Source organism: Lissotriton helveticus, chromosome 2_1 (assembly GCF_964261635.1).
Source record: "Lissotriton helveticus chromosome 2_1, aLisHel1.1, whole genome shotgun sequence".
In the NCBI taxonomy this organism is placed as follows: domain Eukaryota; kingdom Metazoa; phylum Chordata; class Amphibia; order Caudata; family Salamandridae; genus Lissotriton; species Lissotriton helveticus.
In genome coordinates, this window is record NC_136059.1 from 890,726,685 (window position 1) to 890,798,773 (window position 72,089).

Sequence of the window (72,089 nt, forward strand, 5' to 3'; positions counted from 1 at the left end):
TATCTGAGACTGGAGATGAAGGTAGTCCCTTCGACCAGGTGCAACCAGCTGTAGGTCCCAACAGTGGAATGGTGTCCTGATCCCACAATTGATGATGTTAGAAGTACATCTAAGACAGGAGATGAAGGTACTCCCTTCGACTAGTTGTAAGAAACTCTAGGTCCCAACAGTGGAACGGTGTGTTGAGCACACAATGGATGATGTCTGATATTACCTATTGCTGGTTTTTCACAGAACTCCCTCTGTTGAGGTGCACCAAACTCTGTGCTTCAGTAGTTAACTGCTGCACGTGGTTATTGGGCTTAGTTGACTGATATTGCTGGAATACACCACGGTACAGCAAGCCCAAACAATGAAACTGGGTCTTGATTCTATGATTGAGGAATTCGGAAGTTAAAGTTTGTGATGATTTCTGTGTACCCCCTCCTATGAGGTGCAAGCAATTCTAGGTCCCAACAGTGGAACGGTGTCCTTATCCCACAATGGACGATGTTAGAACTGTATCTGAGAGTGGAGATGGAGGTACTTCCTTTGACCAGCTGCAACCAACTCTAGGTCCGAACAGTGGATCGATGTCTTGATCCCACAATGGTCGAAGTTAGAACTGTATCTGAGAGTGGAAATGAAGGTACTCCCTTCAACCAGATGCAACCAACTGTAGGTCCCAACAGTGGAACGGTGTCTTGTTTCCATAATGGACGATGTTAGAACTGTATCTGAGAGTGGAGATGAAGGTACTCCCTTCAATCAGCTGCAACCAACTGTAGATCTCAACAGTGGAACGGTGTCTTGATCCCATAATGGACGATGTTAGAACTGTATCTGAGACTGGAGATGGAGATAGTCCCTTTAACCAGGTGCAACCAGCTGTAGGTCCCAACAGTGAAACGGTGCCTTAATCCTACAATGGATGATGTTAGAAGTGCATCTGAGACTGGAGATGAAGGTACTCCCTTCAACTAGGTGTAAGAAACTCTAGGTCCCAACAGTGGAACTGTGTGTTGAGCACACAATGAATGATGCCTGATATTACCTGTTGCTGGTTTTTCACAAAACTCCCTCTGTTGAGGTGCATTAAACTCTGTGCTTCAGTAGTTTACTGCTGCACATGGTTATTGGGCTAAGTTGACTGCTTTTGCTGGAATGCACTGCGGTACAGCAGGTCCAAAGAGTGAAACTGGGTCTTGATTCTATGATTGAGGAATTCAGAAGTTAAAGTTTGTGATGATTTCTGTGTACCCCCTCCGATGAGGTGCAAGCAACTCTAGGTCCCAACAGTGGAACGGTGTCCTGATCCCACAATGGATGATGTTAGAACTGTATCTGAGAGTGGAGATGAAGGTACTCCCTTCAACCAGCTGCAACCAACTCCAGGTCCCAACAGTGGAAAGGTGTCTTTATCCCATAATGAATGATGTGAGAACTGTATCTGAGACTGGAGATGGAGGTAGTCCCTTCGACCAGGTGCAACCATCTTCAGGTCCCAACAGTGGAACAGTGTCTTGATCCCACAATGGATGTTGTTAGAAGTGCATCTGAGACTGGAGATGAAGGTACTCCCTTCGACTAGGTGTAAGAGACTTTAGGTCCCAACAGTGAAAATGTGTGTTGAGCACACAATGGACGATGTCTGATATTACCTGTTGCTGGTTTTTCACAGAATTCCATCTGTTAAGGTGCATCAAACTCTGTGCTTCAGTAGTTAACTGCTGCACATGGGTATGGGGCTTAATTCACTGCTATTGCTGGAATACACCATGGTACAGCAGGTCCAAACAGTGAAACTGGGTCTTGATTCTATGAGTGAGGAATTCAGAAGTTACATTTGTGATGATTTCTGTGTACCCCCTCCGATGAGGTGCAAGCAACTCTGGGTCCCAACAGTGGAACTGTGTCTTGATCCCACAATGGATGATGTTAGAACTGTATCTGAGAGTGGAGATGGAGGTACTCCCTTTGACCAGCTGCAACCAACTCTAGATCCCAACAATGGAACGATGTCTTGATTCCACAATTTACGATGTTAGAATTGTATCTGAGAGTGGAGATGGAGTTACTCTCTTCGACCGGGTGCAATCAGCTGTAGGTCCAAACAGTGGAACGGTGTCTTGATCCCACAATGGATGATGTTAGAACTGCTTCTGAGAGTGGAGATGAAGGTAGTCCGTTTGACCAGCTGCAACCAACTCTAGGTCCCAACAGTGGAATGGTGTCTTGATCCCTCAATGGACGATGTCCGATATTACCTGCTGCTGGCTTTTCTCAGAAGTTCGTGTGTTGAGGTGCGAGCAACTCTAGGGCCCAACAGTGGAACGGTGTCTTGATCCCACAATGGACGATGTTAGAACTGTATCTGAGAGTGGAGATGGAGGTACTCCCTTTGACCAGATGCAACCAACTCTAGGTCCCAACAGTGGAACAGTGTCTTGTTCCCACAATGGACGATGCTAGAACTGTATCTGATAGTAGAGATGGAGGTACTCCCTTTGACCAGGTGCAATCATCTGGAGGTCCTAACAGTGGAACAGTGTCTTGATTCCAGATTGGAGATGTTAGAACTGCTTCTGAGAGTGAAGATGAAGGTAGTCCGTTCGACCAGCTGCAACCAACTCTAAGTCCCAACAGTGGAACGGTGTCTTGATCCACAATGGACAATGTCCGATATTACCTGTTGCTGGTTTTTCTCAGACGTTCTTGTGGAGAGGGCCTTTAATAGCTGGTATAGCCTGCTACGGCAGGCTATAGGAGTATAGTATACCTGGTTGAAGAAGTTTTTTTAGATGAGTTATAGGTTTAGTACAATGAACAAATTCATCTCGCAAGTAGCAAGGGACAGTGAATAGAGTAGACTGTGGACAGATGAAATCCCAATTCGATTTTTTTTATTTATTTATTGTAGAGTTTTTTGTAATTTATGTTGTATTTTGTAAAGAGGGAGTGAGAAAAAGTATTGATGGTTGTGTGTGTGAGTACTGCCTTCAATTAACAATGCAGACAGTAGTGTTCACAATTCAGATTGAGTCGCTATTGTAGATGATGCAGTCCTGAAAGAGAAGAGATTGCTGTAGTTTGCTCTGTCTGCACCACTTATACGCATCGTTGCAGGCTCCGCACATGTTTTGTTTGCTTCGTGTATTGCAAACTGTAGAGCTCAAGTCAGAGCCACCTGGCGGTGTGCCCTTGCTGAACGCTCTCTCTGGCCTGTACTGCAGAATTCAGTATTCATATTTGCAATTGAATCAGTATTGTAGATATCATTTCAGCGCCAGGACACCGCTCAGTAACAACGCGCTTTACAAATGGTATAAATAAATAAATAAATGGATGATGCAGTTATGTAGGAAAAACATTGCTCGAGTGTGCTCTGTGTGCACCACTCATACGCATCATTGCAGACTTTGCACACATTTATTTTGCTTTGCGTATTGCAAACTGTAGAGCTCAAGTCAATGCCATGTGGCTGTGAGCCCTTGCTGATTGTTCTCTGTGGCCTACTCTGCAGACAGCAGTATTCACAATTGAGATTGAGTCCCTATTGTAGATGAGGTAGTCCTGTAGGGAAAGACATTGCTCCTGTGCGTACTGTCTGCACCACTCATATGCATCATTGCAGGCTCTGCACACATTTTGTTTGCTCTGCGTATTGGAAACTGTAGAGTTCAAGTCAATCCCATGTGGCTGTGGGGCCTTGCTGAACTCTCTCTCTGGCCTTTACTGCAGACTTCAGTTTTCACATTTGACATTGAGTCGGTATTGTAGATGATGCAGTCCTGTAGGAAAAGACATTGCTCCAGTGTGCTGTGTCTGCACCACTGATATGCATCATTGCAGGCTCTGCATACAATTTTATTCCTTTGTGTACTACAAACTGTGGAGCCCAAGTCAGTGCCATGTGGCTGTGGGCTCTTGCTGACTGCTGTCTCAGGTCTACACTGCAGATAGCAGTCTTCACAATTGAGATTGAGTTGAAATTGTAGATGAGGTAATCTTGTAGGAAAAGACATTGCTCCAGTGCTTACTGTCTGCCCAATTATATGTATAAGTTCAGGCTCTGCACACATTTTTTTTTGCTTTCCGTATTGCAAACTGTGGAGCTCAAGTCAATGCCACGTCGCTGTGGTTCCTTGCTGGAAGCTTTTTCTGGCCTATACTGCAGACTTCAGTGTTCACTTTTGACATTGAGTCAGTATTGTAGATAATGCTGTTGCTCCAGTGCGCTCTGTGTGCACTACTCATACGCATCATTACAGGCTCTGCACACGTTTTTTTGCTTTGCGTATTGCAAACTGTAGAACTCAAGTCAATGCCACATGGCTGTGGGCCCTTGCTGATCGCTCACTCTGGCCTGCAATTCAGACAGCAGTGTTCAGAATTGAGATCGAGTCACTTTTGTAGTCCTGTAGGAAAATACATTGCTCTAGTGCGTACTGTCTGCACCATGCATATGTATCATTGCAGACTCGGCACACGCTTTTTTGTTGCTTCGCTTACGACACACTGGGCAGCTGAAGTCACCTTATGTAGGTGTGCGTCATTGCTCACTGCTCTCTGAGGCCAACACTGCAGACAGCAGTGTTCACAATACAGATTGCGTTGCTATTGCAGATGATGCAGTGTTGATGGCAACAGATATTGCTCCTAGTGCGGCCTGTCTACAGCACACATTATTGCTGGCTGTGCACATGCTGAATGCTTTTGATGTGGCTATGTGAGTGCACTAGAACTGATGGAGTGTTTATGATATAATCTTTTTGTGTATTATTGTAGATCTAGGAATTGTGTATCAGTATACCACAAGTTGTGGTTGTTTTTCGATAGAATTATTTCTATTTTATTTTACATGTACTGCCCCTACCTTACTGCAGCACAAATTATTGATTCTTTTATAATTTAATCTCTGTGTGTAGTGCAATGATTACTGTTGTAGTTGATGCTAGCAGCAACTATTCCCTGAGGGCAGGTTTACACTCACCCCACACGCATCCAGCACAGACATCACTGGATATGTGAACCTGGTTATAAAAAGGAGTCGAGCGCACGTGCCCGTACCCACTTGCACTATCTATCTGTGTATGTGTGTTCATTATCTATGCAAGTTACTGTCTCTGGGCCGTACTATATTACATTGTGCTGCGGACAGTCTATGCAACCATATTACCCCTGGTACTGGGGAAAATTTTGGTATTGTAACTTTTAGGTGTATGGCTATCACAGGTGGAAGACTACTTTGCAGAGCATAAATATTGATGAAAATGATGGTTTCATGTTGTGTGTAGTGTAAGATATGTGTATATTGCAAAAAGTTTAGAACAAAGCTCTCTAAGCAGAAGATGTGTGTTTCATGAAATGCAGTAGAGATATTGACTACAATTGGTGGCGTTTTTGAACTGTTACAATGGGAAATATTATGAACTAATGAAATGCATTTTTTTATGGTCACATGGCACTCGCACAGCTGGTGCGCAATGAGATCACACCCGATGTGATTATGAGAAAATATATTTATTATAATATAAGTTTATTACAGTTAGAAATATAAAACTGTTTAAAATATTTTTAATTATCGCTTGCTCTCATATACACTTTAAATTTATTTAGATATAGTTTTGAGACAAAAATAAAATGAGGTAATGGTGGATGCTGCATGATGTCGTAAGTCTATGATGTAACACAGGGCGTGGCAGTGTGCATTCGTCGCATTTGGAATGCGCAGCGGATGCCACCCCATACGTACATGACGTAATGCGCTGCTTGGTAGTGCATACCGGTCGCATCCCACAGTAGCAGCTGGAGCGACCTCATACGTACATGTTGTTAAGCAGGCCGCAGTGTCACAAACCCGTCGGATATGAAATGCACATCATTTAAATGGTACCGGTACTGGTTCTCAAAAAAAATAAAGAAGATATAAAACATTACATAATTTTGATAGTTAAAAAAAGGATAATAGAGTTGCAAAATATTAAAAAACAATTAGAAAAAATATAGGTTTTATAAATATTAAAATATGAAATTAACATTTAAAAAACCTTTGAAATCCGGTAGAGTTTAATTATTTTGCATATATATCTATACCAAGGTGTATTGAAGAATGAGTGGATTTACAAGTACCTCAAGGGATTATTTAGTAGGTGCATGACTGACTGTATAAGTGAGTGATTGAATGTATCGTATTGAATGCATGGGTTAGTGACTAAACTGTGTGAGAGTTTGTATTAGTCTCTCAGTTGGTGTGTAAGTGGCTGCAGGGGTTGTGAGTAGCTACATAGGTCTCTATATGGGTTATTTATTTCTTGTCTGAGTATCTGCATAAGTGCCTGAGTGTCTGTGTGGGTGGGTCCCGGGGTATGTCACTCTGTGCATAGATGTCTGAGTGGCTGATTCACTAATTGTATAGATTGAAAAGTGCATCTGTAAAGGGCTGTATGGATGGCTTAGTGTGTGTATGGGTGTGTTGGTGAGTGAAGGAATGTCTCAGTGGTATATGTGTAAGTAACTACATATGTTTTAAGGCAGTATATGCCAGTGTTGGAGTATATAAATGAGTATACATGAGAGTAAGCTATTTGAACAGTGGGTGTATAAATCGCTATCTGCTTGTATCAGTGATTGTATAAGACAATAAGTATGTCTTAGTATCTGTATAAATAAGTGATGTGGTGTGTGTATAAATAACTCAGTTGGTGTATATAACTGTATACATGAGTACATGAGTATGTAATTCATTCTTTGCATAACTGACTAGGTGTATGACGAACTCTATGGATGAGTGGTAGAGTGTGACTATGTATAGGTGTATCAGTACATAATATAGTACTGTTTTGATGAGTAACTGTATGTGTAAGACACTGGATGTGTGTATAGACCTAGGAAATAGTAGGTGCTATGTAGATTCTGGCATTCTTGTGTGTATGGTTTCAAAAATAGTAGTCTGTATTTTAGAGTGCATGTATCATAGTTTATATTAGGGCATCAGTATGTGCATCAGATTATCATGTGGATGATGTCATCAGTGTTGTCATCAGTGATGTCATTTGTGATGCCATGAGTGATGTCATCAGTGATGTCACTGACCATGTCATGAGTGAAGTAATATGTGACGTCGTCAGCAGTGCATTGCGGGCCCGCAAGTTATAGTTAGCTCAACTAACTATAACTGCCGAATTTCTCCGGTTTTATATGAGTCAAATGTCCAACTAACTATAACGTCCCTGAAACCTTTGGGTTTTTCAGTGAATTTCGAAGGTTTTTTAAATGCTAAATCCTTACTATAACATCTGTAAAACCTATGGTTTTTTCAGTGAATATATATATCCACATCATTGAGTGCATTTGTGGCCAAAAATACATCGCAGCACGATCTGCCCTTTGAAAAAACACATTCTGGAGCATATTCGGGCGGTTAAAAACAAAGACACCACATACGCAACAGCGAAACATATGATCTTATGCCAAAACGGGGATTGGCGGGCAATGTGCTACTATGGAATTGACACCATCGTGCCAGATGAACGTGTTGGAAACAGAACAAAAAAACTATGCCAACTGGAGTTGGGCTACATTATCAGACTTAAAACAAATACCCCTAGAGGGATGAACAATGATGAAGAACTGTCTGTACACCTAGAGTAAACACACATACACCTAATGACTGAACTTTGACGAACATTCTGAGACTTGAAATTCTCAGAAAATTAAAACTATGGTACTAACCCTGACCCTAAACTAAAGTTTTTCCGCTCTCCTATATCTCTCTTTTCTCTTCCTAATCCTTTTCCCTTCCCTTCCCTCTTTCCTTGTCCCCTTCTCTCCGTTCACCTCTGAATTTTATTGAGGCTAAATTGTAAAAGACAAGTACTGATTGTATATTTACAATATGTATTCAATAATTCACGATAACCTCTAACTTAAAGATACTGTAAACTTGGAATATATACTCAATAATTTGACAACAGTAACTTCACAACATGGCGAGGAACTGTTCCCTTCATGTAAAAAAATCTCAATAGTCTCCCAAAAACCCTTAAACCTTCTTTCCCTCATGTGCCCCCATTTTATCCACTTCCCTTGCCTTCCACTTCCCCTTTTTCTTTTTCCTTTTACTACTTTTTTCTTTTCACTTTTTTCTTTGCTTCTGTTCTCTTCTCCCTACTTATTTGCCATCAGTATTTAATGACTAATCATGTACTATACAAAGAAACTAAGTACCATATATAACTGAACATGGCTCTAAAAGAATGTTAATTACCTTGCCTGAAACTATATCATTACTTTTTCATATAGTAACCGTCATGTAAATATCAGTACAAATGATTCCTTTCGTGTAAATATTGTAATATATATTTTCATTTGCATGACAATACCCATAATGCCACATTATGACCACATGGGTGTATAAAGAGTGCAAAAAAGAAAGGACTCACTGACCGTGAGCAAGGCCGTGAGACGGCTGAAACGAGTTGGTTGAGTTGTGCAAAATAAACGCAATTGAAATATCCCTTCCAGAGTATAGTGATATATATATACATATATGTATTACCTACTGGCAGTCGCCAGTAGGTGGTTATAGTTAGGACCTTGTTTCTATTTAAAGAGCATTTTTTCTTTTGCCAATTACTTGGGCGCCGCTGGACGAATCTTCGCGGAATTTTCAAAACCAGTAGGGCGCTCCGGTCAGCTCTTATCTTGAAATTTTTGGGGTGATTCGGCAAGCGGGGGCTGAAAAAAAGGGGGGTCCCAAACGTGTTTTTTCAATGTTAATTCCCTTAGGAAACTTTAGACAAGGCCAAAGCCCGAACTGCTGAACGTAATTACACCAAATTTGGCACAAAGGTAGCCCTTGTTTCAGAAAGAACTCTTTTTCTTAAATGGTGTAAATCCATTCAGTAGTTGCTGAGAAAATCTAAAAATAAAAGTTTCGATATATAGAGGCGCGGTGGATCCGTGCACGCTCCCAATCACGAGCTGCCTTCTAACTGCCTGTCAACACTTCAAACCAGAAAGTGTTGGGAGCCATCTTGTGCCTCTGTTGAACCGAGGCACAAGAAAACAGAAAAACAAAGGCACAAAACAAGAAAAGGGGGCAGAGTAGAAACACCCTGACCCACTAGGCCTGCTCATGGGGTCCCACAAGGACCCCCAGGGCTAAAAAAAGCATTACAAAAAAAGAATTGGCCGAATTAGCGCTGGGTGCGTGAATCTGGCCGAGAAAATAAAACAAAACAAAGCACGGGCTCACATATCTATGCACAGAGTCACACACAGCCCACCCACATAAACACTCAGGCACCCATACAGATACTCCGACAACCAATCAATAACCCATATAGACACTCATGTAGCTATTCACAAACCCATGTAGCCGCTTACACATCAACAGACAGATGGATGCAGACATTCACACAGTTTAGTCACTAACCCATGCATTCAGTAAGATATGTTTAATCACTCAGTTATAGAGTCAGTCACACACCTACTAAAGTATCCATTCAGACACTTATATAGCCACTCATTCTTAAATACGCCTTTTGTTAGATAAATTAAACATATTTAAACTTTACAGAAACACACAGTCACTGGATGATGTCATCAGTGATGTTATCAGTGATGTCATTTGAGATGTCATCAGTGATGTCATCAGTCACTGACCATGTCATGAGTGATGTAATATGTGACGTTATCAGCAGTGCATTGCAGGGGTGCAAGTTATAGTTAGCTGAACTAACTATAACAGGGAATTTCACTGGTTTTGTACGAGTAAAATGTCCAACTAACTACAGCGCCCCTGAAACCTATGGTTTTTTCAGTGAATTTTGAAGATTTTCTAAAAGCTAATTTCTAACTATAACGTGCCTCAAACCAATGTATTTTTTCAGTGAATTTGAAAGGTTTTTTTCAATGCTAATTCCTAACAATAATGTGCCTGAAAACTATAGTTTTTTTAGTGAATATATATATATATTCACTGAAAAAACCATAGGTTATAGACCATATATAGTTAGGAATTAGCATTTACAAAACCTTGAAAATTCACTGAAAAAACCATAGGTTATAAACCATATATAGTTAGGAATTAGCATTTAAAAAACCTTATTTTACTCACACAAAACCATTGAAATTCCATATATAGTTAGTTGCACTAACTATATATCGCGCACCCGCAATCCACTGCTGATCATGTCACATATTACATCATTCATGACATGGTCAGTGACATCACTGATGACATCACTGATGACATCTCAAATGACATCACTGATGAGATCACTGATGACGTCATCCAGTGACTGTGTGTTTCTGTAAAGTTTAAATATGTTTTACATATTGACGAATGAGTAGATGTATAAGTGTCTGGACGAAGGATTTAGTAGGTGCATGACTGAATGTATGAGTGAGTGATTAAATGTGTCTCACTGAGTGCATGGGTTAGTGACTAAACTGTCTTAATTTGTGCATCATTATGTCTGTTGTTCTGTAAACTGCTGCATGTGTTGATCATTAGCTATACGAGAGGCTATATGTGTTATTAATTGGTTGCCCAAGTATTTCTATGGCAGATTGAGTTTGTGTGGGGGTGGCTGGAAGGTGTGTGACTCTATGCATAGATGTGTGAGCAGTTTATTCACTAGGTGTATGAGTTCAAGAGTGCATGTGGAAACAGCTACATGGGCAGTTGACTGTGTGCATGAGTGTATTGATGAGTGAATGGATATCTCAATGCTACATGTCATAGTAAGTACATATGTAAAACACAGTACATGTGAGAGTTGGCATATATAAATAACTGTGCATGAGAGCCACTGAATGAGTGAGTGGTTGTATCGATCATTGTGAACTTGTATCAGGGATTGTATAAGAGAGTAAATATGTGTTAGTATATGTTTCAATAAGTAAGGTGTGTTTAACTGTATAGTTGAAGAAATGGAGGTGAGATTGTTTCTTTGCATGACTGACTGGGTGTGTGAGTAACTCCATGGATGAGTGGCAGTGTGTGAGTGTCTGTATACACTGAGTGTATCTAAGGTTATATTAGAGTCTGAAGAGGTTTATCGTATTAGCACAAGAATGATGTCAAATGAGATGTCATCAGTGATGTCATCAGTGATGTCATTTGAGATGTCATCAGTGATGTCATCAGTGATGTCACTGACCATGTCATGAATGATGTAATATGTGACATGATCAGCAGTGGATTGCGGGTGCGCGATATATAGTTAGTGCAACTAACTATATATGGAATTTCAATGGTTTTGTGTGAGTAAAATAAGGTTTTTTAAATGCTAATTCCTAACTATATATGGTTTATAACCTATGGTTTTTTCAGTGAATTTTCAAGGTTTTGTAAATGCTAATTCCTAACTATATATGGTCTATAACCTATGGTTTTTTCAGTGAATTTCAATGGTTTTTTAATAGCAAATATCATAAGCTGTCGAATGTCAAGTACGTGGTAAGTGAAAACATTTTCGTGTTTATGCACACTGATCTGCTTTGAATGGTGCCCCCCCCCCCTCATTTCTATTAGGAGTACTCTCTCTTTGCAGATAGTGAAAGGTAGTTAACGCAGGCCTTTGCCCCCGTTGTAATCCGTCGTGCCTGCTTCTCTCTCCATTTGATTGATTGTTATCCAAGTATTTACTGTTTTAGAATTAGTTCTCTTTGGTTCATTCTCTATTTACAAACAAACACAGAGTCGCAATACTCTGTTTAGTCTTTGCAGATAACGAAAAATCGTGTAAAAAAAAAGAAAAGGAATCGAGCAAAATCAGTAGGCCACTAATGGGATCTCTTTTTGACCTCGCTAAAATAGAAACATTAGGAACAACCCCTCATGACAAATACAAAACTAGTGAGATGAACTGAACTCCACACAATGATGGCTGCAAAACAGCTCGGCTCCGCCACCCACCCCGCCCAAAATAACGATAAAGAGCGGCTGCCATGATTGGTTGCGGAATGGCCACAACGGAGCTACGAAATGGTGGTGCTCTCATGCTAACCCCAGCTTCAGTCTGAAACATCCAGAAACACTGTAGACTACCAATTCGATCAGTTCCGGTAGCGCCCCAATGTAACCCGGTAGAGAAGAACTAGCCCTCCCCTCTTTGACTGATGGTTCTTGTTGCCTGTCCCTTCTGTTGTCATTTAACAGAACTATTTAGCCTGCTGAAAGGGGTTGTGTTTCGACCGCTGGTTGGTGGAGACATTTTGACTATATTCTGGACCTGCGTTGTCGCGTAATGCGTCATATGACGCGCCGCGTTAGCGCATCCGGAAGTCATCCGGGGCGCGCAGCGCGTAACGTAAGCACAACAAGTCATGTGACTTGTTAATAAAACTTTTCATTGGTTCATTTTACTTTTCTTATTCTAATGATGAAAGCCTTGGTCATATCACCTAAAAATTACGCTTTTAATTACTTCCGAACATTATTTTTTCTTAAATATATGTTATAATGTTCCAGGCTAATGTACTTTCCCGGAAATTTTACAACTGTCCTGCAAGTAAAATATATTCTTTTTTCGAGAAAAAGAGCGTTTCTTCGTCCCATGACGGAGCCGTTGAGCAAAAGAGGGTCGACCTGCTGTCTTAGTCGCCGATACGCCTGAATATGAGATTCTTATCGATCACTTTATGTTGCAGGAATAGAAAACACAACAGCCCTTGACCATTTATCTTTACTGCGTTCCTTCGTATTATACCTTTTACCCTTCATGTAATTGGTCTGCTTTATTTCACTTGCCTTTTAATGATTCTAAAACAGTGACTATTATTAAAAACTTTACCAATGTATATACTACTACCATGTTTTCTTTTAAAAACCTTTATTGTGAAAATTTCATTATACAAATACGAGCCTATAACCACGTGGGCCTGCCACGGAGCAAACTGTAATCGTATATGATGAATAGACATTTACACTGTAGAGGAACGTAACGGGCCGGCCATTAGGTTGCAAGAACTAAGGTGTCTAACAGTTACGGAATCGGTGGACGTACATTTTATAATTAAAATACGACAGGGCCAGTTACAATAAAATTATCTAGATATACATTTGCGGGCAAGTACCATGGGTGACGTTAATTCGAACTTTCAACAGTACAGTAATCAATAACACATCAGAACTTAATATCAATAGGGATGTCGAAATATTCAATCAATTCTCGTCCCCGCCCGCCATGTGCTTCAAAACTGCATACGTATCTCGTGATTTCAAGGTTCTGCAACCAGTACACAACAAGGAGTTACGAGTCCCATTTATTCCGGCGCCATTTTGGGCGAGGACGGGCAGGTCCAGGATATAGTCAAAATGTCTCTACCAACCATCGACTATGATCATGTTCATATGCTGTATTTATTAGAGTAACACTCATCTGTCCACATGAAATTAATTTGCCACAATCTAAACATGTCATTTTAATCTTTCCAAAGTTCTTCTAAATATTTGGGACCGTTTCCCTTGCCTCTGAAGCTCTCAGTGCCACTTCTTTGATGAATGTACTAGCAGGTCAGGGGTTCTCCTCCAAATCTCTCTTTTATGCAGCACTATAATTAATTGGTGCCACCTCTCCATATGACGATGCATGGTATAGTTACCACAACTATATTTTTTTTTGGTTCCTCTGGAGAGTTTATCGTGGCAGATGAAGCGTGTAACGTACCGGGCATTTACCTTTTTTTGCATGTACAGGAAAGGAAAAAAAAATCGAGCGTCCAAGTTCTAAGGTGTCCCAGGGCCATTTTAGTGGACCAGGCCCAAATCCAAAGAACAGGCCGCCATTTTGAGAGTCCTCTTGCAGCCGCCTGTCGCTGTAGCATCAAGAGCAGCCGAAACTCAGCTGAATGGCAACTGAAACGGTAAATGGGCGCCCCACTACATTTCAGCATTGTAGGATGACCACACCAGTACAGCAACTTGCTAGACATCACCTCGGTGCCATCCGGATCTCGGCGCCCCACTGCAGATGAAGTGCCTCTCAACTATGAAACCACCACGGTGACATCCGGATCTTGGCGCGTTGTGCTGCCTTCGGCCTATTCGCACATCGGTCCGCTACTGACGCCATCTCACAGGCTAATGGGGTGACCCACGCCGAGTTTCAGCATTGTAGGATGACCACACCAACTTGCTAGACATCACCTCGGTGCCATCCGAATCTTGGCATCTCAACGCCTAGTGGTATCTTCCATACAGAAAATATTGTTACGCTGCCTTTGGCCCCATTCGCACATCAGTCCGCAACTTAGACATCACCTCGGTGCCATCCGGATCTTGGCATCTCAGCGCCTTGTGGTGTCAGTCAGAAAATATTGTTGCGCTGCCTTTGGCCCCATTCGCACATCAGTCCGCTACTGACACCATCTCACAGGCCAATAGGGCGCCCCACGCCGACTTTTACCATTGTACGATGGCCACACCAGTGGCACAACTTGCTAGACATCACCTCGGTGCCATCCGAATCTTGGCATCTCAACGCCTAGTGGTATCTTCCATACAGAAAATCTTGTTACGCTACCTTTGGCCCCATTCGCACATCGGTCCGCAACTTAGACATCACCTCGGTGCCATCCGGATCTTGGCATCTCAGCGCCTTGTGGTGTATTCTCTTCAGAAAATATTGTTGAGCTGCCTTTGGCCCCATTCGCACATCGGTCCGCAACTTAGACATCACCTCGGTGCCATCCGGATCTTGGCATCTCAGCGCCTTGTGGTGTCTTCTACTCCGAAAATATTGTAGAAAATATTGTTGCGCTGCCTTTGGCCCCATTCACACATCAGTCCGCTACTGACACCATCTCACAGGCCAACAGGGCGCCCCACGCCGACTTTTACCATTGTACGATGGCCAAACCAGTGCCACAACTTGCTAGACACCACCTCGGTGCCATCCGGATCTTGGCATCTCAGTGCCTTGTGGTGTCTTCAAATCAGAAAATATTGTTGCGCTGCCTGTGGCCCCATTCGCACATCGGTCCGCTACTGACGCCATCTCACAGGCCAACGGGGCGCCCCACGCCGACTTTCAACATTGTAGGATGGCCACAGAAGTGCGACAACTTACTAGACACCACCTCGGTGCCATCCGGATCTTGGCGCGTTGTGCTGCCTTCGGCCTATTCGCACATCGGTCCGCTACTGACGCAAACTCACAGGCCAACGGGGCGCCCCACGCCGACTTTCAGCATTGTAGGATGGCCACACCAGTGCGGCAACTTGCTACACACCACCTCGGTGCCATCCGGATCTTGGAATCTCAGCGCCTAGTGGTGTCTTCTATTCCGAAAATATTGTTGCGCTGCCTTCGGCCCCATTCACACATCGGTCCGCTACTGACGCCATCTCACAGTCCAACGGGGCGCCCCACGCCGACTTTCAGCATTGTAGGATGGCCACACCAGTGCGGCAACTTACTAGACACCACCTCGGTGCCATCCGGATCTTGGCGCGTTGTGCTGCCTTCGGCCTATTCGCACATCGGTCCGCTACTGACGCAAACTCACAGGCCAACGGGGCGCCCCACGCCGACTTTCAGCATTGTTGGATGGCCACACCAGTGCGGCAACTTACTAGACACCACCTCGGTGCCATCCGGATCTTGGCGCGTTGTGCTGCCTTCGGCCTATTCGCACATCGGTCTGCTACTGACGCAAACTCACAGGCCAACGGGGCGCCCCACGCCGACTTTCAGCATTGTAGGATGGCCACACCAGTGCTGCAACTTGCTGGACACCACCTCGGTGCCATCCGGATCTTGGCGCGTTGTGTTGCCTTCGGCCTATTCGCACATCGGTCCGCTACTGACGCCGCCTCACGTGCCAACGTATTTTCTCCGCATTTTACACCCTATGCCGCATAACAGGTCATGTGACTTGTTTATAAAACTTTTCATTGGTTCATTTTACTTTTGGTTTCCTAATGATGGAAGGCTTGATCATGTGACCTAAAAACAACACTTTTCATTGGATGAAAACTTTTTTTTTTCCCAAGCGATGAAAGCCCCACCTTGTTTCTGGATGTTTCAGACTGAAGCTGGCGTCAGCATGAGAGCACCACCATCTCGTAGCTCAGTCGTGGTCATTCCGCGAGCAATCATGGCAGCCGCTCCCCACCAGAAGCCTGCAGGAGTCGGAGCCCCCAAAACTTTTGATCAATTCTCAAGGCGGAGGGGACGCTTTCGAGAATGGGGTCCAAGACCTACCAGACAAGCGTCCGATTTCCAAGGTGTCCCAGGGCCATTTCAGTGGACCAGGCCCAAAAAGGAAACAGCCTGCCGCCATTTTGAGAGTCCTGTGACAGCCGCCTATCGCTGCACCGCAAGAGTGGGCGCAACTCAGCTGAATTGCGGCTTTTGACACAGTGGACCAAAAACGGACGGAATGGCAACTGAAACGGTAAAGGGGCGCCCCACTACAACAGATGACACTCCACCTGGAGAGGCCCGTTCACGCCGCCTCCCCCGGGGCGCCCCACGCCGTTATTCGGAGCAGCATTGTAGGATACCAAAACCAGTGCGGCAACTTACTGGACATCACCTAGGTGCCATCGTTCTGCTGCCTTGGAACTATTCGCGCAACAGTTAGCTACTGATGACCCACCCCCCGCGACACCCCATGCCGTTATTTGCTGGGTGGCAACTTACTAGACATCACTTTCGTGTCATCTAGATTTCAGCGCGTTCTGCTGCCTTGGAACTATTCGCACAACAGTTTGCTACTGATGACCCACCCCCCGCGACGCCCCACGCCGGAAATCTGGACGTTGTGCTGCGTTGGGACTATTCGCACAGCCGACCGCTACTTCGTTGTTTTTCCCTAAAAATGTTTATATGTTATTACTATTTTTGTTTTCTTGTATATATTTATAAATTATTAAAGTTTTATAATCTTACTACTTTGTCGGAGTGCTATATATTTTTAATGTGACACATAATTGTAAAAACTTTGATGTACAAAGAGTCATCCCTGGAATCTTCCGCTTCAGGCTCGGTCCCCTCCCAAATCACAATACAGGATGGTTTTCAGATAATAGCAACGCTTCTGCTGTGACGGATCTCATCGAGTGTGGGCCTTGATCTACTATAACTCCTTTGAAGAGGGGTGATTCTTTACAGCTGTGGCCATAAACTACATCTGCAGGGCTAGCTGATACCCTAGGACCAGCCTGGACAATCGGACACAGAGGAAAAGGAGTGTCAGAGGGTGCGGTAGTGAATAGGGCGAAAGGGAGGTGTCGGGCGGGCACAGGGTGTGATTCTCAGGGAAGAGCAGCGCAGATGGGGGGAGGTTTATTACCCATGCATAAGACAGAGAGCGGGGGTGACCACTGCCTGGGGGAGATGCTTGCGAGGGTGGGGAGCCATGCTAAGGATCGACAGCGTGCACAGAGTGGGTCTGGTCAAGGCATCTAAAATGGCTGCCGTGCACGACAAAAGTGTGGCATTTGAAAAAAGACAAGATGGCGCAGACAATGTTTTTCAACACTTCCTGATTTCCTTCGAATCGAACGTTAACAGACGTTGGGGCATATTACCAAACTTAAGCGATATTTATCCCTAACGATGCTTAGCAACGATTTTTTTACCGTCAGAAATTATCGCAGATAAACCTTGCTATTATCAAGGTTTATCGGAAATACGATAAAAAACGACCGCAATGCATTAATATCGCTGAAAACTCAGCGATATTCATGCATTACCGAGCTAATGCTCTTAGCCATGTTATCCACCTCCCATTGGATAACATGGCTAAGAACTGCTCAGGGCAGGTGGTAGCTTTTGGAGATATTCGCGCTTATCTCGAATATTTCCAAAAGTTGATAATAGGAGATAGCGATGTTAGCGACTGTTTCCAGTCGCTAACATCTTGGCATGCCCACTTTGCATGTCATTAGTGATAAATATCACTCACATGCAAAGTGGGGCCCAAGATGGTCGCTATATTCTACTAGCCGTCGCTAACTGGTGTTAGCAACAGCTAGGTAATACACATATAATTTTATCTCCGCGAAGCGGAGCGCTGTTACAGATATATATCTTGTTTCTGAACGTTAATTTCTCAAAATGCACTGAAGCACATATATTGAGACCTAGCAAAGGCACATCGGGCTACCAGTCCCTACAATTTTGCCAAGTTTCGTGCAAATCCATTCAGCTGTTCGATCCTACCGAGAGACAAGATGGCGGCCGCTACGGACTGTTTGGAATGTTTACAGACACCGGAGAGCCAATCAGCTTCGCTTCGCAAAGCTCCGTAACGCGAAAAGTACGCGAAGCGGTGCGCTGTTACAGATATATATCTTTTTTTGAACGTTAATTTCTCAAAATCCACTGGAGCACATATATTGAGATCTAGCAAAGGCACATCGGGCTACCAGTCCCTACAATTTTGCCAAGTTTCGTGCAAATCCATTCAGCTGTTCGATTATTATTATTTTTATTTTTTTTTGCCCCGCGGGGCCCTTTTAAAACCTCCACATCAAACCTAGGGGGTGAGCGACAATGTACTATGCCCCCTTATGGTCATTTGCCCCTTCGCTTTGGCCTCCTCTTGTCTCTCGATCCTACCGAGAGACAAGATGGCGGCCGCTATGGACTGTTTGGAATGTTGACAGACGCCGGAGAACCAATCAGCTTCGCTTCACAAAGCTCCGTTGCGCGTAAAGTACGCGTCCTGGGACGCTGCCAGGTCCGCTGTTACAGATATATATCTTTTTTTAAACGTTAATTTCTCAAAATCCACTGGAGCACATATATTGAGACCTACAAAAGGCACATCGGGCTACCAGTCCCTACAATTTTGCCAAGTTTCGTGCAAATCCATTCAGCCGTTCGGACTAAAAGTGAGGCCAACCGCCCTATGGAAAACTCAATGTTAAAAACACGTTTTGGGACCCCCCTTTTTTCTCGGCCCCCCCTTGACGAACCCCCCCCAAATTTTCAAGGGCTGCTCAGAAACAAAATGTGCCATTTTCCTGAAAATTTCAGCCAATTCCGTCCACAAACGCCAAAGTTATTAGACATAGAATTTTCAAAAATCCCATAGAGAAAAAATCCTAACTATATATACCTAGTAGGTATTAAATATATATATATATATATATATATATATATATATATATATATTTATATATATATATATATATATATATATATATATAAATATATATATATATATATATATATATATATATATATATATATATATATATATATATATATATATATATATATATATACATATATATATATTCACTGAAAAAACTACAGTATATATATATATATATATATATATATATATATATATATATATATATAATTCACCAAGAAAAGAATCACGGAACACTCCTCGAAAGTTTTCAGCTCTTTTATTAGGTCAAAGAGCTCTCCTCCTCCCTACGTGTTTCAATCTTCACGATACCGTGTAAAATATATATATACATATATATATATCACCAACAGACCACTCCAGTTGAAGAGATCAGAGGCCACAGCGGGGAACAAAATCAGGATACCACCAAGCCTCTCCTTTTGTACTTCTGTTGTCCTCACCTAATTGCCTGCAGCTGTAGTCCGATCGCTAAGGACTACAGCTCCCATCATGCAACACTCAGGAGCAGTCACGATCAGCTCCTGGCAGTGGCCACTTGCCCAGCCTGATGTCCGAGGCGGTCCTGCGGCATCCAATTCCAATATATATATGTATATGTTAGACCTGGCACCTTGGCGTGGGTTTCCCTTCCATTTTTGCTGTTGCCTCATGTGTTTTTGCTGGTGTTAGATGCTTTGGGCCCTGTGCCACTGCTATCCATTGCCACAGTGCAAGTGCTCCTTATTGTAAATTAATGTACGGATTAGTGATTCCATGTTTGGCTGGTTTGGTTTACCTATCAGACCCTAGTAGGTGCACCATGAGTGCCCAGGGCTTGCAGCCCTGGTTGTGCCACCCACAGAAGCAGCCTGTAAAAGTGTGTCTAAGGCCTGCCGTTGCAGAGCCTGTGTGCAGTCTGGTACTGCCATGCTGACTGCACAAGTGCACCCACTTGCCAGTCCCTAAACCTTCCCTTTTCTTCATATCAGACACACCTATGGTAGGCTCAAGGGCAGGGTGCATTGTAACTATAAGGTAGGACAGGCCATTGTGTGTGTGGCATGTCCTAATAATGATTACAGACATTTCCGTTTTTCACTTTTGCAAGGCTATCTTTTCTCCATAGGCCAGAATGGGCAGTTAGATTATTACATTTTATAATCCTAACTAACTCAGAGAACAGGGTAAAAATTCAAGTTTAGTACACCTGATCTCAGAATGATAAAATACACCTTTTAGTGAAGTTTATTTTAACATTCTCTGTTGAAAATACCACTTTTAGGACATAGGTATTTTCTTGTCTAACTATCCAAGCCTGCCTCTGCTAGGTTGTGTATTCCTTGTCTGGAGTTTGAGTGACAGGGCTGGGGGATTCCAAGACACAGGATGAGTCAGCCCAGGGGTGTATAGAGAGATCTGCATCTAGATGGGTGGGAGGAGTTAGACCTGGGACCTGAATAGGGCTGTGCCTGCCTTCCACAATGCCGGCTCCACCCCCTGTGGTGCGCCCAATGTCTCTGCCCTGCTCTGTGAAAGGAGAGAAGGAGTCATGTCAGCAATGTGCTCCAGGGCTGTGTCTTCCCTCCACAATGCTGTCTCCACCTCCTGTGGTGCCACTGATGTCTCTGCCCTGCACTGTGAAAGGAGAGGAGTCATGTCAACAGAGTGCTCCAGGGCTGTGCCTTTCCTCCACAATGCTGGTTCTGCCTCCTGTGGGGCGTCTGATGTTTCTGCCCTGCACTGTGAAAGGAAAGAAGGAGTCATGTAAACAGAGTGCTCCAGAACTGGTTTGGACTGGGCAAAGGCCCCTCTGTCCTCAAAGGACAAAGGATTTTGGGGTATAAGATTTGGGACCCTGATCCCAAGAATTTAGATCACTTTTGGACAACAAGAAGAAACCTTTGCTGAGGAGAGGAACCAGAAGAAACTGAGGAGAGACTATCCCTAAGCTGAAGTTCTGCTTGGGGGATTGGCCTGCAGTGGTTGCCTGAGTGCCAAAGGAAGGAGAAAGTACCTTTGTGTACTTTATTTCAACTTGTAAGGATCTCCAGGGGCTTGGAACAGAGCGTGCCTCCTGCTGAAGTCTCAGGGACTACAGACTTCACCTACCGGCTCCCCAAGAGTTCTCCTGAAGTGCCTGCAGTTGGACTGGACTTTTTGAGGGGATCACTGACTAAATATCGAAGGTCAAAAAATCGACCTACAAAAATATCGTAACCAAAATATCTATGTCAAAAATATCGATATCAAAAATATTGTTAGAAAAATACTGTTTCATATAAATATAATAAACATAGTAATAAATATAGTATAATGTTTAAAATTAATAACCAATATATATATATATATATAATTTAATAAAACATTAATTAAACATATACATATAATATATAATATATATACAATATTATAATCAGATGTAATCATTATTTTAATAACTTATACATTATTAAAAAATATTAAAAATGACCAATACATCAATACACACAAAACAATAACATACATATTAGTTAAATAAGTATGTAAAAAATTAACAAATATATTTTTTTAAATGAATCATATACTACATTAGCTGAATAATACAAAAAATATTAAATATCAGCGGGAATAAAACTACTATTCCAACTCCCAAAAAAACAACAGTAACGAGAATGTTGGACAGCGTAAGGCTTAAAATGACTATTCCAACTCCAGAGAGTGCAACAGTAGGGAAAGTGTTGGATAGCATAGGGGTAAAAATGACTATTCCAACTCCAAAGAGTTCAAAAGTAGGGAAAGTGTTGCATAGCGTAGGGGTAAAAATTACTATTCCAACTCCAGAGAGTGCCACAGTAGGGAAAGTGTTGGATAGCGTAAGGGGTAAAAATTACTATTCCAACTCCAGAGAGTTCAATAGTAGGGAAAGTGTTGGATAGCGTAAGGTTAAAAATTACTATTCAAACCCTAAAGAGTGCAGCAGTAGCAAAAGTGTTGGCTAGTGTAGAGGTAACAATTACTATTCCAACTCCAGAGAGCGCAACCGTAGGGAAAGTGTTAGATAGCATAGGGGTAAAAATTACTATTTCAACTCCAGTGAGTGCAACAGTAGGGAAAGTGTTGGATAGCGTAGAAGGTAAAAACAACATACTTAAAAATAATTAAAATATTTTAAAATTATTAATGAATTAAATAACTATAAACTATTTACAAATACCAAACAATAATTAAAAACATAATTACCGATGAATAATTAATTAACAATGAATTAATAATAAATACCAATAAATAATAATGAATTATTATTCATTAACAATTAAAAATATATTTTTTAAATGTAATAACAAGAATATATTAATTATTCAAAAGTAATTACCAATTAACAAACATTGAACAATTAAATAATGCTGTATTGTATACAAAAAAATATTAATCATTAAAATGAATTACCAATTAAAAATGGCTTATGAATATATTCATTAAAAATATCAATATATAATATTTCATAATATCTAATCACCCATTATTGATTAAACAACAAATTAATATTCATAAACAAAAATGTATAATTTTAAATAATTAGCAATTCATAATTAATGTGCAATAAATTAATTCTCAATACCCAACAATTCATGTAATAATTAGTTAATTACATTTCAATTACTTCCAACACTATTCCCCTATAAACACACAACACACTCCAAAAATGAAATAATCCACTTAACTTAATTATCAATTAATCAATTAATAAAAATTAATCACCAATTAATAAAAATGAATTACCAATAATAAAAATGAATTACCAATTAATAATTAATTGACAATAATATAATTATCAATACCAATTAATAAAAATAAATTATAACTTAATTACATTTAAATTACTTACCACCCTATTCCCCTATAAACCCACAACCCGCTACAGAACTATCAGGCACATGCATCAAAGGATTTTGCGATCGCAAACGGTGCGATTCGCAAAAATCGGCCGTTTGCGATCGCAAAATCCTCTTTTGGAATGCATGAAGGGTCAAGGGCCTCGCAATTTAAGAATTCGCAAATATTTGCGAATTCTCAAATTGCGATTGCATTTAAGGAATCGCATTTTGCGATACCTTAAATGCAATGCATGACACTTTAAAAAATTGCGAATTCGCAATTAGGGGGAGCAAATTACCATGAGGTTGAACCTCATGGTAATTTGCGAAAACTTTGAAAAATGCACTTTTGTGCATTTTTTAAAGTTTCATGTTGTGCACACACATGCCCTTAGGGCATGTGTGTGCACAACATATGTGCACAGATTGATTTCAGGGGTGAAACAGGGTGTCCTTTGGACACCCCTGCACCCATGAAATCGCATTCTCAATTTGCGATTCGCAATTTGCGAATCGCAAATTGAGAATGTCTTGCCATTCATTCCTATTGGCCTCCAGGCCCATAGGAATGAATGGGGAGGTATTCCTTAATTGCGACTCACAATTTGCGAGTCGCAATTAAGGAATATTAAGAAATCGCAATTTATTTTGCGATTTCTTGATGCATTGCATTTTGCAATTCCTTAATTGCGATTCCTTATTTTTCGCAATTAAGGAATCGCAAAATGCAATATTGATGCATGTGCCTGTAAAACACTAAAATGAATTAAAACGTATTTATAATTCATAAAAACGAATAATCATTTAGTATAAATAAATTACCTCCCACCCTATTCCCTTATAAACCCACAACTCGCTACGGTACTAAAACACAAAATTAACTCAAAGTAGTAGTACACTTAACATAAAACATATCACATATAAATATAAAATTATTAATAAAATACATGACAATAATACAAATATCGATATTAGTACCATCGATATATTTGATATCGATATTACTAACTTTGATATTACTTACATCGATATTAGTAACATCGATATATTTGATATCGACATTACTAACTTCGATATTAAAAACATCCATATTACTTACCTTAGGGTTGATATTCTGTCCATCGAAATTATTGACATCGATATTCTGTACCATCGAAATTAAAACATCGATATTTTTGTAGGTCGATATTTTATTTTCGATATTTTGGCTAGTCACCTTTTTGAGCACTCGTGTGTCGCAAGGAGCTGAAAGCGCCACTCAAGATCAAGAAGCATGTCGCCGAACTGCCGCGGCAGTGACACAACACGAAGCGCCTCACATCGCCGGAGAAAAGGATCGACTTCGCAGCTGATGCCGTCACATCACCGCTAAGCGTGTCACAGGAGAAAAGGATCGACATCGCATCAGATGCCGCCGCATCTTCGAGAAGCGTGTCGCAGGGCCTGTTGCGTTTCATCACCGGAGAAGAGGTTTGACGTCGCCGAAGACGTCGCCGTATCACAGGGAAGAGTGTCACAGGGCCTGTCGCGGCTCGCATTGTTGTTAAAGCAACTCGCATCACCAGGAGGGAGGATCGACGTCGAGCAGATGCCGCCACATCTTTGGGAAGCATGTTCCAGGGCCTTTCGCGGCTCGCATCGTGTAAAGCATCTCGCCTCGTCGGAGAAGACGATCGACGTTGCAGCAGACACCGCCGCATCACCGGGAAGCGTGTTGTATCAAGGAGAAAGCACCATTTTTATTTCTTTGCACCAGATCTTCAACGTATTACCGTCCTTGCGCGTAAGGGGCTACCGCATCACCTTTCCTGGGACACCTTTGTTGCCCTGCGTGTTGAATCTTAAGATTCATTGACTCAAAGTGTTGCATTTTAAGATCTAAAGAAAACTAAGCTAAAACTACCATTTCAAGTACAGTATTGTGGATTTTTGCCATTTGTGGTCCTGTGATAAGTCTATATAAAGAATATTTATTTTTGATATAAAACCTGTGTGGTGTCCATCTGTAGTGTTATCACTTGAGTACTGTACGTGGTCACAAATGCTTTACACACTGCCTCTGTGATAAGCCTGTCTGCTCATGCCAAGCTACCAAGGGGGTGAGCAGGGGTTATTTTAGGAGAGAACCCCCTTACCCTGACTAGAGTCAAGGGTCCCTATTTGTCACAAGTACCTTCCTGTGCCAACTAGAGACGCCCAAATCCAACAATATTTAAATCAGAAGTAAGTGATAAAAACATTTCCACAATGTATATATAACTTGTGTTTTATATGTATACATAAATATATATATCCATAAAAAAATCCAATAAAGCGCACTCTCAGGTAAGTTGCAAACTCTAAGAGAATGTATTCGTTTCTGTAATGCGTTTTGACTGAATCAACAGTCTTGTTCACACTGACTGTTGATTCAGTAGAAACACGTTCCAGAAACAAATACATTATTTTGGAGTTTGTAACTTTCCTGAGAGTGCGCTTTATTGGATTTTGTTTATGCATTGACTGTCCAGCGTGTCCTGCCGGCACAGCTCGCCACCTCCCAAGGGCCCTGGATCGCGGAAGGGACAATTGGCTGCTGTGGATAAATATATATAAATATAAAACACAAGTTAGTGATAAAAATATTTTAACAACGTGTGTAGTATAACGGGAAAAACATGCCCAATGCCGACTGCAATTAATTATGTAATTATTACTGACCCTCAAATTATCCTTAAAAGTGTTTGGGCTTTTAAAAGAAAACCTTTCATATTCATTACTTTCTGGTCAGTCTTCTACAACTGCTTTGTACTGAACAAATAGTGTGCATGTTTTCAGACTGATTCCACAAACCGCACTTCATACCTGAGAAAGGCATCACACCTGACATACGGCTGCACATTAGCCCCATATGGTTTACAATATTGAGTAGTGGAGTGAGGGGAAACCTAAAGCTTTGTAAGATGCAGTTTGTACTTTAACTATCTTCTCTGTACTACATTTTTGCTAGAAATTAAAAAAAAAATTAAATGGTAATAACTTTGGATTTTTCAATAATGCTAATGTTGATTGCCTATGGTTTGAAAGTCAGGCCCAATGCTGTAGTGCTATCTGCAAGGCATGAGGCTGTCCTTCATACAGTGTACTAGACAAGAGTTCTAGAGCTGCAAGAGCGGGGAAGGGAGGATGATTTGTTGGCGGTTTACAACCTTGAAAATCACTTAAAATGTAAATGGAAAAATATGCATTCATCCAAAAAGAGTCCAACAGTGCATGATTCCATAAATATTGCATTTCTCATTTTCAAAGAGAAGTTTGAGGTCCATTTAAATATCTGCTTCTAAAAGCAATGACCTCACTCTTAATTGAGCCTTCTCCTTCAAACAGCGGTATATATATTTTTGGAAATGACATCTAGTGGGAAATAATTTTCAAACTCATTTCCAAGGAAGAAGCTCTCTGTCCCTGCTGTTTGGTTTATTATAAACTCGATGTAATAACGCTTAGTAGGCACTTGAGCATCATAATTAACACACAAAACACATTTTTACATTTTCGATATTGTCCCAAATACATTGTTTGTCTCCCAGTATCCTAAACTCAAAACGCTATAACTTGTATAGCTCAAAGAAATATGCATGTTAAGTGGGAAAACAAAAGCAACATAATCTACGCCGCAGCCGCAAATATTATATCCAGTATGTCTTACCCTGCCATTGGCTTTGCAGGCCAATAATAACTCATGAACCTTTGCATGTGTATTGGTACACCCTGCTCGGGGTGATTGCAATGTGTTACTTAGGGTTGCATGACACAACTACGCATGCCTAAATCACGCATGCATTAACCACACCGGCTTTACAACAACCGCGTCTTTAGCACGCATGCCTTTACAACTAATTTCATTGTATAGACATGATTGGTAAAACGATATATGTGTGGTAAAGATCCCAGCCAGCGCTCCCTGTCCTGAGCCTAAAATTCGGCCCTCCTGTGTTGTAATCTACCTGCCACACAGCCCTATTAACTACCCTGACCCTGACCCCGACCCCCCTACCTTGAACCCTAAAATCCAGCCCACAACAAAAAAAAACTACCCCCGACCCCAGCACCCCTGCCGTGAGCCCTAGAAAGTGGCCCCAGCCCTGAAATCTCCCCCTTCTTCCATGCCTGAGGCCTAAAACTCGGCTCCTGCCCTAAAAACTACCCTGACCCCAGCCCCCCCCCCCCCGCCCTGAGCCCTAAAACGAGCCCTCATCCCAAAACATACCCCCACCTCCCCCCAGCCCCAGCCCAACTTACCATGCTGCGTCCCAGTGCTCCCTGCTGTGATCCTCTCACTGTCCATCCACTCGGACAGCTAGACACTGACTGCCTGAACCACGCATATGCTTGGTTGAGGCATACACGTGGTTAAGGCAAGCATGCTTAAGACACTGTTGTAAAGGCCGTTTCCCATTACTTAGTATCCATGGCAAGCTCTTGATGGTTAAATACCACTGAACTGGGCTCCATAAACATATGAGATCGAATCACATAAAGTGAGCACTGCAAATGCAAATATGAGGCAGAATCTTCCACAGGTTTAGGCTGACTGATATGTTAAACACCTTTTTTACCATCTCACAAAGTAGTAAATATTTGCTTCTCACTGGAACATATCTGCTTCACACTGAACTTTAAAGGCCTATGTGCTCCTTTTGGCTGGAAATATAGCAGCATTTGATGACATATATATCTACTGTAAACAGCAGAATATAATGGAATAAAATACACAAATAAACATAACACAAAATTAAACATGAGTGCACAACACAAAAAAATAATCAAACCATAACACAACACATTAAAATGCAACATTATATTTCAATTATGGAGCCCAAGACACATCATCACAAAAACAACAAAACATATCAATACCACAACAGAATTGCATACAGAAAATATGGACGAATATTCTTGTTACACTTTATCACCTCCAGAAACCTTTTTTCGCAACATAACAGTAAAAGGAATTTTTACCAACCACTGCCTTAAATTACCACCCACGCCATGAAATAGCACCAGTTAAAATGTTTGGTGATCCGGCTGGGAACTGCCTGCTTCATGATTGATTGACGTAGGTACAAAAATAGATGGATAATTCAAACACTGACAATTTCTTGAGTCTGAGTAGATTGTTGATGTCTTTTTTATGATTACAAGTTTTGCAGAAATTTGCTTTTCAATGTGTTTTTACAGACTGGCTTTGGTAGAAGGGGAGGAAAGATCATAGTTCCTGACACAGGTGTGAATGGCTTTTGGAATTTCATAAGAATTAGATATATAACTTTGGGAGCAGCACCTTAAGTTCATCTTTCTCCCTACTTGCCTCATTGCTGGTGGATCAGTCTGAATTGGCATGGAAAACACGACAGTTCCAATCACAGAAAACTAGCCCTAAACATGTATGATGTTATATTTATGCGGCAAAAATAAGCACCCCAAAAACAGAGACGTCCTTTCTCGGGTTCAATGATAGCAATAATGCGAAAATTAAGAGGTAATTCAAGCATGTGTCTTGACCTAAGGTGGCAATAAATATAATGGTAAATGAATCAATATTTAATATATTTTTTGTTTATTTAGCATCACTTTTAAACAACTAAGCCAAGTAAAACGCCAGCATTTACCGACCCCAATCAGAACATTATGCAAGTTTATCAATGGAATATAGCTTAATATGTTCTTTATAGTATACCTAAATCAATCATGCAACCCTCAACATGCATCTTTTTTCCTCCTTTCATGAAGCATTGCCTCGTCTGCTTGGGGAAACGTCATTGTTATTGCTGAGAGGAGCATCTTGGTGCTGGAAGAGGAGTCCAACTATTAGCAGAACAGAAAACCTTGTAAGGCTTCCTTAGAAGAGAAAACTTTCTGTATTGTTTGCAAGTGGGTTGGCAGACTGTTCCACAGTTTGTGGCCCAAATACGTTTATTATCTCCAGCCTGCACATTCTAGGTTAATATACTGGAGACAAGAATCAGCAAAGAAGAGCCAGATCTCAGAAACCTGCCAGCAGCTGCCTAGAGAAACTCTCCTGAAGGCATGATTTTTCTGAAATGTAGTAAACTGTATGCTTGTAATAAGCTTCCTTGGATAGAGTCGGTAATGTTTTTGAGTGGCTGTTATCTCATGGTCATATTCTCTTAGACAAGGAGGGGCATAGTCTCAAGGATATATCGCCAAGTTAACAGCACTTTATCGCAGCCATAGTGGTGATAACATTATCTCCCCATTCACAAACTGGTGCTAAAAGCCCATATCACCAGTTTACCTGTGATATCAGCTGCAAAAAACATCGCCACAGATGACCCCCGCCACTATCGCTAATGAGATGCAGAGTAGGCATTCCCGTGCAAAAGGCTGCAACAACACGACTCCGCAACATTCACGACCAGCCAGATAATGCGCATTAGCAGCAGGAAATTAACACCTGCTCTGAGCTGGTGTAAAGTCGGATGATAGCCTTCACCAGACACCAAACCGCCACCATCCTCAGGACCCCCCCTGCCGGACCCTCACCCCCCCCTCGGACCAACACTGAGGTAGTGCAGACAAAGACAGGGACCTTCAGAAAGCACAACAACCTCACAGTCCCAACACCAGAGATTGTCATTGCCCACTACAGGCTCAAAGGGACAACCATCCTCCGCATCCTGACTACAATTGCCCACAGGCTGATGGTACCAACACAGCGGACAACCAACATCCCACCTCAGACAAAGCTGCTGGCCGTGCTACATGTGTTTTCCTCTGGTACCCTCCAACCAATAACCGCCTCAGTCGGAGTAGTCTCACAGCCAGCCCAATCCAAGTTCATCACAACGGTCGTGGATGACATCATCATCTTGGTACCCCACTATCTATACTTCCCCCACACTGCGCAGGAACTGCTGGAGACCAAGCAAGGCATCTACGCGCATAGCTGGCTTCCTGCATGTGTTAGGGGAAATTGACTGCACACATGTCCTACTTGTGCCCCCTGGCAACACTGCACACAATAACCACAAAAGAAAGCACACATATTCCATCAATATGCAGGCAAAAGTGGACCACCGGGGAATCTCCACCAACGTCGATGCCAACCACCAAGGCAGTGTGCATGATTCCTACATCTTCTGACTATCCATGATCAACCAGCGCTACCAGGATGGCACCTACAGAAATACACAGCTTGTTGTCAAGTAGCAAATGAACACAACACACACCTCATCTCCTCAATATTGCAACTCACAACACTGTGAACTCACACATTACAAACTCACAAACAACATGCCAAACAACATGCCCACCCACCGGACACGACAGGACAACTTACTGTGGGAATCTGGGCCAGCCATGCACATAAGCATTCAACGGAATGGCACCTCATCCACACAATAGCAGATTGTGGAAAGAGGTGTAGACCAGGTTTGGTCGAAGGAGGCAAGTGACCCATGAATGAGAATGTACACAATTGCAAATGTGGCGTGGATGTAATGGCCAGACTGCAGTATGCAGACCACACACATATCCATGTCGACATACACCGCTGGTGTTTGGAGTGCAGTGGAGAGTGGACACAACCATGTCACCCCAGCCAGTGGGGAAGCTCATGGAAATGTAGTTTGTTATGTCCTCCCCGTAAGTGTGAGTGTAGTGGGCTGGACGGCATACGCCAGGCCAGCGCTTGGGTGTGAATAAAAGGCACGTAACTCTGGGCGTGGTTTTCTTCCGGAATGCCCAACATCTCTGCCAGGGCAGCATTTCTCACCCCGCCCCTGAACCAGTCTTGCCATACCCTGCGCACTCATGCATCAATGCTCACCTGCCAACACCGGCGTGTGTCGAAGAGGCCCACCACCTGCCGGTGCAAGCTCCAAGCACGAGGGCCACGACTCTGGCATCCTACTCAGACCATCATGGCCTCCGCAAAACACAGGCCCGCAGTATTCCTTTCTGGTTGACGTACTCCACCGGCATACACAGTGGAATAGTAGGTCACACATTTGGAACTGAGTCTTGATTACACTATGGCAGAGAACATTATTTATGAAAGAGTTTATATAACTATACCTCTTTTGATGTGGTGCCACCAAGTCTATGTATAGCATTCCAACCACAAGTGTCTGTGGGCACACGGGGACTACTACCCTCGGGCCACACTGCGCTTCAGTAGGTCACACATTTGGAACTGAGTCTTGATTTTTCAATGGCAGAGTAAATATCATTGCAGGCAAGGAGAGGTGTAAGAGGATGATGCGTTTCAGTCAGGAGGAAAAAAGGATCATTGTTACGGAGGTGATCGAACACTACCGACAACTGCCCTGGTGTCACTAACTCTGTGCATCGCGAGTCAACGAAACATGGCTGTGGGCCACTGCTGACCTCTGCCTCCGACCTACACTATGGTCAAGTAGGTCACACATTTGGGAATGAGTCTTGATTTGGCAATGGCTGAGTTCATATCATTGTACCGGCATCATCACAGATGGCATCCCCTCTCAGCCCCAGTGCCACTAAGTCTATTCCCCGACATTCATGGACACTCTCTGGTTGAACTTTGGTGGCGTCTGAGTCTATGGACTGGGGGTTGTCTTCATCCTCGTGTAGCTGATACCGAATTGGTGGTGAAAACGAGGCTGTATCATTCCACTCCTCAATTTCTGCTTCCGGATGGCTTATGCCCTCTGCATCATGCCCTGGAGGACACCTTCCACTGTCCCCCACAAACCTCCGCCACATTCACCTCGGACATCAATGAGGATCCGGTCAGTCAGCGAGGCCCTGCCTCAGTGCACCACAAGTCACCGTCCCCTGGTGGTGTGCCTGTGCCGGCCGCAGTGCATCCAGGGCCACTAACTCTGTGTAGCTCAAGTCAGGGACCATGTCTTCTGAGATACTGGATGGCCTCTGCGATGATGGCCTTGGGGTCATCGACGCCATGTGTCTTTGGCCCTGTGCTGTCTGCTGCCTTCAGCCTCAACTGCGGGGCTCACACATCAAATCAAGTCCAGACTGGCCCGGACGTCGCATCACCGCAGAAGACACACGCCACCACCGACCAGGACCACCTCCGACCACCAACTGCCAGAGTCGAAACAGTTGTACTGGCAGACTAACAGAGTTGCTCACACCTGTCGTGGATGCCATCATCTGCCTGGTACCCTTCTCAGCACTCCGGGCACCACTAACTCAGTGCACCGCAGCCCATGGACCATTACTGATTGAGTTTTGTGCTGTGGAGAAGTTAGGCAGCAATGTCACCTCAGGCAGTGTGGGAGACCTGGGACGATGATGAGTAAGATGATTCAGGTGTAACACACCCCACTGCAGCTGCATCATCGAAGGGACACAATCTAGACAATTTCTTCACATGAGCACGGTCAGTTCAAGTGCCCCAAACTCAGTGCAATGTCACTCACGGACACTTATGTTTGCATATTGGATGACCTCTGTAGTTGCTACAGCTACCTCCATGATGCTCCACAGTTGTTCCTGTAATCCTGGTGTTTTCTATTTCCATTTTATTAGTGTTCACTGTTCAAGTTGTTGCCAGCACCAAGCACTCTGTGAGGGCTGGCTTACACTCACCCCACACACATCCAGCACAGGCATCACTGTACATGTGACCCTGCCAATAAAGGGTCCGGCGCACGGGCCCATAGGTAGTTCCACAAACTATCTGCATGTGTCCGTGTGGTCATAACATATGCATGAGGGCCCGGGCCCTACAACATTACATTGTGCTGTGTACAGCGGATGCAAACATGTCACCACAGGCAGCGGGTTAGAGTTTGGACATGTAGCTTTATCGTCATCCACTCAATACGTAGGAGGCGTGGACTGGGCTGTCGTACGTAGGTCCAGCGTTGGTGTGTGAATGATAATTGCGTGCCTCTGGGCGAGATTCTGTACTGGAATGTACAAAGGCATGGGTATCTGTCACAGTGTGGGTTTCCTTTGTGGGGTGTAGGTGGTCCCTGAAGGGAATTAGACACCCAGAAAATGTGATCTAGTTTGTGTTCCATGGGTTCAGACCCCACCTGCACCTGTTCGGCAACCCCCTTTTGGCATTATGACACCTGGCATTGGAATGCCATGTGTGGCTCGGTGAAGTGTTGGGGGCCGGGCATGCTGGCTGGTGCTTCCTGTTGTGTGGTCTGTGCAGGGGCTTGGCTGCCCTGGTGGTGGGTTGCCTGAGATGCCCATGAGGTGTTGTAGGGCATCGGTGTCAAAGGTGTGATAGTCCTCTTCACTGAAGATGGACCATCTTCAGTGATGGTTCTCTTCATCCTCTTCCTGCTGAAGAGGATGAGTTGTCTGCTCTGCTGGAGGGGTTGTTTGTCGCTCTGCAATGTGAAGGGGAGATGCATGTTGACATTGTGTTGACATGTATATTGGTGCATTGTTCTTCTTTACATGCAGACTGTATGACAATGTACATTGTGAATGTTTGAGAGGTGCTGGATTTTGATGCAGGACAGTGGGCATTTGGACTACATGACGGATGTGAGGTTGTACACGTACATTTCCATCTCATAGTTTCCTGCTCTGTTAGATGTATTTATCCTGTTTCTGCACGTGTGCGGAGCCAGTTGTGTCCACTGTTCTGCAGTGTTGGGGTTGCACATTGCACCACATTGTCATCAACGTAAATGAGCTGGTATTGCTATGTGTGTGTGCTGCAGTGTGCCACGGGGATCAGGGACATGATCCAAGGTCATTGTGGGTGTGCAGTGTGCTACACATCGTTGTGCATGTGTGCCATTGTGCCCATCTCCCCCTGGACCCCAGTCCCTGGTCGTTACTCACCCTGTTGATGTTTTGTCAGGTCCTCTTGAGCTGTGTCTGGACTCCCACTCCTTGAACCGTCTCCACACTGATGACTGTGGCCTTCGTTTCCTCCAGCTCCTCCTGTGGTGCTGGACTCCCACCTCCTGTCACCTTTGCTGCCTTCCTGTTGGCAGCGGGTGTGAGCTTGGTTTAGATTTTCACAGCACGCCAGCACCTCTTGGCCTCCTCCATTAACCTCCTCGACACTACAACTGCATTCACGTTAGTCTAACAGTGGGTCAGATGATGGTAGTGTTCTGTCACCTCCTTGACGCTGATCTGGTTTTGCAGCGGACTGCACCCCATCTTCCTCTTCCTCTACTGCTTCCCTCCATGGTAATACCCACTTCAAATTGTTAGTGGTGTTTTCGTTTTGTTGCTTTCATAGTGCATTTTCCCGCATGACGTTTGGGATTTGCAGGCCTGTCGCTAGTTTTCGCTGCTTTTTGTATCGCGATTGGCCTCATCTCCTCTTTTTTTACGTTCGTGTTTTGCAATTGTGCGGCATTGCCTTAACTTTATCCCTGACATTTGATGCATTGTCATGGGCCTATTGCATGGTACCTCTGTGTTGTGAATACTTAGATAACACAGCATTATTTACGCACAATAGACTGAGATATGAAGAGTTGTGTTAAGCTAAATGTGCGGTAATTAGCACACGTTCTTGAGAATATCCCCAGAGTTTTCTAAATATGCTAAGTATTGAATGTGCTCTACTTTTGCGAGTACAGTATGCCAGCTACCCAGATAGATTTGGGTTCAGTAATCAATCTTTGAAAGTACACAACCAAAATAACATGCACTTGGAGAGCTACAGCAATAAAAAGGAGGACTATACCTATACAATTTAGGACACTAAAACATGAACCATGAAAGATAGATTTCCTTAAAGACATATTCCCAGATATTTGATCCTAAAGAATGGAGCAGGTGTGGTAAAAATACAAACAAGTTAGTACAACTTAGGTAGAGTTGTGCTATCTTTTTTTCCAGAGGAACTTTATCATATCTTTATTTCAATTATGTTTGGGAAAATTGTGAATAATCCACAACTGTAAGGTATAAAGGATGTTTTGCAGCTCAGACAGCATCTTGTGCATATCCTGTTTGTAAGAAATTGGGTTACTGGTTGAGGTGGGGGGCTACTAAAGCAGCAACCACAATCATTGTCAGGGTGACGTCACAAGCAACCCCAAATTAACCTGTGCTCAATCCTCGGTTAGCTTTGCACAAAAGCATTCAGTCTTAACTTAGAGGCAATGTGTAAAGTATTTATGAAGCACTTCAAACAGTAATAAAGTAAGACACTACACAGGAAAACTCCCACACCAATTTTGAAAAATTGAGTAAATGTAAAAAATACTTTAAGGCCAAAATGACAAAAATTAAATCAGTAGAAATAGAGACATGCAAAAATAAAGAATTAACTAGAAACAGTGCAAAAAAGTGCAAACAAGTGGAAAGCACCAACTGAAGTTATCTGATCATGGCAGACCGGGACAAAGTCATAAGTTCAGGCTGACCTCAGTGGAGCGTAGCTCAGCTACAGGGACCCAGTTAGGCCTGCTGAAAAAAAGTCCTGGTTTGCGGAGCATTGCAGAGTCCTGTGTCGAGGATGCATCACACAGTGGTGGTTCCTAGGAGCTGCCAAACTGCTATGTGAGGTCCTGGGTCATCGTTGAGGATGCCGTTGATGGTAGGCTTGCAATGTAAAGTCTGGCATTGACATACGTTGCACACTGGCTAGTTCCAAAGAAGCTGCTGGATGTATCGATTTTCTTCATAGAGTGGTGGTGATACGCCGGATCCATTGAGCGAAGCACTGGTTCCGAGTGTGGTGGTTCCGAAGATGATACACTGGGTAAATCCATGCTGGAGGGGGGAGGCATTGTTCTTCCTCATGCCATGGCACTTATGCATTGGTTCTGAAGTGGCAGTGCTTCTCAATTGTCCCAATTGAGATGCGCTGATTCTACTCATGCAACGGGTCGATGCACCAGTTCTGCTAAACCTAGACTGGAGATGCATCAATTTCTTTATGGAAAGTATCTTTGTTCACTTTCACTGAACCAGGCACAGGGGTAGAGAGTTTGATAGTCCTGATAGCGAAGCATCAGGAGGCAAGCCAACAAGCCCTTGGAGATCACTTCAGCTGCAAGGCAGACTCCAGCTTTCCTCAGCAGAGTCAGAGAGTAGCAAGCAGCAGGGAAGTCCAGGTGGAAGAGGTGTGGCGCCGCGGCCAGGGCGACTGACGCTGGAATCTGGGGACCACGGTTCGATCCCCGGCTCCGGCGGCAGGTTAGCCCAGCACCATGTGACTCTGGGCAATAGCTTGCTTAATCTTCCCGACGGCCCCCCAGCGCCTAGAGACCCTTACGGGTGATTGTGCGCTTTACAAATGTGGACTTTACTTTACTTTACAGAAAAGCAAGCCTTTCAGGTCAGCAGTTCAGCATAATGGCAGTCCTTGACGCAGCCCAGCAGTTCTTCTGACAGAGTCCAGTTGTAGGTCCAGAAGTGTCTGATTTGATGAGCGTCAGAGCCCCAGTACTTATACCCAGTTGTGCCTTCAAAGTGGGGTTATTTCAAAGAAGGGTCTTTGAAGTGCAGAGAAGCCCTTTCTTCCAAGTGCAGGCTCCATACTAGCGGGTAATCAGCTCTTTAAGGGGGGACAGGGCACTGCCTAGTCAGGTACAAGTGTAACCTCTTCCTTCCCTTCCTACCTAGGAAGGGCCTTCAGAATACAGATGAGGGCTCAGCCACACCTAGCCTAACTGTGTTCGGAGCTGTCTAGAGCGAATGCACGAAGTAAAGCTGTCACCCATCCCCAGACATGTATTGGAGACAGGCTGCTGGGTTCAACGAGAAATAAGAGCAGAGAAATGCCATCTTTCTAAAAGCTCTCAGGTAAAGGTGCCAACTAGGGAAGTTATTCCATACACAATTATACATTTATAAATACTTGGGATGTTCTACTGTAGCATCGTAAATAATTTTTCATAAGCATATTTTAATTTTCAACAAAGAAATCAATTTCAACACAGCCAGGTGTATTTCTTATGTTTATATGAATAACCTTTTGCATAAGAGTTTCAGGGTATGTATGTTTCTTCAAGCACATTGGTGACAGATGTCTCAACCTCGTATATGACACATACTTCTAGCCAGCAATGTACAAAACCCATTTCTCTAACAAATCAGAAAACTGGCATATACTCAGTGCCTTGATTCCATCCAGTAACAATTATTGGACAGCAATTGAACACACAATGGGTTGATGCATCCATGTTTTAGACTGTCTTTTAATGAATCCATAAGACCATCTTCAGGACAAAACAACATTTTGAAGACTAACAACCCTTCTGTAAAGAATATATCTTTTTACATCTGACCCTTTCTTCCTTGAACATGACGGCCTGGGGGTTTGTGGCCAGTCTCTTTCTAAGCTTTAAAGGGTGTCTACCCTGTCACTGGTAGATATAGCTTACATATAGGCAAGCCTCTATTTGTCTTCCTAGTCAGCTTGGCTCTAAACCTAGCTTACATATAGGCAAGCCTCTATTTGTCTTCCTAGTCAGCTTGGCTCTAAACCTAGTGGGAGCTGTCCCACAACTAGTTTTGAGTGATTCTCACGGAAGGGGTGGCTCATTATCCAAGCCACACCTCTGGCTAGGCTCAGGGAGTGCTGACCAGAGGAAGGCAGGTTCTTCCATGTTGAATTTGAATAGAGATGTATCCTGTGGGCTAGCTCACAGCAAAACACAGAGGAAGTGCTGAAATAGTGTGTAGGGTTACCCCAGGAACTTTTACCGCGTTGGTTAGGGAGTGGCTAGGGGATTCTTCTCCCCACAGGCTGGCAAGGGAAATAAATGTAGCACCCCCATACCCCCCTCAGAACACTATTGGACCTGCAAAGATCAGAAGAAGGACTGCATGCTGTAGAAAGCTGGATCTATATACACTAGACAAAAGTAAGGCATAGTGTGCACAGAGTTCTGTGGATCTCCATAGGTAGGCAGAGGTTAAACTAGAAAGTACCTTATGCTCTATTTGTGGTAGTGTGGGCGAGCAGTAAAGCCTTATCAGAGGGTACTGCTAAGCATTTATTGCACAACTCAGGCAAGAAATGATTTCACACATTCAAGGACTGAATTCTGACCAATTGGTTTGTATAAAAATATGATTTAGTTATATATGTATTTTCTAGAACTAAGCCAGGCCTGCTACAAGTAAGTATAGGAATACTTTGAAAGCATAAGCATCTTAAATACAGTTTGAATCCCGTTAATTAGTTACAGTAGAATTACTTTGTATTTGCAGTTACTTTGTAATTACTTTTCTTACACAGCCAGGTATCTCTAAATACAAGGCTGGTGAATTTCCTGGGGGAGAGAAAAATTAGACAATGCATTTTGAAAATTGAATACTGGTTCAGAGTACTACTCACAAGCAACATTTAGTCCTGGGAGGCAGAACCGGGTTTACGAGTTTGTGGGTAAGATTCGGTCAAGTGGGCACTCGGGTTGCACCACAGGAGGCACAGAGGTGGCTGTGTGCAGAGTGCAGGGACAATGCGTTAGCCAACTGGCTAAGCACGGTTGTGGGTTTGGGGACTGCGGCAAGCAGGCCACCAGATTGGGGAAAGAAAAGCTCCTGCGGTCGAGGTCAGCACTGTAGGGCCCAATGTACAACACAAGAATTAACATCAAGAAATATATTCCAACACTCCAATGGTCCCTACCATCTGTTATTGGACACTTTCTTTGTAGTTCATGTGCAGTCTGCCCATACACATGACCCACACAAGACATTGTCATAGTCATAGGATTAAGCACCCCGTAGTAACTTAACAAACATACCAGCTGTAACCCTGAGGAGGTGGTCTATCTCCTTATATGTCTGTGTGACCTCACCTACATAGGAGGAATGACTACACGTAAGGTGAAGACCAGGATCACAGAACACCGGAGCTCAATTAGCTGCAACAAGACAAACACCAAACTGACTAGACACTTCTCAGACAAAGAACACACTGCCAATGATATTTTCTGGCTGATACTTGACAAACCAAACTACACTAGAAACATGGACCCACTAGGGAAGGTATTCTTTAAAAGAGAGCAGCGCTGGGTTTTTCGTCTCAAAAGTGACAGCAAAGGATTAAACGACGATATCCCTTGGGCTACCATGTCCAACTGACATGAACGCTCTAAGGTGGATATGGGTTTAGATCTTACTCTACATGGTACCCCCAGGGGGGCCCCTTTGTGTGTGCTTGCCTTTCTGACAGAGGGTCACTGTATGTCCTTGGGAATTGATCCCCCTCCATTAGTGCACTGAGGATGCCTCTTGTGACAGCTTGCTTGACCTCCCACTCTCTTTTGCTGTGTCCTGTCCGCCCCACCTGTGTCTTTGGGGTAGGTTTGACAGACCCTTATCCTAAGGTGACTATCCACTCTGAACCACAACGTACGCCAAACCAAACCCCCCACCGAACCCCCACCAGGGGTGAGGCGCATTCTGATCTACTTACAGGTATCTTTATTTATTTATATATATATATATATTTTTATTTATTTTTTTCACTGAAAAAAGCATAGGTTTCAGGGACATTATGGTTAGAAATTAGCATTTAAAAACATTTACAAATCACTGAAAAAACCATAGGTTTTGGAGACTTTATAGTTAGTTGGAGATTTCACTCTTACAAAACCTTAGAAATTTGGCAGTTATAGTTAGTAGACCTAACTATAACTCACGCACCCGCAATGCACTGCTGATGACGTCACATATTTCATCACTCATGACATGCTCAGTGAAATCACTGATGACATCACTGATGACATCTCAAATGACATCACTGATGACATCATCCACGTGATCATCTGATACCCTAATAAAACCTTTCTTGCACCCACCAATATCGAAACCATAGACAGACCAATAGCAGTTAGTACATACCTGCTCAGTGATTCGTACGTCTAATCACACATCCACCCACTAACCCATACAGTCACGCATACACACAGTCACACACAGTCATTCATGGTTTTTTCAGTGAATTTCAAAGGTTTTTTAAATGTTAATTTCTAACTATAACGTCCCCGAAACCTATTTTTTTTCAGTGAATTTCTAAGGTTTTTTAAATACTAATTTCTAACTAGGTCTATAACAGCACAGAAAGAAGCAAGACACATGCAGAAAGGGGCAACAGAAGTCCAGAAAGAGGAAAAAAAGTGCAGGAAGAAAAAGAGATGTGCAGAAAGAACCATCAGAGGAGCAGAAAGTCCTCCTGTGGCCCCAACTTTTTGCTGATGGGTACTGGTGGTAACTGACTTGGAATAACCAGGCCTAGAGCCAGTGCTATGCTAAAAGACACCTAGAATACAGTGAAAACACGTACATTCACTAGAGAACACTAAGGGGCCTATTATGATTGCGTTTTTTCCGCATCCTCCGGGCCGGCGGAAGCCACCGCTGGCCCAGAGGATGCGGAAAAACCGCAGCGGACCCACCAAAGACCCACCGCCACATTTGGATGGCTGGTGGGTCCTGGTTTCCGTCCGCAGCTTTTCCGCCGCGGTTGGCTTACAACCGCGGCGGAAAAGCTCTAATATGGTGGCGGTGTCTCTCAGACACCGTCCACCATATTAGGAAGTGCTTGAAAAGATGATTTTCCGCCGCGGAAAAGCATGTCGAACTTCACTGCGGGGGCCCGTTGCGGGCCCCCTATGTTAAGGGGGGGTGGGGGGTGCACATGGGGGGTATTTTCCTGCATTTGTATGCAGAGATCGGCAGGCACCGCGCGGTGCCTGCCGCTTTCTGCATACAAATGCAATGTATGCATTTTTAACATTGCGGCGGGTGCAGCTTGAAGCTGCACCCGCCGCAATGTTAAGGATAGAGGATGTGACCGCCACCCCGGCGGTCACATCCTAATCTTCACGGGGGGAACGCCGCTGCCCATGCGGACGTTCCCCCCTACTCTATGGTGGCGGACGGACTCAGGTCCGTCCGCCATCATAATCGGCCCCTTAGTGTTGTGGTACACCTGCGATTAGCATGACCTCCTGTGTATTTGCCATGAGTTAATGCCTGGGTCATTGCATGAGTACATGAGTAGAACCTGGATGATTAGAGTGCTACAAGGAGAGTGCATGGTGATTTTATAAGTGCTTGGGTTTTGGCGCAGTGATTGGATAAGCACATATGATTGGCTGGGCGATTGGAGGACTGCATAGATAGTACCATGTAGATTACTGGACTGCATAGGTAGTCCTCAAGTTATTACAGCAGTGCATGTGTTAGTGACTGGGTCAGTGCATGAGCACAAAGGTACTAAGTGGATAATTAGAGTACTGCAAGGAGAGTGCATGGTGAATTTATAAGTGCTTGGGTTTTGGCGGAGTGATTGGATAAGTACACACGTCACATCAGTCCCGCCCCCTCCCTTCACCACTGCGCAAACACGCCCCCTGGCAGGTTTTAAGTTAGGGGATTAATTCCCCTTGAATCCTGATGGACCCTGGGGGCCAACTAGCCCACCAGGCACCTCCAGTAAGCACCACAGAGCTGAGTTGCAGGTCCTAGCCCATGTCCCTTTTTACACCTCTTTGCAGCGCAACTCTGTGATGCTTACTGGAGGTACCTGGTGGGCAAGTTGGACCCAAGCGACCCTCAGGATGCGAGGGAACTTAATCCCCCAACTTACAACGTGCCAGAGGGCCCGTTTGCACAGTGGTGAAGGGAGGGGGCCTGATGTGACAAGTGTGCAAATGCACCGCGTGGCACGTTTTAAGTTGGGGGATTGAATCCCCTTGAATCCTGAGGCTCCCTGGGTCCCAACTAGCCCACCAGGTACCTACAGTTAGGACCACAGAGCTGCTTTGCAGAGAGGTGGTCCGAGGCCAAGCCCCTTTTATCACTTCCCTGCACCACAACTCTGTTGTGCTTACTGAAGGTACCTGGTAGACTAGTTGGCCCCCAGGGACCCTCAGGATACATGGGGACTTAGGAGCGCATTTGCACACTTCACATCTGGTCCCGCCCCCTGCCTTCACCACTGTGCAAACGCGTCACGTGGCTCGTTTTAAATTGGGGGGTTAAGTTCCCTTAAAAACTGAAGGTCCCTGGGGTCCAACTAGCCCACCATGTATCTCCAGTAAGCGCCATCCCTGGCCTTTATTTTTTTTAAATCATTTTTTAATTTTTGGGGAGGGGGCCTCCGGGCCCCCCTCCTGGCCCACTTCTAGCTCCCCATACCCCAACCCCTAGGGCCGGCCCTATCCGTTTGAGACGGTAGGGGGACCCTAATTTCCCCACAGTCCAGCCGGCTCTCAGTGTCCTGCAGGAGCCGGCATTGCCTCTCCACATGGGGAGCTGCTGAGATGCAGCTCCCCGTGTGGAAAAACAATCTGCTTTGTATTTTGGATTCCAAAATCCAAATCAAGTTTGCTATGACAGGACGGGAGCCGCACGGCTCCCGCCTTGCCATAGCAAACAGCAGTGTCCCGGGGGTGGGCACTGCAGGAGCCGGTCCTGGGGAGTGGCGGTGCCCGGGGCCACCAAGGGCTACAGGAGGGGAACCGCTTGGCCCCCCTCCCAATGTGATTAAAGCCCCGGGGAGGTGATGGTCCCCGGGGCTGGGGGGTACATATCGGACCACCGAATCTGCATTATTAGTGCCCCGGGGGGTGGCGGTCCCCGAGGCATGCAGGGGGCTTGAACCCCCCACACAGGTTTATTTATATTTTAAAACAGAAGCTGTTTTAAAACAAAAGAGTGAGCCCCCCACCAATATTTGGGTGGCGGTCCCCAGGGTGTGGGGGGCCTTGGAGGCCACTCCACAAATTAAATAAGCCCCGGGGGTTGGCGGTCCCCTGGGCTGCCTCCCACATATTCAAAACATGGCCCCGGGGAGGTGGCCGTCCCCAGGGCTGCAGGGGCCCCCATGGGCCCCCGCTAATATATTTTTGCAGTGCCCCCAGGACCTGGGGTGGGTGGAATTTGTGTAATCACGGTACGCAAATCTCCGCAAACACGCAGAATTGCTTGTTCGCGATGCTTTTTTCCTGGGAAATATCGGGGGAAAATATCTCGCGACCACACATTTTGAGAATGCAAACGAGCAAAAAATTTTGCGAAGTCGCGGAACGTAGAGTTTTGGGCAATTTCGCGTTACCCAAATCCCGCAATTTGCGCGAGCAGAACGGAATTTATCGCCCAGGCCTACCCAGGACCTGGCCCACCTGGGGGTCTTAATTAAATGAAGCGCAGCAGCCTGTGCTTCATTTTGTTTTACATTTCGGTGGGATTCGTGACCCCAGCCCGATTTTTGGAAAATGTTTTGTAAAAAATGCTTTTTTGGGACCCCATGCGCAGGCCTAGGGAGGCAGGGTGTTTCTACACTGCCCCCTTTTCTTGTTTTTAAACATTTTGTTTCACTGTTGTCTTGTGACTCGGTTCAGCCGAGTCACAATATGGCTGCCAACACTTCCTGGTTTGGAGTGTTGGCAGCCAATCACGGTGAAGCTCGTTCGCGGGAAGGGTCGCGACTCCACAATGTCCACAGATATCGAAACTCTTTCTTTTTCAAATTTCTCAGGAACTACCAAACGGATTTACACCATTTAAAAAAAAGGGTTTTTTCTGAACCAAGGGCTACGTTTTTGCCAAATTTGGTGTAATTCTGTTCAGCAGTTCAGGCTGTAGCTGTGTCTAAAGTTTCCTATGGGAAATTACAGGGGTAACACACTTTGTGGAACCCCCATTTTTTCTCAGCTCCCACTTGTCGAATCACCCCAAAACTTTCAAGACAGGAGCTGACCAGAGCGGGCCACTAGTTTTGAATATTTCATGAAGATTCGTCAACAGGCGCCAAAGATATTGAGAAAACAAAAAAATGCTTTTCCTATAGAAACTAGGTCCTAACTATAATTACCTACTGGCGACCACCAGCAGGTAGTTATAGTTAGGACCTACTTTCCATAGGAAATCCACAACATTCTATTTGGAAAAACTTTGGCGTCGGTGGACGAATCTTCACGAATTTCTCCTGCTCGGTTCGGCTCCTTCCCTGAAAGTTTAGGGGTGATTCGTCAAGTGGGGGCCGAGAAAAAAGGGGGGTCCCAAAACGTGTTTTCCCCATGCAATTTTCCATAGAGACCTTTAGCCAGGGCTACAGCCCGAACGGCTGAACGGAATTACACCAAATTTGGCAGAGAGGTAGAGTTTGGTTCGCAGATTGTGCTTTTCGTTAAATGGTGTAAATCCGTTCAGTAGTTCCTTCGAAAATTACAAGTAAAATCATAGCGATATCTAGAGACGGAGTACAGCACGCGTACGGAATACCGTACAATTACGAGCACAAGCTGCATGCTGATTGGCTGTCAACTGTGCGTAAACACTCCAAACCAGGAAGTGTGGGCAGCCATCTTGTTCGTCGCTAAAAGCGACTCACAAGAAAACAGTAAAACGAAATTGAGAAATAAGGAAAGGGGGCAGGATAGAAACATCCTGTCCCTCTAGGCTTGCTCAGAGAGTCGTACATGGATCTTTAGGCTCAATTTTTAAAAAATAAAAAATCGTGTGGTACGCGTATGGTATACGTACGCGGTGGAAAAGGGAAATAAAAAATAGAAGTCTGTTTTATTCATTAGGTCCCGGGGGGCAAATTTCGGGGCCAATTTTTTTCATAGTGGGGGGCTTGTAAGGTGCCCCGAGCACCGGGGAACGCCACACTCTGTGGTTTTATTTTGAAGTATGCGGGGGTTATGATCCTCTTCCCCTCAGTCTTGGGGACCGTCACCCCGATGAGGCTTTTTAAAAAAAATATTTATTTTTAAAGTGTGTTTTCAGCTCTCCCGCTCTCTCTCCCCGTACACGTCGCGGGGACCGCCACCTTCCTGGGGCAGTAATATGTAAAATGACCTTCCAGCCCCAGGTACCTGCACTCCCCGGGGTTTTTTAATGTTGGGAGGGGGTCGCGCTGCCCCCCTCCTGGAACCCTTGGTGGCCCTGGGGTACACCATCTCCCAGGGTCGGTTCTTGCAGTTACTCGGGGTGAGTACTTCCGCCGCACTGCTGTTTGGTATGGTAGGGCGGTACCGTCGCCGTTTTTACTTTACCACAGGAAACCGCTTTCCTATTTGAAAAGGAGAGCAAGTTAATCTGTTCTCTCTTTCAAGAAAGCAGATTGTTTTTCGAAAGAGAGAGCAGCATATAAGGTGATGTCTCTGATAAATGCGGGCTCACGAAGGACTCGGGGAGCCGTCTGCGATCATGGGGGTTTTGAGGTAAAAAAAAACAAAAAGTTATTTTTAAGAACTAACTTTACTGGTGAAAAAAAGAGCTATATTTCTATGTTAGTATGTAAAACTTTTCGTTTTTTTTTTGCGCACCAGTTGTACTCTCTACGCATGCGCAGCCTTGTTTCCAAGGCCACGTTTTTTTCTTTTTCTTTAAGTTCGCCAAGCAAACCTCTCTTCATTTCAGGTATTAAATTTGCCGCTTCCTTTTCCCGGGCCGTGTGTGTCATTCGCTGCTATACTTTTGTAATATATTAATAAACATATTGTATCTATATTTATTTGAAATGTAGTGTCGAGGCGCCAAACGTTGATTACATACTCCGTCCAGCGCCATTTTAGTAGTTTTCCTCCGTTATTTTTATTATACCTGTTACTTTCGTTTGACCCTCCACACATTTTCTCTGTGATCGATGAGATTTCCTGCCACAGACACAATGCTGTTTGTCCTTGGCCTCCGATCTTATCAGACTTGGTTACATGTATACCTAGAAACTAATTTGAAGGACGTACTCTCTACGCATGCGCAGCCTTGTTTCCAAGCGCACAGTTTTTTTCTTTTTCTTCAAGTTCGTCAAGCAAACCTCTCCTCATTTCAGGTATTAAATTTGCCGCTCTCTTTTCCCGGGTCGTGTGTGTCATCCGCTGCTATACTTTTGTAATATATTAATAAACATATTATATTTATATTTATTTGAAATGTAGTGTTGAGGCGCCAAACTTTGATTACCTACTTCGCCCACCGCCATTTTAGTAGTTTTCCTCCGTTATTTTTATAATACCTGTTACTTTCATTTTACCTTCCGCATATTTTCTCTGTGACCGATGAGATTTCCTGCCACAGACAGCACGGTGTTTGTCCTTGGCCTCCGATCTTATCAGACTTGGTCACACTTTTCAATCCTAGTCTTGAACATCTTATTATAGTACATCAACATTATAAATATTATTTTTATTGTGGGTCGTCACCACCCTGCCCACAAAGAAAAAGTAGTATGTAGTTTTTTTTATTAACTTTTATTAAAACAATAACTTTAAACAAAACTTAATGGTAACTATATTATAAAGAACTAGAAAAATAACTTTAAAAAAACAATACTATAACCAAATTGTGAAGTTGACTCCAAAAGATGTACGATTGGTAATCTGCAAAACAAAAAAGAAAATTAGAGTTTAGAATTATGTAGATGTGACTAAATGAGCTGAAGCATTACAAGTCAAGGTAACACTACGATTTTACGTGTGCAGTGTGCCTGGTACATTTCAGTTGCGTCATAGTACTGCGTTCAAGTGGTGTGTATATGGAAGTGCCTACTGCGTTAGTGACACAAAAGTGGCAGAATGGGATTGTAAATATGACAACTTATTTCTAATGCATTGCAATGAAGGCATCGTATATCTAGGCCTCTGTGCTTACCGTTGTATAAACACTTCGACCAAACACTGCGGCCAGTGGAATTCACAACTTCAGTTCAGGTGTTGTTCTACAAGTCGAAGGAGACAGCAATGTCTATAAGTTTAAAAGACAAATAGAAATGATGTCACAGAGAGTGAGAAAGAGAGAGAGAGAGAGAGAGAGAGAGAAAACAACATTAAAACTGTCTAGCAGAGTGTGGTGTTGAGATTTTTTCTTGAAAAGTCAGACGTAGATTTAGAAGCTGCTTGTGTCACTTTTCCCATGTTAAAAGTGATAGAAAAGTGGCATAATAAGCTTGTAGATCTGTTTGTCAGACTGTTGTAACCTATCTGTTTTCACTGCTTGGAGTTAATTATACATTTTCACAGTGAAGCTGCTGCGCACTGCCGAATGTCTCCTTTCACAAATGAAGGTAACACTACAGTTTTACGTGTGCAGTGTGCCTAGTACATTTCAGTTCCGCTATAGTGCCGCGTTCAAGTGGTGTCTATATGTAGGTGCCTATTGGGTTAGTGACACAAAAGTGGCAGAACGGGATTGTAAATAGGCCGACTTATTTCTAATGCATTGTATATTTAGGCCTCTGTGCTTAACGTTGTATAAACACTGCGGGCAAACACTGCGGCCAGTGGAATTCACAACTTAAAGACAGCTTTGCTGCTACACGTCAAAGCAGACAGCATTTTCTATAAGTTTAAAAGAGAAAGAGAAATGATGTCACAGAGAGTGAGAGCGAGAAAGAGAGAGAAAACAACATTAAAACTGTCTCGCAGAGTTTGGAGTTGAGATTTGTTCTTTGAAAAGTCAGACGTAGATTTACAAGATTCTTGCGTCACTTTTCCCATGTTAAAAGTGACATAAAAGTGGCGTAATAAGCTTGTAGATTTGTTTGTCAGACTGTTGTAACCTATCTGTTTTCACTGCTTGGAGGTAATTATAAATTTTACACAGTGAAGCTGCTGCACACTGCCGAATGTCTCCTTTCACAAATGAAGGTAACACTACAGTTTTGCGTGTGCAGTGTGCATAGTACATTTCAGTTCCGTTATAGTGCCACGTTCAAGTGCCTATATGGAAGTGCCTATTGCGTTAGTGACACAAAAGTGGCAGAACAGGATTGTAAATAGGCCGACTTATTTCTAATGCATTGTAATGAAGGCATTGTATATTTAGGCCCCCGTGCTTACCATTGTATAAACACTGCGGCCAGTGGAATTCACAACTTGAAGACACCTTTGCTTCTACATGTCAAAGCAGACAGCATTTTCTATAAGTTTAAAAGAGAAAGAGAAATTATGTCACAGAGAGTGATTGAAAGAAGGTGGTCTATGTGTGGAAGAAACCTTCACTGTAATCAAGAGAGTTAATCATTTCAATTTAGATAAAGTTGTATGGAGCAGAGTGGAGATAGCAAAGTCCAAAACTTTAAAAAAAGAAAGAGAAACAAAGTGAGAGAGTGAGAAAGCGAAAGGGAAAAAAGGACATTACGTGGAAGAGACACACACGACAGGGGAGGGGTACGTGAAGACAGAGGCGCAACCACAGTCAAAAATATCAGGGGTGTGGGGGCTGGAAAAAATTTGGGGTGGGGGTTTAAGTTCACGCAAGAGTGGAGCTGCAGGGGCTGTAAGCGGGGGGGGGAATATCAAAGTCTCATTAACAAGCAAAATGTGTTTGAAAGACCTGTGACGTACTTGGGTGCAACTGTGTGTGGGCCCAGGAAGCTATGTCATCCTAGCTGAAGCCCCGTTAGCCCAATGTTTTTTTTGCGCTTGATGCATACTACAGATTCTTTCCTTTGACAGATAAGTTGTCGTTGTTTCAGAAACAAGCTTCTTTGCTCACCTTGTGCTATTGCCGTCGTCCGTGTAACATAATCCATCGTGAAGCTGGACATCTAAAAGATATTAAAAGAAAGATGCTACGATTGGTAATTGTTAAAATATTAATTTGGAGTTAGATAATATTGCACTTTTATAGACGCGTTGATTGTCACATTTCTACGAACTGTTTGTATTGTGAATATATTCCGGACATTTCAGTGATTAGAAAAACATTATTGCTATTGGGAAAAAATTTTTAAACATGTAAATTGATAGATTATGTAGGAGTAGGTTTGTCTAAAATACTAAGTCGCATTTTTGTATGTTGTCAGCTACAACCCTTTGACTCCTTCCGATGCATACTTAAGCCTCACTGCTCACCTTTTCATGGAAAAGACACCTTCTTCATGATGTAGTCCCGATCTCCAACAAAGAAGTCTCATATATGGTGCCGAGTATCTGTATAGCTAACGACATACTCCCATCATCATCATCGTACGTTCTTCACCCGCTCAGTGCTTCAGGCACCACTAACTCAGTGAACAAAGAAGCCACGCATGTGGTAGTGGCCCCTTGTTCGGTGCTTTGGGAACAACTCTAAAATGGCATACAACACGTACGCTCCGTCTTTTGTATACATAGCGTCACGTGTGTAGTGACGGATGCGCTGAATGGGTGTGGTGTGGGTATATAGCAGCCATGAGGGAGTGTGTGTGTCGATCTGACAACTAGACCTGCAACTAAGAAATCACTACAATGGAAATTTGGCCCTTGTACTGTTGTTGTGTTTTCCTGGTAGCGTAAGAGTGGCTTTCTTTTTTCTATGTGACGTTCCGATACAGTCACTATGTGTGTAGCCTATTTTGTGATGCATTTTATTGTATAATGCATTTCAAAAACTAGTTGTGGTAGGGTGCTTTTAAGTTAAACTGTCAAGTGTGCTTACGAGTTTGTTGAGTGTAGAAGTATATATTTTTTCTATTTTCTATTCTATTATAATTGTGCTGACTTTTCTCCTTTAGCGTGCAGTACTATATTATTTTAAAAAATGTATAACTGTTGAAATCATCTTTGAAAGTAGAATGTAAGCATGTAAGCTGCTGTCTGTGATGAAAAGCATTGCCGGTTCCCCAGGAAGTGGGGAGCCGGGTGGGACCGTGGTGGCCTTGGGGCTCTTCCCACGGTCCGCAACGTTACTTTTGAGCCCTGTGGGATGGGGTTCTTCGGGGATTATGAAAAATTAGTGATAAAGGCTATTTTTTTATGTTAGATTTATCGTACGCGTACCAAGCACGTATGGACGACGTACGGTGCGAAGATTGGAAGTCGTCCCGTAAGCGTACTGAAGGAAGAAAAAGAAGAATATTTTTAAGATATTTATGAAGTGTATGTGTTTAGATGTTGGATGGCTCTAAAAAGAGCCCTTGTGTTTATTGGTAGATTTTAGTACCTACAAGTAAGTACCAATGCAGAGTCTAAAGTTCAAGAGGAAGACTCTGTTTCCCTCATCTGTAAAATGTATACACCGTCTCTCCTATAGATGTCATGGATATTTAAACGTAGATTGTTGTGGTAGATAGACCCCATTCTATAGTCTCGGAGAAAAGCAGAAACAGATTTATTCACATGTTTCCTAGATTTTTCAATCTGTGGACAATAGTGGTTGGACCGATTCCATTTCTTCCTTTGGCATATATTAGATTATACAAAGTCAGTTTTGGGGGACAGTGTCATCAATTGTGCAAAGGTGTCCTTCATAAGCATTTCCAGACCTACTCCTGTCAAAGTGCCTAGGTCATTGCCACCACAGTGCATAATTATGAGGTCAGGGTGTTGGAGATACAAAAAGGATTTCACCAATGGTATCAATTGGTGCCACTATAATCCTCTCTGTCCAATCCATTTAGGGCCAGATGTAGGTGGCAAATACCGATCGGAAACGGCCGAATTCGGCCGTTCCCGACCGGTATTTGGCATCTTGAGATGTAGGGGGCCAGATTTTACAGATTCTGTATATTTACCGAATCGGTAAATTTACAGAATCTGTAAAATACCGAATCGGTATATTTACCGATTCGGTACCTTCCAGATGTAGGTGGGACTCTTCTGAGTCCCAAAGGCCCTACAAATTCGGTATTTTAACACACAATCCAATTGGGTGTTAAAATACCGAATTCAGGTGTGCATGCACATGTGTGCATGCACACCTAGCCATGTGACAGACAGACATGCCCTTAGGGCATGTCTGTCTGCCACATGGCGCACATGCCTATTTTTGGGGTGCCAGAGGGTGTCCAAGTGACACCCCCTGCACCCTTGCCAAATTCGGTATTTACCGATTCTGTAATTACAGAATCGGTATTGCCCATTGATTCCTATGGGCTTCAAGGCCCATAGGAATCAATGGGCAATACCGATTCGGCATTTACAGATTCGGTAAATACCGAATCTTAATGGTTCGGTATTTACAGAATCTGTAATACCTACATCTCCCCCCTTCATATTTACAGACTCTTAAATACCGAATCGGTAAAATTCGGTATTTAAGAGTCGGTAAATATGAATTACCTACATCTGGCCCTTAATGTCTACATTTGGTAAATGTAGGTCTTTGTGAATTCCTTTCCGTTCTGCGTACCTTTGACTCCAGAAAATATAGCTGTGTCCCACAATCCACACTGTAAGTATCTTGAAGAGAGGTCTGGATGCACTCTGAAGGTCTCTGTAAATGAAATGGCAGTTTGAAAAGGAAGATTTTTTCAAAAATGGTGGACAACATGCAGTTTTGAAAAAAGAAAAGGAATGATTAGTTGTTCGAGAACATTCTACACTAAGCTAGGATGAATGTTTCTTTGTTTTAAAAGCCTGATTTTTATTGGTTAAGAAAAACTGATAGAAAAGAACGTTATATAAGATAAGCTGGTATATTCTCGAGTCAATCACACTTGCTGTTTTAATTTGCAACAATGTATGATGAACTCTTCACCTGTGTGCTCAGTTCGGTGTTCCCTGAAGTGTTTCTATGGTAACTGGCAGATTGTGGAATGGGGAAGGATTGAACGTTTTGTCAGTTGGAAAGGGTGCAAAAGTTCAAGCAATATAAAAGTGTGTTTCGTTTTGTTGTAATGTGGGAATAAATGTGATTTTTTATTTATTTGTATATGTGTGTAGACTGAGTGTGTAGATAGACAGGACAAGTTTGCTATTTGCTATTGGACTTCCTGTCCCCCTAGGACTGCTAAGGGGGGTTTACAATGATCCGAAGGTCAAAATGTTTGATGGCCTTTGTTGAGCCTTTGATGGCTCTGGGGACCACCACCTTCCAGCACGGCTCCTGTAGTGTTACGGGGTGCCTATCCCTGGGACACTGCTTTTTGCAATAGTAGGGCGAGAGTTCTCTTTCAAGTAGGAAAGCCGATTGCTTTTCATCTGAGAGAGCAGCATGTAAGCTGGTCTCTCTGACAAAAAGCAATGCCTGCTCCCGAAGGAGGCAGGGAGCCTGTAGGGTCCGTGGGGGTTTCGGGGCTTCCCCCACAGTGGTGAACGTTATATTTGAGCCTCGGGGGATGGGGTCCCCGGGGATTGAAAAATATTAGTGATAGATGCTAAAAAAAATGTTTACGGTATATTTAGTGTACGCGTACTGTGCGAATTCTGAAAGTCGTTTCATAAGCGTACGTAAGCAAGAAAAAAATCAATAAAAAATATATATTTTACATATATGTGTCAAGTTTATGTGTTTATATGTTGGTTCTTTGTAATGAGACGTTTTCTTTTTATTGGTATTTATAAGTAAGTTATTATAGATAGTCTAAAATTGTTAAGGAGCAGTGTTTTACACAGTGCTGAACTTTTGACCTCTGTTGACAGTTGACTTTTGCAAGATCTGTTGGGGGTAGGGTGGAAAGTTATGTCAGTGCGAAAAGTTTGAAATGTCAAAGCAATGGAAATGTGTGTTTCGTTTCGAAATATTGTGTGAAGGATTTTAATTGGTTATGTATATGTATGTATGTGTAAAGTGAGAGGGAAGATGTTCCATTTCGTGGTTCTGGTGCAAGCACCGAACAAGAGAGATTCTGTATAAGAATATCTACTGTGTGAGTGGCATTCTTCTTAATCTACAAATCAATTTGAAAGGTGAGTTGATGAATTGTATGGGAATGTATGTGGTGCATGTTTGTACATTAAGGAATTATGGGGCATATTATCAAGACAGGCAATAAAATTATTGCAGCTTAATCGGCAGAAAACTGCCAATAAATCAGCGATAATGGGTTTGATAATATGCTGTATGCAATTCCAATCGAAGCCTATGTTAGATGTGAGGGACATCTAACATGGGCTTCGATTGGAATTGCAAAGAGCTTATTATCAAGCCCATTATCGCTGCTTTATTGGCAGTTTTCTGCCGATTAAGCGGCAATAATTTTATCGTCTGTCTTGATAATATGCCCCTATATTCGTACCGTGTTAAACGTTTTATAGTAGTAAATGTGTTTTGCTATAATGCATGCTGTTATATTTTATTGCTTAATATCACATTGTGCGTCTGTGTACTTTAAGGAATTATGGGGCATATAATCAAGAAAGGACGATACATTATCGCCGCTTTTATCGGCAGGAAATTGACGACAAAACGGCGATAATGGGCTTGATAATACGCGTTTGTTATTTCCTATAGAAGCCCATGTTAACACCAGAACATGGGTTTCTATGGGAATTAACAAGGGCGTATTATCAAGCCCATTATCGTCCATTTTATCGGCAGTTTCCGGCCGACATTAAAACGGCAATAATGTTAACACCGGTCTTTGATAATATGCCACTATATTTGCTCCTCTTTAAACGTTTTACAGTAGTAAATGTGTTTTGGTAAACTGCATGGTCTTATAATTTTTTGGGGTAATATCACACTGTGCATGTGTGTACATTAAGGAATTATAGGGCATATTATCAAGGACCGGTGTTAAAATTATCGCCGTTTTATCGGCCGGAAACTGCCGACAAAATGGCGATAATGGGTTTGATAATACGCCTTTGTTATTTCTTATAGAAGCCCATGTTAACACCAGAACATGGGTTTCACTGGGAATTAACAAGGGTGTATTATCAAGCCCATTATCGTCCGTTTTATCGGCAGTTTCCCGCCGATATTAAAATGGCGATAATTTTAACACCGGTCTTTGATAATATGCCCCTATATTCGCTCCTTTTTAAATGTTTTACAGTAGTAAATGTGTTTTGGTAAAATGCATGGTCTTATAATTTTTGGGGGTAATATCACACTGCATGTGTGTACATTAAGGAATTAGGGGGCATATTATCAAGGACCGGTGTTAAAATTATCACAGTTTTATCGGCCGGAATCTGCCGACAAAACGGCGATAATGGGCTTGATAATACGCCTTTGTTATTTCCTATAGAAGCCCATGTTAACACCAAAACATGGGTTTCTATGGGAATTAACAAGGGCGTATTATCAAGCCCATTATCGTCCGTTTTATTGGCAGTTTCCAGCCGACATTAAAACGGCGATAATTTTAACACCGGTCTTTGATAATATGCCCCTATATTTGCTCCTTTTCAAACATTTTACAGAAGTAAATGTGTTTTGGTAAAATGCATGGTCTTATCATTTTTGGGGGTAATATCACACTGTGCATGTGTGTACATTAAGGAATTAGGGGGTATATTATCAAGGACCGGTGTTAAAATTATCGCCGTTTTATCGTCCGGAAACTGCTGACAAAACGGCGATAATGGGCTTGATAATACGCCTTTGTTATTTCACATAGAAGCCCATGTTAACACCAGAACATGGGTTTCTATGGGAATTAACAATGGCCTATTATCAAGCCCATTATCGTCCATTTTATTTGCAGTTTCTGGCCGATATTAAAACGGCGACAATTTTAACGCCGGTCTTTGATAATATGCCCCTATATTCGCTCCTTTTTAAACATTTTACAGTAGTAAATGTGTTTTTGTAAAATGCATGGTCTTATAATTTTTTGGGGTAATATCACACTGTGTATGTGTGTACATTAAGGAATTATATTCACACCTTTTTGCATATTTTCTATACTCTGTTATCATACTCCCTCCTGTCTCATCTTACTCCTTCCTCTCTGATTATAATATCTTCTTTTTCCTATACTCTGCTCTCTTTTTATACTTTTTTTCATACTTGCTCCTCTTTTTGTATATTTATCCTACTCTTTATATTCTCTCTTCTCTTTATATTCACCACTGTTGTCATAGTTCTTACTGTGTTCTCATAGTACTCCCTCTCTCCTTATACGGTCAGTCTCCCTTTATAATTGTCTTTTCCCCACATTTTTGTCTCTGTGTCTTTTTACATTCTTTCCTCTTTCTTCATATATACTCTTCTGTTCTTATATTCTCTGTTTCTTCTTATTCTCACTGCTCTTTGCAGGTACTCCCTGTTGTTTTCTCATACTTTTCTTTTTGTTCTAATACTCTTCTCTCTGTAGTCACATTTCTCCTCTCTTTTCTTATACTTTGCACTCTCTACTAATATTGCCGTGATTTCTTATTGTCATATTTCTCTCATCATTTTCCCCCCTGTTCTTATTCTCCTCCCTGTTTTCATATTCTCCTCTCTGTTCTCTTACTTCTCCACGTCTCCTCATACTACTGAGTTTTGCTTATATTTCCTATACTCCTTCTGTCTGTGTTCATATTTTCCTCTTTTTCTTCATATTTCTTTTCTCTTTTCATTTTCTGTCCTCTCTGTTTATACTTCTTAAATCTGTTCATATTGTTTGCTCTCTTCTCTTATTCCTCTTTGACTCCCTGCATACACTCTGCAGCAGTTTCCTCATATTCTCTGTCTTCTCATAATGATCTCTCTCTTTATATTTGTTTCTCTTGTCATACTTCTACCTGTTTCGTCATACATTTTTCACTGTTTATAATCCTCCATCTGTTTATACTCCTTCTTTTCTCCTCAATCTGTATCTTCTGTTCTTGTACACCCCTTTTTTCCTTATGCTCCACTTTTCCCCACATTCTTCGTGCTCTCTTCTGGGACTGTTCTCTCAGTCCTTATACACACTGTCCTTTGCTAGTATTCCTTTTTTGTTGTTATAGTTGCGTGTCTTTCACATATTCCTTCTTTTTTCTTTAGAGTCTTTCTCTCTTCTTATAGTGCCCCCTCTGTCCTCTTACTCTCTTTTTTCTTCTTATACTCTTTCTTCTCTCCTCATATTTCCATCTTTCTCTTCATACTCTCCCTTACCTATTGATACATTCCAGTTTATTCATACTTCCTTCATACCGTTATATTACAGTGTCTGTTTATACTCCCCTTTTTGGTTATATTTTCCTTAGTTTCATACTTCTTCCTCTCTTGTTGTAAGTACTTTTATTTTCATAGTCTCACGTTTCTCGTCATAATGCTGCCTCTTTTGTTATAAGTAATATTATAGAATATTTCATATATTTATTTTTGTAATGTTATATATATTTTTTTTAATAGATTCTGTCTATCAATACTGAAATAACGGTATCATACCTACCAAAAGTCAGAAAAGGAAACAACGAAAGAAAGGTGTTTATTTGAAGAGAAGTCATCCACAAGATTTACATGAAGAACCATGTGTTAAGAAAAAGAAAAAAAGTGCTGGTAAGAGAAGGAACACTTTTGTCTGGAAAATATTAAAGACATAGGGGCTCATTAGGATGGCGGACGGAAGAGCCACCGCGGCCCTGGAGTAGGCGGAAAAAGCCTTTTCCGTGTCCGCCTGCCGCGGATACTCCGTCCGCCATATCAGGATAGGAAAACGTGTCAAATTTCCGTCCGCGACGGAATAGCACGCTCCGCCGCCGAACTACACACGAGACCGTGGCGGACGGAACACATCCGGATGCCCCGCCGTACGTACTGACGTCGAAGACCGTCCCCCAAATCAAGATGGCGGAAAATACACATAAAACCGCAGCGGAAAAACAACCTGTCTGAACACGGCGGAATCCCCACTGCGAAGACAGGTGACATAGCAGAGATACCCACCGCAAGCTGACCAACACCATGGACCCAGCGCTACACGCTTTCCCGATGCTCTTCGCGATCCACCACGTCCTAGTCATGGCCCACCATGGACGACGACGCAGGTAAGGCACAAACCATTGGCCGTCTGCAGGGGAATACCAGTAAGGGACGTGACGTAGGGAGGGGGAGTGTCATGTTACCGAAACCACTGATGAGAAGCAAATACAAATACACATTAGTAGTACGCAAGCAGGAATGACAACGACAGACCACGAGACCTGATAGACTACCTTTATTGTACAAAATAGGGGTTAAATCACAGTGTATGCGTGAGCATGGGCAAAGTGGGCACCACAGCAGCTACATCATTGGCAGTCAACGAGAGGGCAGTATGCAGTATCAGAGCATCAACAGGGCATTGTGCAGTACAGAGCAGGTACATCATAGGCAGGTAACGAGAGGGCAGTATGCAGTATCAGAGCATCAACAGGGCATTGTGCAGTACAGAGCAGGTACATCATAGGCAGGTAACGAGAGGGCAGAATGCAGTATCAGAGCATCAACAGGGCATTGTAGAGTACAGAGCAGGTACATCAGAGGCAGCACGTGAGAGGGGCTAAGTGCATCAACAGTCCATTGCACAGAGCAGGCCCATCAGAGGCAGCACGTGAGAGGGGCTAAGTGCATCAACAGTCCATTGCACAGAGCAGGCCCATCAGAGGCAGCACGTGAGAGGGGCTAAGTGCATCAACAGTCCATTGCACAGAACAGGCCCATCAGAGGCAGCACGTGAGAGGGGCTAAGTGCATCAACAGTCCATTGCACAGAGCAGGCCCATCAGAGGCAGCACGTGAGAGGGGCTAAGTGCATCAACAGTCCATTGCACAGAACAGGCCCATCAGAGGCAGCACGTGAGAGGGGCTAAGTGCATCAACAGTCCATTGCACAGAGCAGGCCCATCAGAGGCAGCACGTGAGAGGGGCTAAGTGCATCAACAGTCCATTGCACAGAGCAGGCCCATCAGAGGCAGCACGTGAGAGGGGCAGTATGCAGTATCAGAGCATCAACAGGGCATAGTAGAGTACAGAGCAGGTACATCATAGGCAGGTAACGAGAGGGCAGTATGCAGTATCAGAGCATCAACAGGGCATTGTGCAGTACAGAGCAGGTACATCATAGGCAGGTAACGAGAGGGCAGTATGCAGTATCAGAGCATCAACAGGGCATTGTGCAGTACAGAGCAGGTACATCATAGGCAGGTAACGAGAGGGCAGAATGCAGTATCAGAGCATCAACAGGGCATTGTAGAGTACAGAGCAGGTACATCAGAGGCAGCACGTGAGAGGGGCTAAGTGCATCAACAGTCCATTGCACAGAGCAGGCCCATCAGAGGCAGCACGTGAGAGGGGCTAAGTGCATCAACAGTCCATTGCACAGAGCAGGCCCATCAGAGGCAGCACGTGAGAGGGGCAGTATGCAGTATCAGAGCATCAACAGGGCATAGTAGAGTACAGAGCAGGTACATCATAGGCAGGTAACGAGAGGGCAGTATGCAGTATCAGAGCATCAACAGGGCATTGTGCAGTACAGAGCAGGTACATCATTGGCAGCACATGAGAGGGCAGAATGCAGTATCAGAGCATCAACAGGGCATTGTAGAGTACAGAGCAGGTACATCATAGGCAGGTAACGAGAGGGCAGCATGCAGTATCAGAGCATCAACAGGGCATTGTGCAGTACAGAGCAGGTACATCAGAGGCAGCACAACTACGTGTCCCTACCAAACCGTCACAGGGACCACAAGAGTGCCACACAGTTCTCAATGGACACACCATGTGAACTAACATTTGAGTGAAGTGTACAGCACCTCACATCACAGAATCAGGGGGACTGCGTGAACTACCTGCCTCGGACACACTGGCAGCACCAGCAACAGGAGTGTGAGACACAGCCACAGCCCGAGTGACACACACATGGGCCACGGACCCAGACACACTGGCAGCACCAGCAACAGGAGTGTGAGACACAGCCACAGCCCGAGTGACACACACATGGGCCACGGACCCAGACACACTGGCAGCACCAGCAACAGGAGTGTGAGACACAGCCACAGCCCGAGTGACACACACATGGGCCACGGACCCAGACACACTGGCAGCACCAGCAACAGGAGTGTGAGACACAGCCACAGCCCGAGTGACACACACATGGGCCACGGACCCAGACACACTGGCAGCACCAGCAACAGGAGTGTGAGACACAGCCACAGATGTAGTCACTGACACGTGAGCCACTGACCCAGACAGACTGCCAGCACCAGAAACAGGAGTGTGCAACACAGACACAGATCTCCTAACTGACACGTGAGCCATAGACCCACATACCCTGCCAGGATCTGCAACAGGAGAGGGCACAACTGACACTGTGCCACCATCTGATACATGAGAGTCAACTGCACCAGCGCCACTGGGACTACTGAAATGATGAGCCACAGGGCTGTATGGGCCAGGAGGCAGGGTGGGCCTGGGAGCTGGGGATAGCTCACCTAGAGCCAAATCGGGGTTGGCAGGTGTCAATGGTGTGTGTCTGCGTTTCTTAGGGAGGTGTGAGTGCACCCTGGACAGGACAGGACTGCCAAGTGGTGGGGACTCCAAAGAATCACCACCCAGCATAGGTGGAGCAACTGCTGCCGGGGATCTTGTTTCGGGGGACGTGCTGGAGCCTGCCTGCCGTTTGCTCTGTGCCTGCCGCCTGGACTCGGAATGATGTGTAATGGGGGATGCAACAACAGGGGACACCCTCCTCTGCTTGTGACTGGCCTGGATGGGAGTGGAGGTATGGGGGGACTCCGCCGCGGAGACATCAGTTTGGCGTTTAGTAGAAAACATCAGCCTCAGTGATGTATGCCTGTCCTTGATAGCGCCATTGTCCATGCGAGATGCCTTGTCCGTAGGATGTGCCTTATCCTTAGGTGGAGTGTTGTCTCTGGATGTAGCCTGTGCCCTGCTCGCCGCCCTGTTCCTGCCAGCAGACTTGTCGTCTGTGGTGCACCTGTCTCCAGCAGACACCTGCTCTCTGTGTGTGTCCCTGCCCTTGGGAGTGGTCCTATCCACTGCTGTGGGCCTGCTCTTGGGAGTCTCCCTGCTCTTAGTAGGTGCCTTAGTCTTCTCACTGTCCTTGGGAGTGTCCCTTACCTCTGCTGTGGGCCTGCTCTTGGGAGTCTCCCTGCTCTTAGTAGGTGCCTTAGTCTTCTCACTGTCCTTGGGAGTGTCCCTTACCTCTGCTGTGGGCCTGCTCTTGGGAGTCTCCCTGCTCTTAGTAGGTGCCTTAGTCTTCTCACTGTCCTTGGGAGTGTCCCTTACCTCTGCTGTGGGCCTGCTCTTGGGAGTCTCCCTGCTCTTAGTAGGTGCCTTAGTCTTCTCACTGTCCTTGGGAGTGTCCCTTACCTCTGCTGTGGGCCTGCTCTTGGGAGTCTCCCTGCTCTTAGTAGGTGCCTTAGTCTTCTCACTGTCCTTGGGAGTGTCCCTTACCTCTGCTGTGGGCCTGCTCTTGGGAGTCTCCCTGCTCTTAGTAGGTGCTTTAGTCTTCTGACTGGCCTTGTCCAAGGAACAGTCCATGGACATGTGAGTATCCCTTGCCTTGGGAGTACCTTTCGTGTTGAATGCCTGTGTAGCTCCGGAAGGCATGTCCCCCAACAACACTTGTGGATCCTGTGTGTGTACTCCAGTGCATCTGACGTCGTCTACGTGAACAGAGTTAGCTGATCTAGGGGATGGGGTCTGTGCCCTGCGTGCCCTGACGTGCTGTCTGACGCTGCTTCTAGTGCAATAACCTGTATTTGAGTCCTGCTCAGAATAATCACTACCCCCTGAGACATCCAGCGGTGTAGATGGTGAAACAGAAGTAGCACCCTGTTCGTTCGACTGTACTATTGCAGACGACACACTGCTTGCCAATGACTGCACTGTCCTGTGTAGACCTGCAAGATCGCCATGCATCCCTTCCATGAATGCCACCACCTGCCCCAACTTCCTATCATGGTCCTGGAAAGCATTTGTCATATTGGTCTGCCCCACACACAGCTGTCGCAGCAGATCAACGGCCTCAGCACACAGTGCATTTTGGCTCACCGTGGCAGGGGCAGCGGTGCCTGCACCGAACGCCACTCTGCTCCCCCTACTCCTCCGGCCACGAACAGTACATGGTGCAGTTGGCGGAAGTGTGGGCCCTGTGTGCTGTCTTACGACAGAAGGTGATGAGTGCCCACTCCCAGTCTGTGTCAACAGTGCAGGCTCACCACGAGTGTCCGACGAGGAGGACGATGGTGTCTCCACATGCGAGTCCTCAGGGACGGTCCTGTCCCCCTCTCCGGCGCTGGCCTCCTCCGTGTCAGTCTGCGTGTGTGCGAAGTCTGAGCCGGACTCATTTCCTCGGCTACTCTCCACCGTCTGTGGCTGAGTGTCCTCTGTCAAAGCTGAAATGCACAGAAAAGATGTGTGAGTCATGGGCACACTCACGTACAGAAGGAACAGGATAGCCAAATCACATAGCAGACAAAGGTTTAGGAGCCCTCATCCTGCACATGGCCCACCCCTACCAGTCATCCTCACATTTTCTGCCATGGGGCCATGGACCACTAGGGGATGTGCTTTTACACTCAACTACTAAGCAAGTGGCGTGTCAACATGGCGGACCTGGATGTCAAATGAGTACCACCCAATGGGACCAAAATGGCTTCACAGGCATACATACGCAACACGGAACTCAATAGTGTGTCTGTGCACCAATACATGCATAGCACTCACAAGTTTCCTACACAGACAGTATGCTCACCGCTAGTTTGCTGTTGATCGGCACTCAGACGTTCGGCCAGTTCAGGATGCGTCACTGCAATGATACGGTGCATGAGAGGGGTCATGGAGCGTCGGGACAGACGGGGCGTCCTTGGAATCAGGCCCAGTGTTACTTCCGCTACATTCTTGCTCAGCCTGGAAATGTCGTCCCAGCGTTTGTGGCAGTGTGTATGTCGTCTGTTGCACACCCCCAATGCCCGTACTTCCCGTGCTATGCTCCTCCACAGGTCCTTGCGAAGGTGCAGCTTGACCTACCATGATGGGAGACAAAAGGGTGTAAGTCAGTGGACAGGTGGCCTGTCACACACATAGGGGCAAGACGTTACTGTCAGCAGCCATGCACAATCAGGAACATATGTCTAGCCCACACTACACAGCTAAGATAGAAATAGGCCTGATCATTTGGCCCCCTCATGCACACCAACATGTCCCACACTGCACTTACCACCCGTCCCGGTGCGCCGTAGAGGCGTCCATAGTTGCGGAGTACACCGTCCACGAGGACATCAAGCTCCGCGGCGGTGAAGGGTCGAGACCGGATCTCTTTGCCTCTCGACATGGCAAGATCACGGAGTATGGCACTAGAGCAGCAGTCGGTGGTCAGCTCAGCAGCAGCAGCAGGTCGAGGTGATGGCACTAGAGCAGCAGTCGGTGGTCAGCTCAGCAGCAGCAGCAGGTCGAGGTGATGGCACTAGAGCAGCAGTCGGTGGTCAGCTCAGCAGCAGCAGCAGGTCGAGGTGATGGTCACAGGCAGCAATGGTCCCCAGGGTAGGAAGTTTCATTTTGGCCAAGACACATATATAGGGCCCTCAGCACGTGTCAGTGGCATACGTCGCCAGCAATTGGTCAGCCCTGGAAGCGTGATCGTGAAATGGGCCAATGACTGGCCCTGTTGTAGCGGTGCACAGCTTCCGCTACTTGCGATTGGCCGTATGCGGCCAGCGTCCCTCTTCCCATTGGCTGCATGTGCAGGGACCGTCACGGGCCCACATCGGCAACCGCACGTGCAAGCCTCAGGCACGGATGCTTCAGTTGCAACAATGTACTATCACTGGCGCCTCCATGGCGGTGCACGTACACAGCGGGGGAGGTGCAGGCCTATACACCCTGTAGATGTACTCAATGGACATGCCAGTTCATGACCCCCCTTACAGTCACCTTGCATCATCCACCGTACACCGGCCGGAGCGGCCGGCCCTTCCACTACCGCCGTGCCAGGCCCTGCCCAGGACCGCCGTGCCGGCCATGCCAACCACCGCCATTGCACGGCCCTTCCACTACCGCCGTGCCAGGCCCTGCCCAGGACCGCCGTGCCGGCCATGGCAACCACCGCCATTGCACGGCCCTTCCACTACCGCCGTGCCAGGCCCTGCCCAGGACCGCCGTGCCGGCCATGGCAACCACCGCCATTGCACGGCCCTTCCACTACCGCCGTGCCAGGCCCTGCCCAGGACCGCCGTGCCGGCCATGGCAACCACCGCCATTGCACGGCCCTTCCACTACCGCCGTGCCAGGCCCTGCCCAGGACCGCCGTGCCGGCCATGCCAACCACCGCCATTGCACGGCCCTTCCACTACCGCCGTGCCAGGCCCTGCCCAGGACCGCCGTGCCGGCCATGGCAACCACCGCCATTGCACGGCCCTTCCACTACCGCCGTGCCAGGCCCTGCCCAGGACCGCCGTGCCGGCCATGGCAACCACCGCCATTGCACGGCCCTTCCACTACCGCCGTGCCAGGCCCTGCCCAGGACCGCCGTGCCGGCCATGGCAACCACCGCCATTGCACGGCCCTTCCACTACCGCCGTGCCAGGCCCTGCCCAGGACCGCCGTGCCGGCCATGGCAACAACCGCCATAGCACGGCCCTTCCACTACCGGCGTTCCCTGGCGGTCCGTGCAATGGCGGTTGTTGCCATGGCCGGCACGGCGGTCCTGGGCAGGGCCTGGCACGGCGGTAGTGGAAGGGCCGTGCAATGGCGGTTGTTGCCATGGCCGGCACGGCGGTCCTGGGCAGGGCCTGGCACGGCGGTAGTGGAAGGGCCGGCCGCTCCGGCCGGTGTACGGTGGATGATGCAAGGTGACTGTAAGGGGGGTCATGAACTGGCATGTCCATTGAGTACATCTACAGGGTGTATAGGCCTGCACCTCCCCCGCTGTGTACGTGCACCGCCATGGAGGCGCCAGTGATACAACATTGTTGCAAATCGACCATCCGTCCCGGATCCTTGCACATGCACTTGCCGGTGTGTGGGCGTGACGGTCTGTGCACGTGCAGAAAATGTGAATGTCGAAGGCGGCCCGCGTATGCCCAGACGTAAACAGCGGATGCAGTGCACCGCCATGGCGTGGTCAATGTTAGCATCTTAGCCGATGATGCACCTTGTACCATTGTCTGCAGCTGCCTGCTCACGGTTGTGTGCGTGATTGCGTGGCTACACATGTCATGCTCCATCCCATGTGTGTCCATACCATGGGCATCGGTGAGCCACAAGTGTCCATCACGTGTGCATGTCCACATCGGGTAGTACCCTACACAATTTTGTCGTACCTCACATGTACACAGTAGATCCCGTATGTATGGGCACCTGTGAATCAGTTGTCAGTGAGTGGTATGTGTCAGATGATGACTATGGTGGGGGTTCTGTTGTGTACTGTACATGTGTGTTGCCTATTGTGTCCCCATGCATGTGATGTCTGTATGCCCACCATTCCTGGTGTTGCCATTGGTGCATCATGATATGGGGGGGTGGGGGGGTGTTTAATTTAGTATGTGTGCATGTACTTACATGTGTGCATGTGATGTTGGGCCTACACATGTGGGTCATGTCACATGTCTGGTTGGCAGTGATGTTGAGGTGAGACAGTGTGCATTGCACATGTTGCTAAACATCATGTTGCTAGTGGATGCACATTGTTGCCACGTCGATCCATGTTGTCCTGACAATCAGAGGAGTCACACATATGACAAGCATACACTGGATACTACATGTTGGTAGAGGGCGTTGACATGTGATTGAGGTGCACACACATGCGTTGTATGTGATTTGACTTCCATTCCATCTACTCCCACACAGGAGGGCTCCAAATGTCCATCGCCCATACACTGTGCTGGAGGATATGGTGGACGAGGAGGTGATCCGGAAATTCAGGCTGGATCGCCGTCGATTGTTGGAACTTGTGACCCTATTGTCTCCTCACCTGCAGCCGCGAAGAAACTATCCAGGTTCCATGACACCCACGCAAAAGGTGATGGCGGCACTCCATTTCTTTGCAACAGGCACATTCCAGTACACAGTTGGAGATGCCGGGGGAATGTCACAGGCCATGTTCAGCACGGTACTCCGGGATGTACTGACAGCCATGATGCTGTACAAGCATGACTATATACATTTCCCTCAGGCGGCGGACTTGGCAGCGGTCAAAGCTGACTTCTATGCCCTGGGTCGTATACCACACGTTGTGGGTTCCATTGATGGCACGCATATCGCTCTCATTGCACCACGGGCACGTGAGCAGGTGTATAGGAATCGGAAACACTTCCATTCCCTGAACGTGCAGGTGGTGTGCCAGGCCGACAACATCATCTCACATGTGTGTGCAAGATTCCCTGGCTCTGCACATGACGCCCACATCATGCGGAGCAGCATGGTCCCCCAACTGATGGCTAATCTGCGTCCGGCACAAGCGTGGCTTGTTGGTGAGTATGCTGTGGTGACAGGAGTGATATCTGTGTGGCATGGTGTGCCCCACAATGCAGGTTGTGATGTTTCTCTCTCTCTCTCTTCCACCAACACAGGCGACTCGGCGTACCCAAACAGGCCTTGGCTGCTCAGTCCCTTACGCAATCCCACTACAGCTGGAGAAATGAGATACAATGATGCCCATGGTAGGACACGTCGAGTGGTAGAACGGACATTTGGCCTGCTGAAGTCTAGGTTTCGGTGCCTGGATAAGACTGGAGGGGCCCTGCCTTACTCACCAGGCAAAGTATGCAAGATCGTGATAGCGTGCTGCATGCTTCACAACCTGGCTGTGCGCTATAACATTGAACTGCTCTTGGACCCTGATGAACTGCAAGTTCCTCGCCCTCCCGACCCAGCCATGTCAACTGATGAGGATAGTGGTGAGGAGGAAGGTGTGGACCAGAGGCGCCAGATCATTGATCGCTACTTCCCTTGATTGTGAGTGTGCTCCTCTTGTGCTGCTTGGGTATGCCCTGTGAATGTGTGCTGGTGTTGTGGCATAGTGGTGTGCTTCATCTCTGTGTTCTGCTATGTGATGCATGCATGTGTGTGTGTGTGCTAAATTGTGGCCAATGCACGTCTCCATGATGTGTGTCGTCTCATCCATTACTGTTGTGATGCGTGTGGGTTGTTATATGTTGCACTGCAGTGTGTTCTGATGAGTGTGATCATGTTTCCTGACGTGTCTTTGCGGTTTCTATTTTCCCTAGGTCACTCCCGCAGCGCCATGATTCTGTACCAGTTGGATACCTGTACCTAGTAACATCTGTTTCTGATGCATTCATGTGAATAAACATGGAGGCAACACATGATTGAGTGAGTAAGTGGCTTTTATTTACAAATTGTGCATGGGTGTAGGTGCATATTTACAAATGAGTGAAGGGGTGGGGGAGTGAGAGTAGAAGGTTATGGCAGATGAAAATTCCGTGCGGACACCACATAGGGTGGTGTCTGCCTAGTACAGCAGGCCTGTGGCAGGTGGGACCGGATAGTTGCCAGGGTGAATGGCATGCGCAGGTACTGGTACAGTCATTTTCTGTTCCTCTTGGAGCGTGTGGCAGCTGCTTCCACACTGCTGTCGCCCACTTCCTGCCTCGGACGGCCCCTCCGTCTTTGTGCCGGTACGGAGTCAGCTGGTTGCGCTGGGGCATCGGGTACCACATCCGCCGCAGGTGGCGGTGGCGGTGGCGTTGTTTGTGGCCTGATTGTCCTGGTGAAGATGTCCACTAGTTGGCCAAGCCGCCTCTCAATGGCCCCCAACATTGCAGTGTTATCTACAAAGTCCTGGTGGGCCCGGTCTGCCTGTGCCTGACCACGTTGGTAGCTCACCTCCACCCTGCCCAGTGCCTCCAATGACTGTTGCACTGGATTGGGTGTGTTGGTATCCTCCCGTCTTCTTTGGCGTATGCTCCTGCCTGCCGGATCTGGACTTGCATCTCTGCCTTGCCTCACACTCTCCCTGCGTGGCTGGCATGGCGCTGGCACGGCGTTGGCCGTTGGGTTGGGCAGGGTGGCAGGGGCAGGAGTGGTGGTAGTAGTAGTGGTGGTGGTGGAGGTGGTGCTGGTGGTGGCTGTGCAGGTCACAGTGGCCGGTGTTGTCACAATGGCAGAGGCCGTAGTTGTTGGTGCAGGGGTGACCTGGGAGCCAGATGGCCCTGGCTGGCTGCTTGTGCCGGGATCATCCTCTGCCCCGGAGGTGGCTGGCCAATCGTCCCCTGAGACGTCTGTGATTGGCGAGTCTGGAGGGCGGGTGTTGCTTCCAGCTGTCAGATTAGGATGACCTGCAAAACAAAAATGTGAGGATGAGTAATGTGGACTTGACAGGTTGTTTTCACTTTTTTTGCCGATTCTGTCTGCACTGGTACTCACCCCACCCACCACCACCACCGCCATCCCTATGGACATGGGGGCCTGTTGGGAGTTGTAGTTCCATCCCCTCACACCCACCACCACCGCCATCCCTATGGACATGGGGGCCTGTTGGGAGTTGTAGTTCCATCCCCTCACACCCACCACCACCACCACCACCGCCATCCCTATGGACATGGGGGCCTGTTGGGAGTTGTAGTTCCGTCCCCTCACACCCACCACCACCGCCATCCCTATGGACATGGGGGCCTGTTGGGAGTTGTAGTTCCATCCCCTCACACCCACCACCACCGCCATCCCTATGGACATGGGGGCCTGTTGGGAGTTGTAGTTCCATCCCCTCACACCCACCACCACCACCACCACCGCCATCCCTATGGACATGGGGGCCTGTTGGGAGTTGTAGTTCCGTCCCCTCACACCCACCACCACCGCCATCCCTATGGACATGGGGGCCTGTTGGGAGTTGTAGTTCCATCCCCTCACACCCACCACCACCGCCATCCCTATGGACATGGGGGCCTGTTGGGAGTTGTAGTTCCATCCCCTCACACCCACCACCACCACCACCACCGCCATCCCTATGGACATGGGGGCCTGTTGGGAGTTGTAGTTCCGTCCCCTCACACCCACCACCACCGCCATCCCTATGGACATGGGGGCCTGTTGGGAGTTGTAGTTCCATCCCCTCACACCCACCACCACCGCCATCCCTATGGACATGGGGGCCTGTTGGGAGTTGTAGTTCCATCCCCTCACACCCACCACCACCACCACCACCGCCATCCCTATGGACATGGGGGCCTGTTGGGAGTTGTAGTTCCGTCCCCTCACACCCACCACCACCGCCATCCCTATGGACATGGGGGCCTGTTGGGAGTTGTAGTTCCATCCCCTCACACCCACCACCACCGCCATCCCTATGGACATGGGGGCCTGTTGGGAGTTGTAGTTCCATCCCCTCACACCCACCACCACCGCCATCCCTATGGACATGGGGGCCTGTTGGAGTGATTTCGACGTTGGTGAGTATGTGGACTGCATGCATGGGTTGGGGTCTGGGAGATGTGTCTTCACAGTTGTGTGAGGCACACCATGTAGTAGTGCTCGTGGTGCTTGGTTTGTACTTACCAGCCTCTTCTCCCTCAGGAAGTCCATCAAGGCTCTCAGGGTGGATGATGGTCATCACCTTGTCCTCCCACTCGGTGTAGGGTAAGGGCTCCGGAGGGGTTCCACCGCCGGTGTGATTAGCCCGGAGATGGTTCTTGGCTCGTATGGCTTTGACTCGGGTCTTTAGATCGTGCCACCGCCTCTGGATGTCCTGCTTCGTCCTCGGGACGCTCCCGGAGGCATTCACCCTGGTGACTATCCGGTCCCACATGCTGTTTCTCCTGGCTATGCTGGTCTGCTGCACTAGGGCCCCGAATAAGTGGGGTTCCACACGGATGATCTCATCTACCATAACCTTCAACTCGGTGTCAGTGAATTTGGGGTTTTTTTTTGGTGCCATGGTGTGTGGTGCTCGGGGTGTGGGTTTGCGTGGATGGGGAGGTGCAGGTGTGTGGTGTGTAAGAATGGTGTGGTGGAAGTTTGTGTGGTGGGTGTGTTTGGGTGTGGGTTGTGTGAATGCTATTTCTCTTTGGTCTCAGTTCAGTGGTGTGTCCTGCTAGCAGCTATGCTGTGATGCAGAGGAGTTGTGGAGTGGGTGGGAGTTCTTTTATGGTGTGTGTCTAGACCGTGTCTGAATGGGTATTGGCAGTCAGGTGCTAGGTGGGAGTGTTGCCAGGTGTGGATTGTGTGGTGCTTGGCGGTGGATCATTGTGTGTTGTGATTGGTTTGGATGTTTGCGGTGGGTGGGCGTTTTTTTTCGTGTGTTTGGTGATTAACTTCCGTGCCAATGTATGGCATTGGTTTGACAGTAGGGATGTTGTTTGTGTTGTCGTTCCGCTGTGGTGCACGGATTCTCGGTGCATTTGTACCGCTGCGGACGTGGATGGCGGTGACTACCGGGGTACTTGCGGAGTTATCCTAATAGCGGACACGGACATTGCGCAGGTATCGCGGGGGTGGTGGATGTATTCGCGGTCATGTGCGTACGCGGCGGTCGGTGTTTTTACTGTTCCGTCCGCCTGCCGCGGACTCAGGTGTACTCCGACCGCCGCGGACGGGGATTGGTGTGCTCCGTACGCCGCGGTCGGCGTTTTTTGCATGTTTTATCCTAATTGCTGTTGCGGATTTTCCGCGGACAGGTCCGGAGTATCTAGCCACCTTCCGCGGCGGACGGTACACGTTTCCGTCCGCCATCCTAATCGACCCCTAAGAGTAGTGTGGACAAAGGGAGAAATGGTATTACTGTGTCTGCAACAAAAAAGAAAAAGAAGAACAAAGAGAGCAGTCATGGAAAGTCAACTGCAGAAAAAATTGTGTATAGTAAAAGGAGGAAAAATCAATTTATCGAAATTAGGAAAATGTTTTCTAACAGAGTTGTTTCAAATTTAATTGAAGAAAATAGGGAATGTAAAAAAAACAGCATTTTATAAGAAGAAAGGTATAGAAAATGTAGTTGAGAAAGCTTTGGAATTGAAAAAAAATTGTTTATTTTAGTAATCAATTGAATTTGATCTCTAGATAAGCCAATCCATTTAATGAAGGCCAAAAGTAAGAAGAGAAGAGTAATTAACAGAAGTAATTTTTGTGAGTTTTTTTTGGGTGAATAGGAACATAGTTCAAGTTCTGAGCCTTTTTTAATGAAGAAAGTTATTTTCAGAGTAATGATTTGTTGCATGCAGTTGACACTAGTGGTTGTGCTTATGAGGTTAGACATGGTTGTCCTATTGAGAAAGAGAAAATTGTTCCTAGAAATGCAGAAGAGGTGTTAGCTGATGAAGTTTTAGGGAGACGTCCTAAAGCTCCAGTGTACACTTGGAATTGTAGTAATATTTGCAGTGTACGGCAAGAATCTATTGATTTTTTACGCAATTTCTTACGTAACTATACTAAGAAAAGTGTTAAACAAAAGATTAAGATGTTGCAAGGACTAGACTCTTGCAGAGTGAGAGAAAATACTGGTTTGCAAGGTCATTCTCTGGCTTGTCTTTCTAAAAAAAGTATGTTGAAGTGTTTTTCATCATTTCAGGATGTTAGCAGTACATCATTCTGAAATGAGGAAATTAGTCAGAAGATTGTATTATGCAAAAAGTCCAGCTCTAATGTTAAAAAAGTTGAACAGTGCTCTTTTGCATGGATCTGTGTCAAGTGTTAAGAACGTTTGTGATGAAATTGAGGTTAGTTATTGTGGTCCTGAGGAAGACAGTGCAGAAATTGAGATATTAACAGAAGGAAATGTAGAAAAGAATGTACAACATTGTAGTACAGAAAGTTTTGAGCAAGAAATTACAACGTTTAAGGTGATTTCAGGTTAAAGGCCAAATTATTGTTCTGTGTGTTGTCGACAAACTAATTATACAAATCAGACCAGGACTGTTGATCTGTATTTAAAAAGTGAAAAGGAAAATAATAATGAGTGGAAGGATTTTGCAACTCATTTGTTGGTAGAGAATTGTTTTAATTTGGGTTCTGATCAGCGTATTTGTAAATATTGTTATAACAAAGTAGACGAGAACAAAATGCCTGCTAGAGCTGTGCATAATAATCGTGAGTTGGTAAATATTCCTTCTGAACTGATGGATTTAAATACCTATGAGTCTATTCTTATTCAATGTGTGCATCCATTTCAGGCTATTGTTCGTATGGAGCCTAAGACAGGAAAATTGCCTCCTTCTGATTTAGAGAGAGGATTAAAGGGAAGAGTAGTACATTTGCCTCTAGATTTAAAGAAAAATATTAAAACAATTGGTGTAGAAAATGTAGAGGATGAACCTTTAGTTATCCTTGTTAATGGCGTTGCTACTAAGAGTAAGAAAATCTGTCAAGAATTAGTGGATGTTAGGAAAGTGAAAAAGGCAACGTTGTATCTAGTAAAAAATAATCAACATTACAGAAATGTGTATGTGAGAGAAGAAGAAATAATTGTAGAAGAAGATAGTGACTTGCCATCTGGACAAGTTGAAAAAGTGGATGTGTCCAGAACTGAAGAAATCTACGAACATTACTGTGTTCATCCACTGCATTCTAAAGAAGGGATGGGGAAAACTATAGAGTTATTCCAAATGAAAGAAGCAAAAGGAAGTCTCATTAGTGTATGGGAAAAAAGCTTGGAAGGTCGTTGTTTCCCTCAATTGTTTCCCACAGGAAAAGGAGGACGATATGATGACTGACCTGTGCAGATTCCTGCATCTGAATACCGGACATCAAGATTATATGCAGAAGATCCAAGATTTCGACAATGTATTCAGTATTTGTTTCATCTTTTGTTTGAGAGTGATTTGTCTGGACTTTCTTATGCAGTAAACCATATATTGAAAACAGGTGTACATCTGCAAAATGTTACAGCAAAGGAATTTATGGATAAAGTACTCTGAAAGATAATGTTTTGGAATTTCAGCTAATTAATCTCATGGCGTGTCAGCGTGGTACTAATGAGTACTGGTACCGTCGTCATGGAGAACTGAAATGTATGCTAAGGAACTGAGGAACTCCTACATGGTTCCTTACTCTAAGTTGTGCTGAATATGCTTGGGATGATTTACTTCAATTTCTTCGAGAGGCTACTCCAAATATACTAAATATTGAATACAAGGCACCTGGAGAATTGTACTCTTTGGATCCAGTTAATGTTTGCAGGTATTTCAATCATAGATTTGAAGCTATGATGTCTTTTATCACCAATAAAAAAAATCTTCCTCTTGGAGAGGTTCTGGACTTCTTTTGGAGAAAGGAGTATCAAACAAGAGGTGCTCCTCACATACAGATGCTAATATGGATCAAAGATACTCCCAAATTTGGAATAGACTCAGATGATACTGTGTTGTCTTTTATTGAAGAATATGCTACGTGTGATATACCCAAAGTACACAAGATAAGGACTTAAGACAACAAGTCTTACGATTCCAAAGCCATCGTTGTGGGAAATACTGTCATCAAAAGTACAAATCTAAGGACAAATTCTACACCAAATGCCATTTTGCATTTTCCACGACCTGTAATATCAAAAGAAAGAGTGAACAGTTTTATGTCATCCTTGTGACATACTATCACAAGAAAGTCTCCAAAAAATACTTACAACTTAAGATGTGATGCAGTAGTTTCTTACACGCAAGGATGGTGATGCATTGAAGATCTGGTGCAAAGAAACAAAGAAACAAAGGTGGCGCTTTCTTTGTGA